General features: G+C 41.2%; 3 protein-coding genes across 3 annotated transcripts; all 3 read right to left on the bottom strand.

Annotated features, from left to right (window-relative positions):
* Nucleotides 1-9835: 9835 nt before the first annotated feature.
* LOC129716258 (collagenase 3-like) lies at nucleotides 9836-16875 on the bottom strand. The gene is made up of 8 exons (XM_055666131.1): nucleotides 16731-16875; nucleotides 14245-14393; nucleotides 13399-13524; nucleotides 12778-12939; nucleotides 11969-12083; nucleotides 10774-10907; nucleotides 10360-10519; nucleotides 9836-10158 (listed from the first exon to the last, which is right to left on the bottom strand). Exons 1-8 carry the CDS (start codon nucleotides 16820-16822, stop codon nucleotides 10011-10013), a joined length of 1086 nt encoding a protein of 361 aa, XP_055522106.1. The 5' UTR covers nucleotides 16823-16875; the 3' UTR covers nucleotides 9836-10010.
* Nucleotides 16876-42369: 25494 nt separating this feature from the next.
* On the bottom strand, nucleotides 42370-45649 carry LOC129716257 (matrix metalloproteinase-18-like). Its single transcript, XM_055666130.1, has 3 exons — nucleotides 45506-45649; nucleotides 45191-45294; nucleotides 42370-44275 (listed from the first exon to the last, which is right to left on the bottom strand). Exons 1-3 carry the CDS (start codon nucleotides 45628-45630, stop codon nucleotides 44175-44177), a joined length of 330 nt encoding a protein of 109 aa, XP_055522105.1. The 5' UTR covers nucleotides 45631-45649; the 3' UTR covers nucleotides 42370-44174.
* A 7085-nt stretch (nucleotides 45650-52734) lies between these two features.
* LOC129716256 (collagenase 3-like) lies at nucleotides 52735-61948 on the bottom strand. Its single transcript, XM_055666129.1, has 10 exons — nucleotides 61407-61948; nucleotides 61037-61293; nucleotides 60009-60157; nucleotides 59022-59147; nucleotides 58401-58562; nucleotides 57592-57706; nucleotides 56396-56529; nucleotides 55980-56139; nucleotides 55665-55768; nucleotides 52735-54749 (listed from the first exon to the last, which is right to left on the bottom strand). The coding sequence occupies exons 1-10, from the start codon at nucleotides 61518-61520 to the stop codon at nucleotides 54649-54651; spliced, it is 1422 nt and encodes a 473-aa protein (XP_055522104.1). The 5' UTR covers nucleotides 61521-61948; the 3' UTR covers nucleotides 52735-54648.
* Nucleotides 61949-72089: the final 10141 nt, after the last annotated feature.

Here is a 72089-nt window from a genome sequence, read left to right as displayed (position 1 = left end):
TGAGTCTATCCAAAGCTCTCTTCATCCACCACCACCCCTGGCAGTGCAATCCAGACACTTAAGACCCAACACTTGCTCCGCACAAATCTTTGTCCCTCCTACCTTAAAGTTATGATCTCTAGTTTTTGATATTTCCATCCTGGGAAAACATTCTGACTGTCTACCCTATCTATGCCTCTCCTAATTTTATATTTAATATACCTCTCAGATCTCCCCTCAACCTCCAGCGCCCCAGAAAAAAAAGAATCCAAATCTGTATAACCTCTCCCTGTAGTTAATGCCCCTAATCTAGTCACCATTCTGGTAAACTTCCTCTGTAGCCTTTCCAAAGCTTCCGTCTTGTTCCTGCTTTGGGGTGACAGAACTGCACACAATACTCCAAATGTAGCCTTACCAAAGTCCTATAAAGTTGATTCAGGATTTCCTAACTCTTGTACTGAATGCCTCAATCAATGAAGGCAAGGCTGTTCTGAATCCACATGACCAAATCGCTGTTAATCCCATGCATTTTAATCTTCTGGATCAGCCTACCATGCAACACTTTATCAAATGTCTTACCAAAATCACAAAATTGACAACATTCACAACCCCTACCCTCATTGACCACCTTTGTCACCTCCTCAAAAAACTCACACGTTAATAAAATACGACCTGTCATGACAAATCCGTGCTGACTGTTCCTAATTAACCCATTCTCCTACAAATGGGATTAAATCAAATGACAGACAGAATGTCCTATCTGCCCTGCTAACAAACAAATATCCTGTCACTAGGGCTCCCTTTGACTTTTCCTTTCCCTGCTATAAAAGAGCTAAATCTGATGACACAGATACAGTTCCTGATTCCCTTAGTCTCTCACCTTTATTTTGCCTTCTCCACTTGCTCTCCTCTTTTCCCTTCCACCACTTCTCTTTGTTTTCCCACTTTCTCATTATGAACATTTTTCATCACCAAGCAGTCTGTACTCCTACATTTACCAAACTTTCCTCCCTGAGTCTCACAGCGTACATGCCCATTGTCCTTTACCAGTATGTTCAGATTCCTCTGAATCGAAGAAACATTCTCCTACCACTTTGCCACATCTGTCCACTGAGTAGCAACACTCTTCAGTAGCTGTGAGAGTGCTATTTACACTACCAATGCCATTTTGAAACCCAGTGTGACATTGCATTTGCATGATTAAATGGTGGCATTGTGAGAACTTGCAACCATTCATGAGGCTCAAACTAACGTTCCTTTTAGAGCAATGCTTTAATTGGCTATTTTAAGATACACGACAAGACTCTACTGATGAATGAATGATGGCTGACAATATTTTCCATCAATATCCCTCGAGTTGGTCTAACTATTGTGTGTTGACATGCTTATCACTTCACTAATGTTCACCCATTCCTATTATTCAGGAGTGCTATTGAGAGAAAAATGCAGTGAATAAGAGGCGGAATTCCAAATAAGTTCAGACATCATATTTTGAAGGATGAGTTTTAGTTCCATTTAATTTATTGCCACTTGAAATGAGGTACAGTGAGAAGCTTTTGCTGCGTGTTAACCAGTTAGCCAAAAACAATGCATGATTACAATCGATCCATTTACAGTGTTTTGATACATGATAAGAGAATAATGTTTAGTGCAAGGTAAAGCCAGCAAAGTCCGATCAAGGATAGTCCGAGGGTCACCAGAGAGGTAGATAGTAGTTCAGCACTGCTCTCTTGTTGTGGTAAGATGTTTCAGTTGCCCCAAAACAGCTGGGAAAAAACTGACCCTGAATCTGGTGATATGCGTTTTCACACTTCTATACCTTTGCCTGATAGGAGAGGGGAAAAGAGGGAAAAGAGGCCAGGGTGCGACTCATTCTTGATTATGCTGCTGGCCTTGCCGAGGCAGCATGAGGTATAAATGGAGTCAATGGAAGGAAGGTTGGTTTGTGTGATGGTCTGGGCTGCGTCCACAATTCGCTGCAAGTAAGAGTTATTGGACACTTTAGTGTCTGTTTTTAATCACTATAGTCCTCATATACAAAAATCTGCTGTGATATGTGAGTACACCAGATGAGTTGTCCATTTATTAAATATGTTTGCATGGTTGTGGCATTAACAACATGCAGGTTGATTTAGTAGCATGATTATTTCTTCAAACTGTTTGTTTAGGAGCTTTCTTATGTCTGTCTGTTCTTTGGCTAGTGCGACAGTGTTACTTAGTTGATTTAAAAGCTGATGCTGAACTAATTTCTCCTGCAGTAGAGTGGCCTAGTTGGTTTTCCTCTGGAAATTGTGTATGACTAGGAGAAGGAAACGAGACAATGGACAGCAGGATGTGACTGGAAAGTTTATTCTGGTGCAGCCATACTCTAGCCAGGATGTGGGCATCATTATCTGCGCTTGTTGAGGTGATGCTGGCTCTCAATGGCTGGATCAAATGGATGCCGTGTCATGATAGTAAGCAACAGAGTAAGGGAGACACGAGGAACTGCAGATACTTGTTTACGAAAAAAGACACAAATTGCTGGAAGAGAGTTATCTGGAAATGGATCTTGACTTCAAACGTCACCTCTACCTTTGCTCCAGAGTTACTGCAGTACCTTGTGCCTATCTTGGGGGGAAGACAAAACCTGGCAAGTGTAGGTGGATACGGATTTTAGGTTTAGTTTAGTTTAGTTTAGAGGTAGAGGCATAGAAAATAGATGCAGGAGTAAGCCATTTGGCACTTCGAGCCAGCAGTGCCATTAAATATGAACATGGCTGACAATCCAAAATCAGTACCCGTTCCAGCTTGCTCCCCATATCCCTTGATTCCCTTAGCCCTAAGAGCTATATCTATCTCTCTAGAAAACATCCAGTGAATTGGCCTCCACTGCCTTCTTTGACAGAGAATTCCACAGATTCACAACTGTCTAGGTGAAAATGTTTTCCTCATCCCTTATTCTTACACTGTGATCCCTGGTTCTGGATGCCCCAAACATCGGGAACATTTTTCCTGCATCTAGCCTGTCCAATCCCTTAAGAATTTTATATGTTTCTATAAGATATCCTCTCATCCTTCTAAATTCCAGTGAATATGAGCCCAGTTGATCCATTATTTCATCGTATGCCAGTTCCACCATCCCAGAAATTAACCTGGTGAGCAAACGCTGCACTCCCTCAAAAGCAAGAAATTTCCTTCCTCAAATTAGGAGACCAAAACTGCACACAATACCCCAGTGTGGTCTCACCAGGGCCCTGTACATCTGCAGTAGGACCTCCTTGCTCCTATACTCAAATCCTCTCATTATGAAGGCCAACATGCCATTTGCTTTCTTCACTGCCTGCTCTACCTGCATGCTTACTTTCAGTGGATACCCAAATCTTGTTGCACCTCCCCTTTTCCTAAACTGACACAATTCAGATAATAATCTCCCTTCTTGTTCTTGCCTCCAAAGTGGATAACCTCACATTTATCTACATTTCACTTCTTCGTGGATTGTCACCTTGTCGTGGTGGAGAAGCCTGTGTGGACCTGAGATCCTGAGACCGATGCCATCTGGAGCTATGCTCCTGGTAGGTCAACCCATGGCAGTAAGGTCGAGGGGGAGCTCTCTGACAAAGAGCAATCCAACCAAGACCTCAACGGTGGAACAGGCAGAGAACAATGGCTGACCTTTGTGCAGCGTCACAGCGGCTGGGAAGGCGGATGAAGGCTGCAGCAGAAAAGGGTCTCCGGTTGTCTTGGATTCCATGCCACTGGATCCTGATCCTGATCTGTTAAAGACCATTGGGTGGCTGTCTGTGCACCAGTCTCCCCACGTTAAACAAAGTCACGCATAGGCGTCCTCCATATAGGGAATAGCACCCTGGAGACACCCATGGTCAGCCGTGACCGAAGGGGGTCTAAGAAGAAATCTGCATTACATTACACTGCATCAATTACACTGCATCTGCCATGCATCTGCCCACTCACCCAACCTATCCAAGTCACCCTGCAGCCTCATAGCATCCTCCTCGCAGCTCACCCTTCCACTCAGCTTTGTGTTATCCGCAAACTTGAAGATGTTAGCATGGAAACAGGCCCCTCAGCCCACCGAATCTGCAAAGACCAATGATCACACCAGTTTTATCCTACACGCTGGGGACAATTTACAGAAACCAATTAACCTACAAACTGGCACATCTTTGAAATGAGGGAGCAAACAGGTGCACCCAGAGAAATCCCACACGATCACAGGAAAAACGTACAAACTCCGAACAGACAGAGGCTTTCTGGTGCTGTATGGCAGCAACTCCAACGCTGCACCACTGTGCCGACCACAAGAGAGGTTTTATTGGGAAGATGACTGGAGTAAGTGACGAAGGCTAGAGGTGAAAAAGAGACAAAGGATATCAGGTAAGGAGAGAAGAGGAGTGAAATATAAAGCCAGAGGTGGGATATTACTGACAGGGCAAAATTGATCAAGTTAGATCCTTTCACGACAGCTTGAAAAGTCAAACCAATTATTTTGCCAGAGGTTGAATATTGTCACATTATCCTGGTGCAATGGGCCAAAAATGATCAGACATAATGATATGTTTAAGAAATTACTGCAGATGCTGGAAAAATCAAAGGTAGACAAAAATGCTGGAGAAACTCAGCTGGTGAGGCAGCGTCTCTGGAGGGAAGGAATAGGTGATGTTTCGGGTCGAGACCCTTCATCAGAGCTGGGAAGGGGAGGGGAAGGAGGGAGAAAGCAAGGACTACCTGAAATTGGAGAAGTCAATGTTCATACCGCTGGAATGTAAACCGCCCAAGCAAAATATAAGGTGCTGCTCCTCCAATTTGCAGTCGGACTCACTCTAGCCATGGAGGAGGCCCAGGACAGAAAGGTTGAATTCAGAATGGAAGGGTGAGTTGAAATGTTGGGCCACCGGGAGATCAGGTTGGTTAGTGCAAACCGAGCGGAGGTGTTGGGTGAAGCGATCACCAAGCCTACGCTTGGTCTCACCGATGTAGAGCAGCTGACACCTAGAGCAGCGGATGCAATAGATGATGTTGGAGGAGGTGCAGGTGAACCTCTGCCTCACCTGGAAAGACTGATTTGGTCCTTGGATGGTTTCGAGGGGGGAGGTAAAGCGACAAGTGTAGCATTTCCTGCGGTTGCAAGGGAAAGTACCAGGGGAGGTGGTGGTTTGGGTGGGAAGGGACGAATTAACCAGGGAGTTATGGAGGGAGCGGTCTCTGCGGGAAGCCGAAAGGGGAGGAGATGGAAAGATGTGGCCAGTGGTGGTATCCCATTGAAGGTGGCGAAAATGTCGGAGGATTATCTGTTGTATGTGATGGCTTGTAGGGTTAAAGGTGAGGACGAGTGGGACTCTGTCCTTTTTATGAGTGGGGGGGGGGATAGGGATTAGAGCGGAGCTGCGGGATATAGAGGAGACCCTGGTGAGAGCCTCATCTATAGTCGAAGAGGGAAACCTCCGTTTCCTAAAGAATGAGAACATCTCCGATGCCCTGGTTTGGGATACCTCATCTTGGGTGCAGATGCGGCGTAGACGGAGGAATTGGGAGTAGGGGATGGAGTCCTTACAGGAAGCAGGGTGGGAAGAAGTGTAGTCTAGATAGCCATGGGAGTCAGTGGGTTTGTAGTAGATGTCAGTCAGTATTCTGTTACCTGCAATGGAGATAGTGAGGTCTAGAAACAGTAGGGAGATGTCGGAAATGATCCAGGTGAATTTGAGTGCCGGATAGACGTTAGTGTTGAAATGGATGAAGTCAGTGAGTTCTGCATGGGTGCAGGAGGTGGCACCATTGCAGTCGTCAATGTAGCAGAGGTAGAGTTCGGGGATAGGGCCATGGTACTCCTCGAACAAGGATTGTTCGACGTACCCTACAAAGAGGCAGGCATAGCTTGGGCCCATGCGCCTACCCATGGTCCCCTTTGGATTTTGGAGCAAATGGGATGAGTCAAAAGAAAGACATAATAATATGTTTCTACTCAAAAGAACGCAGTGAAATATGAATGGGCAACATTTCTGGTCATTCTATGGAATGCCTTTTTTCAATTGGTTCAAAAGGATCTTCTCTGTTCCAAATTATTCTGCAATAAGTTGTTCTAATCAAGTACACTGTGGATGCAGATTCAATGACTTGCATAAATGGGAAATGCATGATTTCCCATTTATGCAAGCAGAACAGAAAGTGGAATGGGACATCTCTGTCTTTTGCTGTTTGGATGTAATGTCTCTAAATATTGTAATTAAGATTTGTAATTGCATCTGTACCTCACTGTACTTGTATTTATCCCAATAAAACTTGACCTGACTTGAGGACCCTATATACTTTGAGAAGCTTCTAAATTCCCTTTGCCCGTCATTTGCTAAAGCAGTAGTAAATAACCGCAAACCCAAGAATGTACCAATAGCTCCCCCTTGTGGTTTGAACAGAATCAACATCCGTCACACTTGCTCCCTCAATCTTTTAAATGGGAGACAGAAAACAATGAAGGTGAAACAAATGAATATACTACTTAATATCACAGGAAATGACTTACTGGGCAAAGGGTTTGTATATAATGTCTTTACCCAGAAATGTGCTGGAATGTGGTAATTGTTATCACATGGAATGATTGAGGTAAATGGCAAAAAGTTAACAATAATACAAGGCAACAGAAATATTAAGAAGTGGGAGGAAGGTATTGTAGAACATAAAGACTGGCATGGAGCTATAGAACTCTGATTCGTTTTTATGTTCTTGACTGCAAAGGACCATAAATGGATAGTACCTGACAATTGGGAACGGAGATTACAATCAGTAACCAACCCATGCTTGTTGACTGAAGTGCGAGCCACAGTTCACTTTGTAATGTCTGGTCCATTACCTGATTGCTAGACTATTCATCCCATTGTATAACAGCAGCTCTCTACCAGGTACTAGTTCCACACCCCAGCCCACAAGGGAACCTGCCTAGGAATGTGACCAACATCCCTTCCATATGTTAATCCAAACAGCATTCTTTATAGGTACCCTCACCTCAACAGAAAGAAGGTAGGCAGGCAGATAAAGGAGATTTGGTGGTTTCTAGGTCCCTGTGGAATCAAGGGACTGGAAAAAGGAATGTGAAACCAAACCAAAGATTGATCATATTATAAAGGTATATCCAAATTTATTGCATTTTGTAATACATTCAAATATATTAGAACATGGATCATCTGTTACTAAGTACATATAATATCGGTAAAGAAATAAAATTACATACATTTTGGTTTGCTTACAATACAATAGATGACAAATAATGGGGCTCAGTTTCCTTTGTTCCACCACTTTTTTTCAATATTAAATCTCAGTTTTCAATGCTAGGCTGACAAAATGAATTTAGCCTTGTTTGCCTCCATAATAATTATTATTACTGAATAAAATAACTCACAAAATATAAGCATCACAATCCTTTCAAGTATCAGAATATAAACATTAAAGTTCTAAATAAATATTTAACATGACTGTCAAGTCAAGTCACTTTTATTTCTATAGCACATTTATAAAAGAACGCTCGTTGACCAAACTGCTTTAAATTGGTGGAGGTACTAACGTTATACAACAGTGGTTCATAGATTAAGTACATACATAAATACATACATATAGCCCTCTCTCAGAGGACATCAAGAAAGGCTTGGGAGTAAAGATGAGTTTTAAGTCTCAAATTAAAAGAGTCAATGGAGGGGGGGAGGGGGGGGGGCAGTTCTGATGGGAAGAGGGATGCTGTTTCACAGTCAAGGAGCTGCAACCACTAAAGCGCGGTCGCCCCTGACCTTATGCCGAGACCGCAGGATGTTCAGTAACCAGAAGTCGGCTGATCTGTGGGACCTGGAGGTGGTGTGGTGGGTAAGCAGACTTTTGATGTAGGTGGGGGCAAGCCCATTAAGGGCTTTGTAAACATAAAGAAGGATCTTGACATTTATTTGGAACCGCACAGACAGCCAGTTGAGAGAGGCCAGAATCGGGGTGATGTGGTCCCCTTTTCTGGTGCCCGTCAGGAGTCTCGTTGTGGCGTTTTGGACCAGTGGCAGGCGGGACAGGGAAGAATGGCTGATTCCAGTGCAATGGGAGTTGCAGTAATCGAGGCAGGAGGAGATAAATGTGTGGATGATCTTTTCAAGTCACAAACACGTCACAATGAGAAAATAAAAGTACAATAAAAAATGATAACTATGTAAAGGAATAATACAGGATTATTCACAGTTTAAGAATAAGGGGTAGGCCATTTAGGACTGAGATGAGGAAAAACAATTCACCCAGAGAGTTGTGAATCTGTGGAATTTTCTGCCACAGAAGGCAGTGGAGGCCAATTTGTTGGATGTTTTCAAGAGAGAGTTAGATTTAGCTCTTAAGGCCAAGGGAATCAAGTGATATAGGGTAAAAGCTGGAATGGGGTACTGATTTTGGATGAAAAGCCATGATCATATTGAATGGCGGTGCTGGCTCGAAGGGATGAATGGCCTACTCCTGCACTTATTTTCTGTTTCTATACAAACAGTTATGATGTAAGCTAGATTTGTATTCGTTTTTCAACACAACACCAAAGTAAAACACTGATAATTTGGTATCCATGTTTTCAGATCTCCTGATGCTTCAACTTCAGGATCACTCATCGTTACACTAAACCTGGTTATCCATTTGAAACAGACGAGCTGAACTCACCAGAACTCTGTTTAACACGTTAAACTTATTATATTCACTGGAAAATGTGTTATGCTACAGTATCACATGTTCAAAAGAAAATGTGAAATAAAATTGTGTTGGGTTATTAGTAGGGGTAACGTCGTAATAATTCAGAAAATCTGCGGGTCCACTCCACCAATATCCCAAGGGTGCCAGATTATCAGTTTTTAATTTATGTTGTACAAGTAGGCTACACGGCGAGGCATTTTAAATTAAATTCTGGTTGGTTGTTTGATTTTATACTAGTGCAGACCCAATAAATCGCCTCTTGCAAAGATGCTCGAATTAGATTATTTGACACAGCTTGATAAGTCGAGGAATTTAACATCCCAATAGTGAATTGATTCTTTGTATTGCAAAGACACGTTGCTCACTTGTGTTGAAGATGAACTGGGATGATTTAGAGAAGAAGTAAATATATCCTGCAAAACATAAAAGATAACATTCAAGTGAGGTCACACAATCAGTTTCAAACAATGTTCTCCAGATATGCATTTGTATTTCTGCATTCACATTTTTAACAGATTTTAGCAAAATATATTTTGGTCCTGATGCATCTTAGAAAATCTGTGTAAGTTATGAAAGATACTAACAGAAAAGAGTAGTATGGGGTGTCTCTGTGTGATGTGCTTGGACCTTTGGTGTTGAAAGAAATATGGTTCCAAATTTGCATTATAACTTTGTTTTAGAAACAGTGCAATGCTTGAATTTGAAGATGACATCAAAGTGGGAGGGGCAATAAAATCAGCAGAGATTAATCAGAAATGGCAAGTAAATGTGGAGGGTTTCACCTGAGCCATGATGTTAAGAAACACCAAAGAAGTGACATGAATGGCTATTTGTTTAAGATGCTGGAAAAATCGAAGGTAGACAATAATGCTGGAGAAACTCAGTGTTTCATTCAATCATTTGCATCATTTTTCTCGGAAACTGTCACCTATCCATATTGTCCCAAGATGCTGCCCGACCCGCGGAGTTACTCCAGTACTTTGTGCTTTTTTTGTAAACCAGCAACTGCACTTCCTTGTATCTACCTATATGAATATATGACATGTTTGCCCATAAATAAGAATCCAATTGAATTGCACTGACCCCAATACTGCTCTGCTTAAGTCACATCACTGTATAGACCAGGGGTTAATCTGGAAGTTTAAAGATTAATTAAGTGATGTTGAAGAAGCTGAGTGCAATGTTTCTTTAACTAAAGATATTAATCTGTGAACATTTGAATTCAATGTAGATGTAGATGCCTGGTTCATCATTTCACCACTTTGACAGGTGTAGATTTTCATTGCAGAGGTGGTCAAATGCAGCCTTTGTAACTGAAATTTAAAAAAAACACCAACACTTCAAAATCTCAATGTATGAAAATAATATTTATGTCTAAATTTACCATTATGTTCAATTGCTGCATCCAGCTTGGAAGGGACTCCTGGCCAGTCATCCACCATCCGTCGGGGGTAACCTTCATCCATCCTCTGTTTCACTTCATCATAGCTAAAGGACAAAAAGATAAGTGAAGGGATGCACTATCAAACAAAACATCTAGACACTGGACTCTACATAATCTTGAAAAACAAAAATCACAGAATTGAGCTACATAACAGGTGTGTAACAATAGACAAAGACAGGTGCCAGGTAATGCTACATTCCGGCTAAAATATTTGCATTTATTTTTTTTATACAACAAACCATTACCTCCAGTATTGGCCTCTTGCAAAGAATAATGTCTTTGAAGTCTTTTCAATATGAACAGTGGCATCTATTTTCCTGATGTATTTTGGAATACCAAATTTGTAGATGGACTTTGGATATCCCGGCATGATGTTGTAGCCTTCGATGGCCCAGTATTTCATTCCTATTGGATTACAGGACACATGTTGGTATCTGCATATCAGCAAAAGTTTTCCCTTTTAAATAACTCCTCCAGAGGGCAGCTTCTCATTAGGATGGAAGACAGTCACCAGTTCCCAAGCCTCCCCTGACTGTGTGCTCTCTCGCTGATGGCTTTTTGCAAATCAGGCAATTCTGCAAAAGTACTTATGATGCCTCTGTTTATTGATAGTTCACTCCTCAACACTGTCCTCAGTAAGGAAAAGAAACAGGGCTCACCTTTAATAACAATGAGTAAACCATTTTTCTGATTTTCGTACGCAGCATGAATCCTGGCAGGAAGCTCTGGCCAAAATGATTTAATTAAAACAAGCTCACTAGTAGATTTATGTGAATATCTCCTCCAGAAAAACCTAGTAAAATAACAAAAAATGATCAGAATGTGTAAGTAGCCCAAATGAGAAATACAAGATTGGCATGTTCCTCCATATATGTTATATTTGACTGTTTATTTAACATAACATCGACAAATCATTTCAAATAATATATTATTTTAACTACTTGACATACTGATATTAAAACTGGTAAGTGATGCATTCCATAAATGAATATCATTTCTACATTACAAAATCAAATACAGTTAAAAAACAGTTCCCTGGGTGCAGAGGTCTCTGAGAAGTTGTCAGGTTATAGTAGTCAGCCTGTCATTTCCCCCTGTCCCCATTCACTGCCCCAGGATAATAAGGCTGGACCGGTTTTCATTGCTTCTTCTGTTGAGCATAAGAAGAACTGGAACAGAAGCGGCCCGTACTGTCCACCAACCTTCTTTACCCTGATTTGAATCGGCACCTACTTCCACAAAATAGTTATTGACTAGTCTACCTAGTTACCGACTCAAGATATGAGGTGGAGTAGACACCCCAATCAGCATTAATGGTACCAAAATGGAAATGGTCAACAGCTTCAAGTTCCTATGCATAAATGTCACTGACAATTTGTTCTGGATCAACCACCCACAATGAATCTACGGTCAAGAAAGCACACCAATGCTTTTATTCTCCAGATGACAAAGAAAGGTCATGAACACTTCCCGGATTCTACAGTTGCACCTTAGAAAGCATCCTGTTAGGATGCATCACAGCTAGGTTTGGCAACTGCCCTGCCCAAAACGGCAAGAAATTAAAGACAGTGGTGGATGTAGCCCAGTTCATCGCACAGATCAGTCTCCCCACTTCGACTTCACCTACATTTCACACTGTCTTGAGAAAATGTCCTTTTCACCCCATCATTCCCTTTATTCCCCTCTCCCATCAGGCAGAAGATACATAAGTCTGAAAGCATATACCACCAGATTCAGGAACAGCTTCTTCCTCATTTCCATCAGACTACTGAACAGATCTTGTATGAGGCAGGGTGCAGTCCTATATTAATGTTATTAAAAGCACTGTTCTCAGATATTTTGCAAATTTCATACCGGTCCTTAAAATATAATGTCTCTCCACGAAGACTAGCAACAGCATCAAAATACAAGTAAGGATCACAGACATCAGGCGTTTCTGCTGGTGGTGGATGCACCTCATTTGATGAACCTTGTGAAAAGTAAATAAACATATTGTAAATAATGTGGAATATGCAGGTACAGCAGGCAGTGAAGAAAGCATGGGAAACAATAGTCGACAGCTTAAGTAGTACTGAATAACATCATTAAATCAGGGAAGTATAATTGTAAAACACACTGGATTATTGCTTCCATTCTTGATTAACTGGATTAATGGGCATTTGGGCTTATACAAGTACCCATGCCATCATCTCTTGGCCATTTGAGATACTCCTCCTTTATTACAAGAGTGTGCATGATTGTGTCCTTCTACTTAATAGCACAATTAACTTTGATGTCCACAATTACAAAGACCACTCATCACCTGGTCAGTACAATAAACTGTAGATATTTCTTCCTGATCTCCGTTACGCGATCTACGTAGCTGATAAAGGTACAAACACTGAAACTCCCGAATGTTCTAATTTGCATTTAATTCAAAGGCCCAATACTTAAAGGTGAGACACAACACATTCAAACTTTAAAATGTTATTTTATGGCAATTTTTTGTATTCTGGACAAAGAACTATCAAAGCATATTCATTACACTGGCAGTGTACCAGAAGCTTTTCACTGTACCTCGTACACATGATAATAAACAAAACTAAACAGTGCTTAAACTATCTGCATCATCACTGATTACTAAGGCAGGAATAGTTCAGCATTTATTTGATACTTAAACTTACCATATAGAGCTTGGATTCCATTAACGTCATCACGCGCGAGACGGAACTCTTTCATCGATGTGTATACGTACATTGGGTACATTAATGCACCGGGATCTTGAGAGTGAGCCAGTCCCAATGCATGGCCAAATTCATGGGCAGCCACAATAAAAAGATTGTACCCTAAGGTAAAAGGATTACAAGATGGCAAATTTAAAATCCTCTCTGATGGATATTTTAAATGATTATCAATCAATGTCCAAACAATGAAGTATTAACAGCATGGAATATAGCAGTAATAAGTTTCATAGAATCTTTATTTTTTTCCTCAGACATGCTGAAAATGTGTATTAGTACATTTTATCTGTTAATGGGTTGAATTAGTATGTTCATAGTGAGGAGCTATAACAACTTACAATCTAATTATATTTCAGAGCGACGATGAATAAAATGATTCATTGTAATTAAATCTCCACCAGAAAAAAAAATAGTTTACATCAAGAATTCCAAGGAAAATATTTTTTTAAAGATTAATTTTACTAGCTAACAACTTAGCTGCACTTTTACAGAAAAAAACCTCATTGGTCAAAGCCCATTTTTACCAATGATTATTATGTTAATAATATTAGTGAATTGTTTTACCATTTGATCCCATTGTCCATTCTTCATCTTCATCAAAGTGAGTGTCCCCTCCAATACCTTCACCTGGAGGAAAAGCATGGGCCAGGTAGCCATTTGGTCCATCAAATGGATAATTGTCTCCATGTTCTGGAAATAATGCAAAAAACGCATGAAGAAACAATTTTGGAAGCTGTGAATGGCTGTATGCAAAATGTTAGAAATGATAAGTTAAAAATTTTTTTTTTAAAAACTTCTCTCATTATCTCCCCACCAATCACATAAGGATATGTTTTAAACACATTAAAATCCTCACAGCCAGCTTCCTGTTCCATAGGAAGTGAGATGTGTCTGTGTTTCCTTCCACTATCATGATTGTGAACAGTCTACAACTTGAAATATTCATTGGATCATGATACCTTTTTGAAGCATTTTAATTATTTGCTTTGCTTGTGCATATTGTATTTCCTCAAAAAAGTTCTATTAGTTTGGGCGGCACAATGGCATAGCGGCAGAGTTGCTGCCTTACAGCGTTTTAGACCCGGGATCGATCCTGCCTACGGATGCTGTCCGTACAAAGTTTGTACTTTCTCCCCTTGACCACGTGGGTTTTCTCCAGGTGCTTCTGTTTCCTCCCACACTCCAAAAATGTACAGGTGTTTGGGTTAATTTGTAAATTGGTCAAATTGTAAATTGTCCCTAGTGTGTAGGATAGTAATAGTATACAGTGATCGTTGGTCAGCAAGGGCTGAAGGCCCTGTTTCCTTGCTGTATCTCTAAAGACCAAGGTATTAAAAGTAAAGTCTAAAGGACTTTGGACATCAACATTTATACTAAAAAAGCAACAACTTAAAATAAATCTGTTCATACCTCTAGCCACAAATGTGATCATGATATCAGCTTGTCCCTCATTAATTCTGCTGAATTCCAAAGGCGTGACATCACTCCAAACCTTCAAAGCTTTCTCTATTGCCATGTGCACCTCATCATGTGAAAGATCCGGCGTATAGTTTAGAATTCTTTAATAAAGAAAGTACAAAGTAAGAATTTGTACTGAATACAATTGATCAAAGCTTACTGGAGTAGGACTTTTCTCAGCGTATAGTATGCCACCAGTTAAACCCATCCTGTTCTCTTCAACAAAGATTTATTGTGCCACAAATTGTTGGAAACTTAAGCTGGGTTTGACAAATAGAGTATCTTAAGCCATAGGGAATATAAGGATATAACATCTATATTCTTCAACAACATGATTGAAAGATTGAAAAACAAACAGAAATAAAAGAGAAGGCGCATTAAATTGAATAATTAAACAAGCTCAAACAGGGGAAAGATGTAGAATTTTAATTTTTTTTTTTTTTTGTTTTTTTTGTTTATTTTATTAGAAGTTAATACAGCACAAAACAGTACATTGGCACCTAATTTTAGGTGCCAACTATGTAATACCGTAATCCATTCTATGTACAACCTCTAGTTTTATGTGATAAGAAGGAAGTAAGCAGAACAAGAAAAAGAAAACAATAGAAAGGGGAAAAAGTGGAAAAATAGATGGTAGAGAGTAGAAAAACGTGAAGTGTGTATATAAAAAATAAAAAAGGAAGAGAGAAAGTGGAAAGTAGAAATAGAAGAGAAGGCCCCTTAAAAGAGAATTTTTCAAATCTGTATTCGGAGATGTAGCTCTATCCGCGTCATGAACTGAAATCAGCAATCCTTATGGCACCGCTGCATCACATGATTCCAAAAAGTCGATGAAAGGAGACCAACTCCTTAAGAATTGGTCATATTTATCTATTAGTCGGAGTCTCATTTCTTCAAGGCGTGCTATGTCCATCATATTCCTAATCCACATTTTAACAGTTGGTGTGGTTGTATTTTTCCAAAATTTAAGTATCAATTTCTTTCCAATTATTAACCCATAATTAAAAAAAACATTTTGATCTTTATTTAAATTGGTATCTTCTCCTATTATTCCAAATATAATCCATTCCGTTTTGGGTTCTATTCTTGACTTGAAAATCTTTGTAAATATATCAAATATATCACTCCAAAATTTATTCAACTTTGTACATCCAACAAATGAGTGTGTTATATTAGCGTTTTGAAACAAACATTTATCGCATCTGGGAGAGACGTTTGGATAAAATTTATTCAACCTCGTTTTTGAATAATATAGTCTATGTAATAATTTGAATTGAATTAAATTATGTCTTGCATTAATAGAACAGTTATGTGTATTCATCAAATACTTTTCCCATCTATCCTTCGAGATCTTTATCATTAGCTCTTGTTCCCAATCTTCCCTTAATGCTTCTGTTGAGGGTGATTCTCTATTTAATATATTATTATAAAAGTATGATATTAATTTTTGTGAATCAGCCTTAATATTCATTGCTTCTTCTAAAGGATCTAAAAATATAGTTTGAAATCTATGTGTATATTTCTTCATAAAGTCACATACCTGTATATATTTAAAATATTGATTATCCTTCAATTTAAATTTTAATTTTAATTGTTGAAATGATAACAGTTTGCCCACTTCATACATGTCCCCTACTTTCCTAATCCCCAGTCTATCCCATTGTTGATATGTGTTGTCGATGAGAGAAGGTTTGAATGCGGGGTTGTTCAATAGTGGGGTTAGTACTGATAAATTATTTAATTTCAAGGATACTTTTATTTGTTTCCAAATTCTTATTATATTGTGAATAATTGGGTTCTTCTTATATATTATACTATTCAATTTTATCGGTGAGAGCAGGATCGTTCCTATATCGTGCGGATAGCACTCCTCTTTCTCCGAATTTTAATTTTTAAATGATTGAATTACAGAGATTGAAAACGGACTTGAATTTTTTTTAAATCTCTGGATATAACATATATTGCCATGAATAAAACTACCGGAATGCCGCATGATCCTTTGTTACTCCAGCACTTTGTGTCTTTCTTCGGTTGATGCCAACATCTGCAATTCTTTTCTACACAGTTTAAAATAATCCCTTTCTAAACATATTGAATGGCATTCCATTATTAATTATTTTGCCATTTGTAGATTATCTAAACATAATTACAAGCCCAATTATCTATAATAAGCTCAATATTCAACTGGTACATTAATTCACAAGTTCTTTAAAATTACAAGCACTAAGGGTGTGATGCTGTTTCCACAATGAAAACTGTAAATCAATTTGAATCAATCAAAACATTCTGTAAATTTTCAGTTTAAGACTTCTCAGTTAATCACCTAAATTTCTAAGATGAATGGAGTACCAATACAATTGTATACTGTTATCCTACTAACAGTGTTTAGCCCAACCAAACACTGAATTGTTTTTGAGGTGTACTGTGCAGAAGATTACCTGTATGTTAACTTATTCTGTTTCCATTTCGGTTTTCTTGGGAAGTGATTATATTCAGCAACGTCAGGAACTCCACATCGAGGCTTTTCCATGACTCCCAGAGTTTCAGCATCTAGAGAGCCAGTTACCTGAGGCCAAAATATTCTTGCAGGCCAAAATATTTCCAGCCAAATAGGTTTTGATCCAACTGCCAGGGGGTAGGTTAGTCACTCCCCGACAATCTAGCATTTTCAAGTTATGTTGTTGGAATGTGGGACTCCCTGGAGCCAGGTTTTCCAGCATCTAAGAGCCAGTTACCCTGAGGCGACCTGCATTTTCCTAATCTTCTCTGATAATAAACCTGATGCTCTGTAGGTTTTGAACTTTCCCATGATTTGTGTTGAGTGATCTTCAAGCTTGTAGAATTGCTTCAGGTAAGTCTTCAAAACAAAAGTTTTAGCATTGTTAATGTTGCCTTTACCTATTAGGAAAAATAAAATTATACTAGAAAATGTATTTCACAGCATGTTGTTACTTGCATTCTGTACAGTACCTCAGCGAACTGCCGATCCTTCTCATATTTCTCAGCTTCGAAAAGTCGCGGAATAGCAGAAGTACATGTTACATGAACTAAAACAAATAAAACTGGAGACCACAAATACTTCATCTTTCTCTTCTCAACTGAAGGATATTCAGGACACTTCTGTTTCCTGGATTTTCCTTGTGGCTTTTATACTCTGGTTTGTATAATGCTCTACTAATTACAGGATGATTCAGATGTGATTAAGATCTAACCACAGCAGTGTAACGGCTGGTTAAGGTCTGCCAGGATGTCCATTTAAGGATGTGCTTCCATTTGTTAATCCAATATTTGTAAATCTTCCATGTATTTTTGAGAATAAATCAGCCCAGTGGCCTTTGAATGTTACATTTGAGTCAATCAAACATTTGTAAAATTTTGTTGTCAAAATTAACTTTCATCACAGCACCAACACAACATTTTATTTAAACTTCTCCCTACTGTAACAAATCAATTATATAGAATATAATAGTCTACCTCTGGCAGCCAAGACTCTGAACTTCAGAATTCCCTCGCTAAACCTCTGACTTTTAATTTAGTTTAGTTTAGAGATAGAGCCTGGAAACAAACCCTTCAGCCACGAAATCCATGCCAACCGTCGATCACCTGCTCATGCAAATTCCATGTTATTCCAGATTTGTATCCACTCCCAACACACAAAGAACAATTTTACAGGGGCCAATAAATCTTCATACTCACACATCACAGTCACAGGGAGGACATGCAACCTCCACACAGACACCATACAATCATGGCTGATCAATTTTTCCCTCTTAATCTCATTCTCCTGCATTCTCCCCGTACATCTGACATCCATACTAATCAAGAACCTATCAATCTCCCACAAGTGGAAACATTATCTTCACATACACTGGATCTATGTCTTTCATTATACTGTAAATTACAATGAGATACCCCTTCATCCTTCTAAACTCCAGCAAGTACTGTCGCAGTGCCATCTAACATTCATCATCTTGCAGCTCCGATTTCTGAATCCTCTCCCCATTTGGAAAACATTCTTTGCCTTCTGCCATCCAGCCAATCTTCTATATATGCTAGGATCTCCTCTCGAATACCATGGGCTCTCATCTTGTTTAACAGCCTCAAATGTGGCACCTAATCAAAAGCCTTTGAAAATTCTGTCAGCAGTCTGCCCTTTCTTCACTGTTATCATTCTCATTCCCAGGGGCAAGTCAGCACTTCATCCAGTTGTCAGAAACCAGATATCTCTTCATTGTGTTAATATACAAAATACAGCAAGAAATTAAGATCCTCATATCTCTTTCCGAATTGTTGAGGAAGGCTATGCTCATTTATCGTATGGTATAAGTGGAATATGAATTCCTGCAGTATATTCTGCTATAGGTTTTGTAATGGGGTTTGTTGTACCTGGGGATACTGTGACATTTGGTGCAGCAACAGCTTCAGGGTCCCAGGTTTGATTGTAACTCCTGTGCAATTTGTGTGGAGTTTGCATGTTCGCTCCATGATTTGTTGGGTTTCCTCTCAGAGTACCAGTTTCCTCACATCTGCCAATGACACTGAGATATCAATTGGTCATTGTAAATTACCCCTCAGCATTGGTTAATGACAAAATGAATCAAAGGATATTCAATAAAGAGAATAAGGTGCAAGGGGATAGTAAATAAAGTGAGAAAGAATGAGATTAAGGGAATTATTCTCCTGGGACCTGAAACGTACCTCATGACCTGAACGGACTTGTTTAGTGTTGCATTGACATAAAGGCGTGTCAAAGTGTATGTGCAGTTAATAATCATTGCCTTAGGGGATAAATTGAATCTATAGATACATGGTTTTGATTTCCAAAACATGCATAGGCGAGTTAAATAATAGCATGATGAAAACATAATTTCTGGTTCCTGGGTGCCTGTGTTTGCAAGTAACTGCCTATTTAACATGGCAAAGCACAATGTGCTTCAATCAGTGTCTAATTGGGAACCTATGAATTGATTCAGTATAAGGATTTAATTCGGTAAAAAAAGGAAAGCTGCCGGAGGAACAAAATGGACAGATGACATCCTGGGTCGAGACTCTTATTCTGATACAGATGAACGGTTTCAACTCAAAACACCAGCTGTCCATTTCCCTCCACGGATGCTGCCTGACCCGCTGAGTTCCTCCAGCAGCTCTCCTTTATTTGTTCCAGGTTTCAGCATCTGCAGTCTCTTCATTTCATTAACATTGTCACGCTACTTTAGGGCACATCGTAAACTCAATCTGTTGATGTAAGCAGTGATAACAATTGAAAAAAAACATTTTGCCCCACTGATAAGTTTTCTTGTTTTGCTTGCAACATACTAAACTCACTGGCTGGGAGTTTCAATGCTCACCACCCAGTGATTTCCCCCCACACATCAGCAGCTGCCTGGTACACAGCCCAAGTGTCCTTCAAAGGTTGACGTAGTTGTTTCATCGCTTCATTGTAAATGTGAGGTTTTCTAATGTGGGAAAATATGCTGATCATGGTTTAAACTTGATGGGAGTTTGGCAGAATTAGACGCAGTGAAGCCAGGAAATTGGATAGTATGTGGTTTCATTCAATTCTTCCTGGAACATGGCACGTAGGCATATTGCATGACATTTTCTTATTAGTGTGAATCATTCTGTCGCTACTTACTGTGATAAAACCAAAATTGCCATCTCAATTTTTGATCCTGACATACATTACAGATCATCACAAAATGCTGGAGTAACTCAACGGGACAGGCAGCATGGTGACGTTTCGGGCCACCCATACCTCTCCAGAGATGTTGCCTGGTCCGCTGAGTTACTCCAGCATTTTGTGTCTATCTTCAGTGTAAACCAGCACCACAGTTCCTTCCTGTACATTACAGATCAGTTCATTTGCTTACCTGACTGCATTGAAGAGGAAATATGAATTGCAGACTGGGAGAAGAGAACAAGAAGACAAGAAGATCAGTGCAAGATCGGTTCTCAGGCATACAAGTCTGTCCTATCACTCAATATGATCATGGCTGATCTATGCTGGCCTCATTTTCTCTTGTTTGCCAGTTCCCCATAATTCCTCAATTCAAATATGTATCTATCTTCATCTTAAATATAACAAAAAACAACCTGGTCTCCATCACCCTCAGGGGCAGAGAATTCAGTAGTTTCACTACCTTCTGAGAGAGGTTTCTGCACACCTTGGTTTTGAATTGCTGACTTAAATTTTGTACTGATGTTCCCTCATTCATGGCTCTCCTGCACTGAAAATATCTCAACATTTACCCTGTCCTGAAGTCCCTTTAGGATTTTATCTGTTTGATTAAGGTTGCGTCTCATTTTTCTAAACACCATGGATATTAATGCCAAATTGTCTAGCCTTTCTTGATACGATAATCCTCTCCTCAGGAATATGCATGGTCAATTTCCTTTGAACAACCTCCAATGCCACTGTATTGCTTTTTTTTTAGCTAAAGGGGACCGATACTGAGTGCAGTATTCCGGGCATGGCCTCACCAACACCCTATATAACTGTTGCAAAACATTCCCACTCTTAAACATCAACACCTTTGCCAATAAAATGGTGTTTGCCTTAAAAAGACACAAAGTGCTGCAGTAACTCAGCAAGTCAGGCAGCATCTCTGGAGAACAAGGAGAGGTGACCCTTGGGACCCTTCTTCAGACTGAGAAACTCCAGCACTTTTGGTCTTTCTTTGTAAACCAGCATTTGCAGTTCCTTCTTTCTACATACTGTTTGCCTTGTTAACTACTTGTTAGACTTGCCCATTAACGTTGTGCAATTCATGGAATCATAGATTCATGAATCAGGATCCCACTGAACTTCATTAATTTGCAGTGTTTACCCATTCACCTAATATCCTGCCTTTTGATTCCTCTTGCCACATGACCTCACATTTCTCCATATTAAACTCCATTTGCCAGGTATTCACCAAATCACTCAATGTACCTACAACTGCACAATCACAATGTTCTCATCACAACATGCTTTCCCACTTCTTTTTTGAATCATAGGCAAACCTTTAAACCTTACATTTTTCTCCCTCCTCCAGGTCATTAATATAAACAGTAAAGAATTGAGGTCCAACAACCAACCACTGGAATACTCCACCAGTTACATTCCTCCCATTATTGTTGTGGTCACTTCCTTTAAAATCCTTGAGTGTACCCCATCAGTTCTTTGGAATTTAGCCACTTTTGGTCCCACTTTTGGTCCCTCTAATACAATTTCCCTTCGATTGGGGTCCTTAAAAATTCCCCCGTTATTTGAAATTAGTTCCCCTTTGTTCATTCATCAGCCTCATTTGCTGGAGGTCCCACACCAAACAGACATTATTTTCCCTATTTACATATACATAGAAATTCTTAACAGTTATTTTGATATTAAACATATTTTCTCTACAATAATTTATCTTATGATCTTCTTAGTGTTCGCTGTTGAATTCTTAAAATTTCCCAGTCGTCTGGTCTACCACCAGTCCTTGCCACTTTATGATATATGATATGCCATTTATTGTCACTATACATGTACAATGAAATTAAAAGCAGCTCGTACTCAGTGCATACATATAATTTAGTACAAAAAACAAGAAACAGAAAACAAAAACAAAAGGGAGGGGGGGGTAGGTGCACAATTCTGCGGCGCTATATACATATCTATAAAGGCAAAATGGTGAAGGAGATGTTTAAAGATTATATTAAATATTAAAAATGTTTTTAAAAAATGTTAAAAATTACAGTTACAATACACATTACAGTTCCAAATTTCATTACGTGGATATAATAGATGGAAGTCCGTGTGTTGGGCTGTGAAGTCAGTGCATGTGTGAATTAAGAGTAGTTATAATTTTCGGAAAACAACTATTCCTGAGTCTATTTGTCCTAGATTTGATGCACCTATAGCACCTATGTGCCCTACTTTGCAATTTAACATTATCCTTGACCTCGTTTGTTAACCCCATATTGTGCCTCTTTCTTGTAGAATCTCTCTTGTAGCAAATAATAAATTAATGTGGAGTGTTATGGACCATTTATATGACTATTCGCCACCGCTCATCCACTCATCTGTCCCTTAGTGTATTTTTCCAATTCATTTTGTACAACTCCTCCTTCATACCATTACCATTGCCCTTATTTAAGTTGAAGACAGTGGTTTTGGTCCTTTGATGTTCACCCTCAGACTGCGACTAAAATTCTAATATATTGTGGTCACTCCCCTAGGGAATCTTTAACCAAAAGATGTCTTATTAATCCTTCCTCATTACTCATGACAAAATCGAAATAGCCTGTTCCCGGTAGATTCAAGACATTCTAACATCCTATTCCAAGAAGCAATCTTTGAATCAATCCACAATTAATTCTTCCACAATACTCTTGCTAGTCAAATCAAAGTTTTGTTTTGCTTAGTTTAGTTTAGCGATACAACATGGAAACAGGCCCTTCGGCTCACAGATTCCACGCCAACCATTGGTCAAGCATTTAACTAGTCGATGTTATCCAGCTTTCACATCCACCCCCTACACACTAGTGCCAAGTTAGTGGCCACAATCCCGCTTATCTTCGTGACTTAAAAGGAAACCTGAGCACCGGGAGAAAACCCACGCAGTCTCGGGGAGAATTTGCAAAGTCCACACACACAGCACCTGAGGTCAGGATCGAGCCCATGTTTTTGGCGCTGTGAGGCAACAACTCTACCAGCTGCTCCACTGTGCCATTCAAATGTGTGGATTATAATTCCACGAGACAATTACAATTACCTTCAAACATGCTTTACCCTATTGTGAGGTCACATTCTGGTGGTCTATGGACCACTCCCAATCATATCTTCTTACCCCTGCTGTTCCTGATTTCACCCCGAACTGTCATATGTTGAAAGAATGGAGCAACTGGGCTTGTATACACTGGAATGAGTGTATACAAGGATGAGTGGAGCTCTTATTCAAACATATAAGATTATTAAGGGATTGGACACGCTAGAGGCAGGAAACATTTTCCCGATGTTGGGGGAGTCCAGAACCAGGGGCCACAGGTTAAGAATAAGGGGTAGGCTGTTGAACAGAGATGAGGAAAAACCTTTTCACCCAGAGAGTTGTGAATCTGTGGAATTCTCCTCCTCAGAAGGCAGTGGAGGCCAATTCTCAGAATGCTTTCAAGAGAGAGTTAGATAGAGCTCTTAAAGATAGCAGAGTCAAGGACTTTGGGAAGAAGGCAGGAATGGGGTACTGATTGGGGATGATCACAGTGAATGGCGGTGCTGGCTCAAAGGGCCGAATGGCGTACTCCTGGACCTATTGTTTATTGATTCTATGTAACCATCCTGTCTCTATATCTTGAATGAACACTGCTCTGATATTTACCCAGATTAATAATGCAACCCTGCATTTTCTCTATGACAATTAACCTACAATCATGTCCCTGTAATAGATCATACTCATGTTGCTATCTGTGCTGACAACTCATCTATTTTAGCTCAAAAAATTGTTTCATTTTTTATAGTTTTTACCAACTCTGGATTGGCTCAGTACTTATATTTTTTATTTGTATTTTCTGCCCAGCACTTTGCCTATCCATTTCCCCCTCGCTATCCTGCGTCACCACTCTATAATTTTCTCTTGATTTATAAAAGGTTATATTCTTGGAGCCTCACCCTTTCTATTTAGTTTACAGCCCTGTCTACAGTCTATTTATGCAATTCACCAGGACACCAGTCACTGTATGTTTCAGGTGGAGCCAATCTTAATGGAATATCTCTTTCCTTCCCCAACACTGGGGCCAGAGACTCATGAATTAAATCCATTACTCCCAAACCAACCCTTGAGCAACACATTTACCTCTCTGATCCTACTTATCTTTTGCCAATTTGCACATGACTCAAGTCATAAACTAGAACTTATCGCCCCTGTGGTTCTGCTTTTTAATTTTGCCCCAAGCCCCACATAAGCCTTCAACAGAACTTCCTTCCTCATCCTGCCCATGTCGTTGGTGCCTACATGAAGTATGACCACTCAATCCCACCCTTTCCCCCCTCCATTCCCATTCCCATACTTCTCCAGCCCAGAGGGTGTTCTTGATGGTGGCAGGCAACATTGCTGCAGGACTCTAATTTTGCCTGACAGCAGTCCCTCTTCCCCTAACACTGGTATGCTTGATGACTATAATATTTATCTTTTCTTCCCCACACAGTAAAATACTACCTGTTCTATGGAACTATAGAGTGTTTGTAGATCATCTCTGCCGTGCTCACATTGCGCCCAGACAGTGAGCCAATACCCTGTGCCTGATAGACAAGGGTAGGACCTAAGGCTCCTCAGGAACTCTCCTTTGGTACCCTCTTCCTGCATTTTCTGCAATCACACCATCTTGTGATAACATCATTAGAGATACGTGGAAAATAGAACAGTACAGCACAGGAATGTGCCCTTTAGCCCACAATACCTGCGTCAAACATGATGCCAAATTAAACTGGTCTCATCTACCTGTACATGATCCATATCCCTCTATTCCCTGTACCTTCCTTGTACTTTCCAAATGCCTCTCAGATGGTCCATGAAATATAATGACCAGGTAACTATCCTCATCCCAGATGTATCACAGTTTGGAGTTCGAACTTCAGCTCATCATCCCTAAGCCAAATTCCTCGAGCACCCATACTTGGTGCAAGTATGGACATTGTTTAGCACAGTCCAACATGTTGCATCCATGACATATTGCCCACCAAGCTGGTAGCTCCAACTGATAGTGTTTCTAAGTTTAATTATTTTACATTCAATTTCAGATGAGCTCACATGTGGCAACTTTAGAAAGTGTCTTACATGTAAAGACATCAAAGAAGATTATTAGAAGGCATATAGAAACATAGAAACATAGAAAATAGATGCAGGAGGAGGCCATTCGGCCCTTTGAGCCAGCACCACCATTCATTGTGATCATAGCTGATCGTCCCCTATCAATAACCCATGCCTGCCTTCTTCCCATATCCCTTGACTCCACTAGCCCCTAGAGCTCTATCTAACTCTCTCTCTTAAATCTATCCAGTGACATTGCCTCCACTGCCCTCTGTGGCAGTGAATTCCATAAATTCACAACTCTCTGGGTGAAAAAGTTTTTTCTCACCTCAGTCTTAAATGACCTCCCCTTTATTCTAAGACTGTGACCTCTGGTTCTGGACTCGCCCAACATTGGGAAAAATTTTCCTGCATTTAGCAGGACAAAGTAAAATAGTGAAAAACCATGTTTGGACATAATTTTTATGTTAGTATGGGTTTCCTCTGGGTGCCCCAGTTTGCCTCCCACATACAAATGCGGATTTGCAGGTTCATCGTTTTTTGAGTAAATTGTAAATTGTAAATTGCTCCTAGTGTGTAGGGAGTGGATGTAAAAGTGGGATAACATAGAACTGGTGATCGTGTGAACGGGTGATCGATGGTCTTGTTTCCATGCTATATCTCTAAACACTAGAAATGTCTCTAGGAAGGGAGGAGACAGCAGCACAGTGTGTCAGCTCGCTTACTTACCTAATTGCAAGTGGATGCAAGAAATTTCAATGAGTCAGCAGGAGTAGGCATGGAAATCCCCTTTTTTTCTGCATGAAATGTTATGTGGGGATAGAATTGCAAAATAAAGAGCAACTAGCCTCCCATCCATCAACCCTATCTACACTTCACGCTGTCTAAAAAAACCGCAGCAATATCAAGGATGACACACCTTAGTCATAGAGTCATACAGTGTGGAAACAGGCCCTTCGGCCTAAATTGCCTGCATCTGTCTCTATCCCTCCAAACCTGTCCTACTCATGCATCTGTCTAATTGTTTATTAAGCATTGCAATAGTCCCTGCCACAATTACTTCCTCTGGCAGCTCGTTCCATACACCCACCACCCTTTGTGTGGAAAAAGCTACCTCTCTGATTCCTATTAAATCTTTCCCCCTTCACCTTAAACCTATGTCCTCGACTCCCCTACTCTGGGCAAGAGACTGAGTATCTACCCGATCTACCCCTCTCATGGGTTTATAAGATCACCCCTCATCCTCCTACGCACCAAGGAATAGAGTCCAAGTTGCTCAACCCCTCCCTATAGCTCACACCCTTGAATCCTGGCAGCATCCTCGTAAATCTTCTCTGTAACATTTCCAACTTGATCCTATAACATGGTGCCCAGAACTGGTTATTCTCTTTTCTCCCTTCTCCCATCAGGCAGAAGATCTAAAGCTTGAAAGAACTTGCCACCTAATTGAAGAACTGCTTCATTCCCGCTGCTGTCAAACTCTTGAACAACCCTCTCATAAAGTAAGGGATATAGTCCTAATCTCCCAATCTACCCCATTGGGGCTTTTGCAATTTTTTTAATCTGCCCTTTCACTGTAGCTGTAACTATATATTTTACACTCTGTTTCCTCTCTTTTTGCCCTACCTGTTGTACTTGTACATGTCTTGATTGTAATCATGTATAGATGATTTTCCAGGATTGCACAAAAACAATGTTTTAAACTGTATCATTGTACACATGACAATAATAAGGCTTAGGTTTAGATTTATTATCGTCACATATACCGACGTGCAGTGGAAAGCTTTGTTTTGCATGTTATCCAAATCAGATCAGATATATACATAAATACAATCAAGTCAAAATCAAGTACAACAGGTAGAGCTAAGGTGAAGGTGCAGAATATATTTCTCAGCAACGTCCAATGTCACATTGGGGTAGAGGTGAATCGGATGGTATTCCAACTTACAGAAACACCTTTCAGACGTCTGATAACCGCGGGAAAGAAAATATTCCTGCTTCTGGTGATGTGTACTTTCAAGCTTCTGTACCTTCTGCCTGAAGAGAGCAGGGAGAAGAATAGACCGTTTTAATAGGATTATGTTGGCTGCTTTTCCAAGGCAGCATGGTGTTGATGGAGTCAATGTTGGGGTCTATGGTCTGTGTGTTGCATTTGCAAATGCAACTGGGTTGCATTTACAATTCTCTGCAATTTCTTGCGATCCTGAGCAGAGCTTGTCCCGAACTAAGCTGTCATGTAATCCATTTTTGTGGTGCATCTGTAGACGTTTGTAAGAGTCATTGGAGACATGCCAACTTTCCTCCGTTTCCTCACGGAGTAGAGGCATTGATGTGCCTTCTTGGTTGTCACTTCAATGTGGTTGGTCCCGACAGATTGTTCATAATATTAATGACAAGGAACTTGAAGCTCTCAACCATTTCCATTTTGACACCATTGATGCTGATTGGGGCATGTACTCCACCAGGATTCTTGAAATCAGTAACTGGCTCCTTCATCTTGTTGCCTTAAGACTTTAGAGACACAGTGCAGAACCAGACATTTGTTCCTCGGGGTCCATGCCAACTAGCGATCATCCCCGTACACTAGCAATATCCTACACACTAGAATAACCAAAGCCAATTATCATGGAGGAGGTGTTGTCACTGATTGTGGTCTGTGGGTCAGAAAGTTGAGGATCCAATGACAGTGTGGGTGCTGTTTTGTAGGTCTGTGAGTTTGGAGATGAGTTTGAAAGGGATTATGGTGTTGAAGGTGGAGCAATAATCGACAAAGAGGAATCTAACATAGGAGTTCTTGTTATCTAAATGTTCCAGATTTGGGTTTGTGGCCAGGGAGATGGTGTCTGCTGTGGATCTGTTACAATGATAAGCAATCTGCAGTGAATCAAGACAGGCTGGGTGGCTGAAGCTAATGTGTGGCATCACAAGTCTTTCGAAGCATTCATGATGGTGGATGTCAGAGCTCTGGGGGATAGTCATTGAAGCACGATACCTTACTTTAATTTGGCATCAGGGTGATAGTAGACTTTTTGAGCCAGATGAGAAAATTACCGTGGGGTAGTAAAAAGTTAAAGGTGTCAGTGAATACCTTTGCCAGCCGATCCACCCAGGTCCTGAGGATGCGGCCACGGACTCTATCTGGGCCTGCTGCTTTCCACAAATTCTCTCTTATATCCCTGTCCCACTTAGGAAACCTGAACGAAAACCTCTGGTAAGACTCCCTACCACTACCTGCAACCTCCGGCAACCACCTTCAACTAGCATCGCAACCGGCTTCGACTTCGACTGGGCCTCCTCCATTGTCAGAGTGGACCGCTCTGGACCCCTTGATTCATCGATTACAGCTCGGCCTTTAACACAATCATCCCCTCCAAGCTGGTTACCAAACTCGCAGAACTGGGTCTCTGCGCATCCCTCTGCAATTGGATCCTCGACTTCCTCATTCACAGACCACAGTTCATATTGGTGGAAATGTGTCAGCCTCGATAACAATCAGCTATTGTTGGGAGCACCTCAAAGCTGCGTGCTCAGCCCCCTGCTGTACTCACTCTATACCCATGACTGCGTAGCCAATCACAGTACGAACTCCATCATCAAGTTCGCTGACGACACCACTGTTGTGGGACATATCACTGATGGGGATGAGTCAGAGTATAGAAGAGAGATTGAGCAACTGTCCATATGGTGCCAGCGCAATAACGTGGCCCTCAACACCAGCAAAACCAAGGAACTGATTGTGGACTTTGGAAGGAGTAGGAGGGGGACCCACAGCCCCATTTATATCAACAGGTCGATGGTTGAAAAGGTCAAGAGCTTCAAATTCCTGGGCGTGCACATCTCTGAAGATCTTTACTGGTCTGAGAACATTAATGCAATTATCAAGAAAGCTCATCATCGCCTCTACTTCCTGAGAAGATTACGGAGAGTCGGTTTGTCAAGGAAGACTCTCTCTAGCTTCTACAGGTGCACAGTAGAGAGCATGCTGACCGTTGCATCGTGGCTTGGTTCGGCAATTTGAACCCCCTGGAGAGGAAAAGACTACAAAAAGTAGTAAACACTGCCCAGTCCATCATCGACTCTGACCTTCCTTCCATCGAGGGGATTTATCGCAGTCGCTGCCTCAAAAAGGCTGGCAGTATCATCAAAGACCCACACCATCCTGGCCACACACTCAATTCCCTGCTATTGTATTGTATTGTATTGTATATCTTTATTGTCATTTCCTGAGTATTCACATACCCAGAGGAAACAAAAAAACGTTGCTCAACCAGTGTCCATTCAGTGTGCATTAAAAATAAATAGAAATAAAAAATACATGTATCATGAACAGATTTAACACTCTACTAAACATTCAACAGGCGTTCCGATCAGCAGCGGCACAACAGTGGCTCTGCTGCAGTGTGTCCAGGTTGGGGGGTTTGTGCGCGATACTTGGCAGGGGGCAAAGTCCATTTAGCAGTCTTATAGCCTGTGGGAAGAAGCTGAGGAGCATCCTGCTGGTTTTGCAGCTAATGCTCCTGTACCTCTTCCCAGATGGCAGGATGGAGAAAATGTCATTCGATGGGTGGTAGGGGTCTTTGATGATGGAGATGGCTCTGCTGATACATCTCTTCCTGTATATGTCCAGCAGGAAGGGGAGTGGAGCACCAATAATCCTGCTGGCGGTCTTCACAATCCTGTCTAGTTGGTGCCGTTCGTACGCCTTGCAGCTCCCGAACCAGGAAGTGATGCCGTAGGTCAATGTGCTTTACGTAGTCTTCGGAGAGGGTGTAGTCGCTGCTGGGCTCTCTTGACCAGTGCTGTTGTGTTGGCCGTGGACGTCAGGTCATCAGACAGATGTAGTCCTAGGAACTTCATGCTGCCGACCCTTTCCACATCAGCTCCGTCGATGTGCAGAGGTGTATGGTGTTGTTTCCCCGCCCTCCTGAAGTCAACCACCATCTCCTTAGTTTTACCCACGTTAAGAATGAGGTTGTGGGATTTGCACCAACCTGTGAGCAGCTCCACCTCCATCCTGTAAGCCGATTCATCATTGTCACTGATGAGACCCACCACTGTTGTGTCATCAGCGAACTTGTTGATGAAGTTGTTGTTGAGTCTAGCAGTACAGTCGTGTGTCAGCAGACTAAACAGCAGGGGGCTTAGGACACAGCCTTGGGTGAGCCAGTGCTCACGGCTGTGGTTTTTGATGTCCTACTGCCCACCCTGACTGTCTGCTGCCGTTGCGACAGAAAGTTCAGGACCCAGTTGCGTGTGCCAGCATCAACCCCCAATAGCTCCAACTTCTCCACCAGCTGCTGCGGAATGATTGTATTGAAAGCAGAGCTGAAGTCTATGAAGAGGATCCTGGCATAGGTATTTTTCCGATCGAGATGTGACAGTACGAGGTTCAGTGTTGTTGAGACTGCGTCCTCTGTGGATCGGTTGGCTCTGTAGGCGAACTGCAGTGGGTCTAGGTCGGCAGGTAGACTATTTTTGATGTGCTGCATAACTAGTCGCTCAAAACACTTCATTACAATGGGTGTTAGAGCCACTGGTCGAAAGTCATTATGGCAGGCTGGGTTTGGTTTCTTCGGGACAGGGACGATGGTGGCACTCTTAAGACAGTTGGGCACTACTGCCTGGCTGAGTGAGATGTTAAAAATGTCTGTGAAGACATCTTTCAGTTCCTCGGCACAGTCTCTTAAAACGCATCCAGGAATGTTGTCCGGCCCTGCAGCCTTGCGTGGATTGACGCTGGCAAAGGCCTTTTTAACTCCGGCTGCGGACAGCCTGAGCGACTGGTCACTGGGAGATGGCAATAGTGCACGTGTCTGGGTGCTGTTTTTAACCTCAAACCGTGCGTAGAACTCGTTCAGTTCATCTGGTAGGGTGGGGTCGTTTTGGCATATCCGCAGCGGGGGGGGCTTGTAGTCAGTGATGGTATGAAATCCCTGCCACAAGCGACGTGTGTCTTTGTCATTTGCGAAGTGGCTATTAAGTTTTTGTCCATACAGCCTCTTCGCTTCCCTGATCCCCCGGGATAGGCTACCTTCTGGTAGAAGGTACAGGAGCCTGAAGACTGCAACAACCAGGTTCAGGTATAGCTACTTCCCCACAGCCATCAGGCTATTAAACCTGGCTTGGACAAAACTCTGATTATTAATAAGCCATTTTCTGTTATTTGCACTTTATCAGTTTATTTATTCATGTGTGTACATATTTATATCATGGTATATGGACACACGTATCTGTTTTGTAGTAAATGCCTACTATGTTCTGTGTGCTGATGCAAAGCAAGAATGTCATTGTCCTATACAGGGGCACATGACAATAAACTCACTTGAACTTGAACTTGAACTTGAACTTGAGGCCCAGTGCAAATTGGAGGAACAGCACCTCATATTTCACTTGGAAAGCTTACACCCCAGCGGTATGGACATTGACCTTCAAATCGCCCTTGCTTTCCCTCTCTCTCCATCCCCTCCCCCTTCCAAGTTCTCTCACCAGTCTTACTGTCTCCGACTACATTCTATCTCTGTCCCGCCCACCCTCCTGACATCAGTCTGAAGAAGGGTCTCGACCCGAAACGTCACCCATTGCTTCTCCCCAGAGATGCTGCCTGTCCCGCTGAGTTACTCCAGCATTTTGTGTCTACCAGGGAACCGAGGATATAGGAAACGGTCACAGCAGGAAATCAGATCAGCCATGATCGGATTGAATGGCAGATTAGATTCCTGCATCTATCGTCTTGTATCTTGAGTTAGGGTAACACAGTGATGTCGCAGTTCATGCTGCTGCCACACAGCTCCAGGCACATGGACTGAACCCTGTCTCCAGATGCTGTCTGTGTGGAGTTTGCATGATATCTCTATGAGTGTATGGGTTTTCTTTGATATCCTCCCACATCAGATATTCTGGTAGGCAAAATGTCCATTGTGAATTAACCCTTGATGTACATTAATGGCTAAAATAGTAACGGGGAATTGATGGGCAGATGTGAGAAACAATAGGTTTCAAGGGTACAGACAAATGAGAGTGGGAATGAAACTAACGAGGTTATTTCTCTGAGGGCATGTATGGTCCTTATGGCCAAATTGGCCTCCTCCTGTTGCATCATAGTTGTGTTTTTAGTTTAGTTTAGAGATACAGCGTGGAAGCAGGCCCTTCAGCCCACAAGGTCCACGCTGACCATTGATCCCCGCAAATTAACACTGTCCGACACATACTGGGGACAAGATACTATTTTACCGAAGCCAATTAACCTACAAACCTGTACGTCTTTGGAGTGTGGGTGGAAACTGAAACACATGCAGATCACCAGGAGAACATACAAACTCCATACAAACTGCACCCATGGTCAGGATTGAACCCAGGTGTAAGGTAGCATCTCTACCGCTGCGCCACCGTGCCGCCCACTGTGGTAAGTGTAAGGATAAGGAGCACGTGAGTCCACATGCCTGGAACAAACAGAAGCCCAGCTTCCGCAACTCAATGAACGCACCTCCTCATAATCTAGGCCCCCAGTGCCAGGTACAGCATAAAAATCTGGCCCTTTGACTCACTGTGCCTATACCGACCACGGCACCTATCAATATTAATTCCATGCCTCCATTAATTGCTTATGCCTATAAGTCTGTGGTTTCCACATTGTCATCAACAGTCTGATCAGAACTAGAGAGGAAGGAAGTTATGACTGATCACCAATATTACTGATGATGCTGAATACCATAAGTGCATTATAATTCCATGTGGTTTGTGCACAGCTTGAGCTACTTGGCAAGATGCTCTGTATATGCACATATGCTAACGATTTTACTTCGGAGTCACATGAGTGACTACATGAAAGAAGCCCGCTACGATGCATGCGTGTCATATCGCATACACGCATTGAACGAGTCAGACGTGGGAGACGACGTCTCCCTAGAGGTAAGTGGAAAGAAGCAGGTAAGAGACTGCAAAATTTTTCCCACTTACCTTGCAGGTAGGAAATGCAAGAAGCTGCGGGAAAGCTGGAGGGGAGAACTGCGGAGACAGCGGGCAGCCAGCAGCCAGCAGCAGCCGACGGCACGCGAATCCTCTGGAGAGGAAACAGCTGTGCCCGACGTCGCTTCCCGCACCGGCAAGATTCACTGCTGACGGGCGGGAAGAGAAGCAACAAGTCCCGGGTTCGATACAGTCGCTAGCGGCATTGGAGCCGATTGAAGCGGCTGAAGGACAGGGACGAGCGGCCAGTACCGTGAGTACTCCGTAGCCGTCAGCCGACATCTCGGACAGCAGCCCAAGGACCTACGCTACGGGGTCCGTGGGGCTGCGGGAGGAAGGACGTTCCTCCCAAACGGCAGGCTGAGAACCAGCACAGGTAAGAACAATTTTTCCTTACCTTTGTTTCTTTACAGACGTCGCTGCCGTATTCTGAAGAGCAGCAGGCAGCCAGCTACGGACGTCAGGGCAGAGCCACAGACGTTGCTGCTGTGTTCTGAACAGCAGGCAGCCAGCTACGGACGTCAGTACAGAACTGAAGTCGCCGCCACACAGATATCGCTGCTGTTTAATGACCAGCAGCAGGCAGCAATGAATGTCGGCACCAGCATCTCCCATAAGGGAGCAAGTGCCAAACTTCACCCTAAATGGGTAGAGGTGCCCGTGAGTACCGGGACCATGAGGAGCGGCATGAGTATATCGGGAGGCCGGGAGCGACCAGTGCCTGTAGGCATGGGGACCGGCTGCGGGAAAAAACCGCGTGCGACTAGTGCCCGAGAGCACCAAGGTCGGCAGGAGCGGTCCGATATATTAAAGCACCCGCGATCGACTAGTGCCCGAGAGCATGTAAGTCGGCTGGAGCGGTTGCTGGAGTAAATTTCTCCACAGTGGCAGGCTCCGGGATTGGAGGATAGCCACAGTGGGCAAAAAATATAAGTCCCACAGCAGTTTTCCCATAAGGGCTGCATGAAATATCAGACGCCTCTGAGGAGGGTATTGAAGGTCTGACGGGGTAAAATCTCAGCAGGTGATGGAGCCACCTTTCCCCTATTGAAGGGTGGGAAAAAACAACCTGCTGAACATGATGAGCCAGTACTGCCAGCAGGAACACACTGAGAATGATCTCGAGAAGGATGGCTGTGAGTATTGAATATATGTCCACTCATCAACTTCAAGCTAATACTTTTGCTGAAGTGTTGGCAAGGCATTTATACCCCGGGAAATTGTGGTGCTCTTAATGTAGCCAGTGTTACAGGTGCACTTGCAGACATGTTGGGCAGGCCGTTAGGAGTCGGGATATTAAAATCCAAAATACTCTGAAAGGTCTCATGGCGGGCATAACAGTTTTGGGCCGCATGTTAGAAGGTGGACATAATTAGTGACCACAAGAATGCTATTGCACTATTTTTGCAATGTGCAGTTTGAACTAAATATATTAGAAAGAGGGCCATTCAGCCAGCTCTAGACCCTAAGTTCGCTATACTATGTAAGCAAGGGCTATAGACCTTATTATTTGGGGGGACACCTGTCCAAACAGGTTAAAGATTTGGATGAGGAGGCTAGACTTTGTGGCTAATTAGAGCATTCAAAGGATATCTGGGGAAGACATTAACCTTTTGGGCATCCTAAGAGCGTTTTTTGTTATAATACTACAAACAATTGGGCACAGGTACCCAGCAGCAGTGTCCTGTTTAGGGTTTGGCCCGGGACGACCACTGTGGAAGATGCAAAAGCCTCTACTTCAGCATCTACCCTAACCTAAACCTCAAGGCCTCCACAACCTCAAATGAAACCAAGAAAATAACTTGGTTACCACCGATAACCATGGAGGTAGGTGAATCTGGGGCTCCAGCATTAATAGGGAGCACGGAAGTTGGAGGGACATTGCAACTTCATTTGGAAGCATGGTGTAATATAACTATGGACAGATATATCCTTAGCAGTATTAAGGGATATCTGATAGAGTTTTCTACACAAACAAAACCCTCCAGTACAACATAAACCGGACAGATATACATGCTTACTAAAAGGGTAATGGAATAAACCAAACCTGAACAACAGGATTTTGTCTCAAACATATTTATTAGAAATAAGAAAGATGGGGGTTGCCGTATTATTATGGATTATCAACGCTTCACAATGTTGTGCAATATATTCATTTTAAAAATGGATACTTTTAGCAGTGCTAAAGAGTTAGTTTTCAGCAGGCTACTTTATGGCAAGTATTAATCTTTAAGATGCTTACTATTCAATATCCAACAGGGGAAAAATTTTAAACCAGCTTTGGGATTGCCGCAACACCAAAATCATAGAGTAATGGCATAGTTGGATGATATACTTATTGTGGTAATAACTTATGAATTGGCATGTTAGGCAGTGGTTGCCACTAAACAATTGTTTGAACAGCTGGGATTCATTGTCCATCCACTTAAGTCAAAATTGACACCATTAACACATTTAATATGTTAATTACTTTACTAAGATGAAAAGCCACAGAGTTTCAATGGGCTCAAAATTAATAGAGGCCATTTATTTTTGGCCAATGGAGCTAACAATAGAAGCTATAAAAGAATTACAATGGTGGGAACACAATGTTAGGTATTGCTCCAACCCAATAGTTATTCACAACCCGTCTGTGCTATTACAAACAGATGCCAGTGCAATTGGTTAGGGTACAACTGATACCATCTCGAGCTATGGGGGAGATGGAATATACAAGAAGCTAACCTACTTAACACTAAGGGTATAAGTACTTAGAAATGTTAAGTGCATTTCATGGGCTAAAATCTTATTGCTCAGGAATGAAACTGCAGCATGTTAGATGGTAGATAGATAATACCTCGGTGGTGGCATATATAAGTCATATGGGTGGAAATATATCAACATCTTGTGATGAATTGGCAAATTCAATTTGGCAATGGTGTGTCCAAAGGAATATTTGGTTATCGGCTACGTATCTACCAGGGATACTAATTCAGTGGCAGACACCAGGTCACGAAAATTTATTGAAAGTACTGAATGGATGTTGGATAGAACGGTATTTGCTGAAATCACAGTAAAGTATGTAAGGCCGGATATTAGATTTGCATCCAGGTTTAAATCACCAGTTACCGAGGTATGTATCATTGGTACCAGATCCTGAGGCAGAAGCTACACTGTTTCACTGCACTGGGGGGGGGGGGGGGGGGGGGGGGGGGGAGATTTCATTTATGTATTTCCTCCTTTTCTACCTTATCAATTGGGTACTAAGGGAAATTCAACAGGAATCTGGGATTTCTTAGTACCTGATTGGCTTACCCAACTATGGTTTTCCGGGGTACAGGACATGGTGCTGGAACCATGTATAACTTTAAGACATAGTCCTAAGTTACTGGTGCATCCAGTAACTCAGGATAGCTATCCATGCCATAGAAAATATTGATTTAGTAGGTTGTACACTCTAAAAGACCGCTACGGGACATGGGGCTATCAAAAAGAACTGTGGACATGATCACAGCAGCACAAAGAAGGTCTACACAAATACAGTATTTAGGTCATATTAAAAATGGACTAATTACTGCCATAATAACCTTCTGGACCACAGAAATAAGGATGTTCTGGCGGTGCTAGAGTTTTCTCACCAGCCTGCACTATGGAGGACTGAGTTACAGCACTGTGAATAGTGCCAGAAGTGCATTGTCAAGTTATTGGTGGCAAGGAACAGAAAGACAGTCTGTGGGATCACATCCTCTGGTAGTTAAAATTTTAAGAGGCAATGTTAACACCAAGCCACCAAAAATAAGATACAACTATATCTGGGATGTAAGTGTGGTCTTGACCTTGCTAAGGAATTGGTCGCCGGCTACAGCATTAAATCTGGATAAACTAACTAAGAAATGGTAATGCTGATGGCGCTAGTCACAGCGCAAAGGGTCCAGTTATTGCAAAAAGTAAGACTGGATGGCTTCACTATGGCGGCAGGAAGTTGGGGGTTTGAGATCCAGGACCGTATTATTAAACAAAATAGACCAGGATCAGCGGGGCAGGTCATAGAATTGATGGCCTACCCGGAGGACAAACGCCTCTGTATAGTGAAGCACGTTTTGTTATACAGTGAAAGGACAAAGGCTATCAGAGGCAAGGAAATGGCGTTAAATCAGCTATAAGAAACCGTACCGTAGAGTGTAAACTCAGACCATTTCGCGGTGGCTGAAATATGCGTTAAGATAGGTAGGAGTGGACACTAACATATTTAAATCTCACTTCACCAGGGCTGCAGCTACATCCGCAGCAAAACGCCTTGATGTATCCATGGACCAAATCCTCAGGATTGCAGGATGGTTGTCGGAGAAAACGTTTTCAGAAATGTTATAACAAACCAGTTAGCAGTATGGGAACGTTTTCGGGGAACATTTTAAGTTCTGTATGATAATTTATCCCTGAAGAATACAAGGGTTATGATTTGAATTAATTAGATATTATTTATCATTTCCATTAAATAATTGGCATGAATGTTTTGAATATCATTAACAATTTCTCCCAAACTACCAAGGCAGTCGTGAAGCATGGACTCGTTTCCACGGCATGAGGTCACAGAGCTTTGAAATCTTTCACGTAGTCACTCACGTGACTCCGAAGTAAAATAGTAAGATTAAACGAGAACTTACCAGTTTGAAGTTTGATCTTTATTTTATGAGGAGGAACGTTGAGGGAATACGTGCCCTCCGCTCCCACCCTCGAATGGTCATATCTTAAACTGGTATCTCTTTAATAATCTTTCTATTTTAGGTCATTATAGTGTATCTGTGACCTCACACCGCTGCTTTGAAGGATGACACGCATGCGTCGTAGCGGGCTTCTTTCACGTATTCCCTCAACGTTCCTCCTCATAAAATAAAGATCAAACTTCAAACTGGTAAGTTCTCGTTTAATCTTACTATTATATCTGCAAATTATCCATACAACATTTAAGGACTGTCTGCACTCCTTCCAAAAACTTTCACATCTTTTCCTCACCCAAATATTTGCAGGGAGCCCCATCTGTTTTGCTACTTTTTTAAGCTGCAGTTGCCTTGGCGTTGGTGCATCCAGATTCCTTTGCCTTGTGTCTCTCCACACTTGAGAGGGAGCCTAGCGCCTCTCTTTATAAACATGTCAGCAGCAGACATTTTGGTGCCGTCTATGGCAGCTGCCAGCCTATTTTCGCATTCCCTCTTTGCCATTTTATTTTGTATTTTTCTTTTATCTTTCGCTAGATTCTCATTCATGGTACCGACCCAATAACCATCACATGTACTGTAACCTTTTCCACCGACACTCTTCTTTCCATTCGGGCCACATCCAGGGAATGTGCCTTTGGTAACTCTACCATTCCAATTCTGGCATCAGATCAAACCATCTCTGATATTCTAAGCCCAGTAATTCATATTACCACTGTTGAGTTCTGTGCCTACTCACACAGTCTAACCAAACATACAATGGCTTAATGTCTTTAACCTGCATTCCAAATTTCTGGGGAAGGAATGCCCATGAATCAGTGAGATGTTGGCACTGTTCAGACCACACAATAATTTGACATGGCTGAATCCACCAAACAACAAGATGCCTGGGCCTCAAAGTGGCCCATATTTGACCCTAGAATAGGCTGGCTATTCCTGGTAAAGTCCGATTTCCAATCACACTGCAATGTATTAATTTCTACATGATTAATATCTCTTTACCTCAAAGCCATTCTTTTTTCTTATGACAAAGTCACTCAAATATGTGTTAAGCACATGTGCCATTAACTTCATTATTTGAAAGTAGTGCCAGGCAATAATTTTACATGTTTATTTGGAAAATTTCTTCCCTTAGATATTGAACAGAATTCAGGATATTATTTTTAAAAGGCAGCAACTCCTTGATTTCTTTGCATAAGCGACTTCAATCATCGTGTTTCCATTTAAATGGCAACTGCCAGTAACTGACTGCAGGACACATAGTCAGTCATTCCTGGAAATGATCAGATTCAGATTCAGATTCAGATTCAATTTTAATTGTCATTGTCAGTGTACAGTACAGAGACAACGAAATGCATTTAGCATCTCCCTTGAAGAGCGACATAGCAAACGATTTGAATAAAAAAATAAAATAAATAAATAATAATAATAAGTGTCCGGAGGGGGGGGGGGGTGATTGGCAGTCACCGAGGTACGTTGTTTAGTAGAGTGACAGCCGCCGGAAAGAAGCTGTTCCTCGACCTGCTGGTTCGGCAACGGAGAGACCTGTAGCGCCTCCCGGATGGTAGGAGGGTAAACAGTCCATGGTTGGGGTGAGAGCAGTCCTTGGCGATGCTGAGCGCCCTCCGCAGACAGCGCTTGCTTTGGACAGACTCAATGGAGGGGAGTGTGGAACCGGTGATGCGTTGGGCAATTTTCACCACCCTCTGCAATGCCTTCCGGTCGGAGACAGAGCAGTTGCCATACCATACTGTGATGCAGTTGGTAAGGATGCTCTCGATGGTGCAGCGGTAGAAGTTCACCAGGATCTGAGGAGACAGATGGACCTTCTTCAGTCTCCTCAGGAAGAAGAGACGCTGATGAGCCTTCTTGATCAGAGTAGAGGTATTGTGGGTCCAAGAGAGGTCATCGGAGATGTTGACTCCCAGGAACCTGAAGCTAGAAACACGTTCCACCTCCGTCCCGTTAATGTGGATGAGGGTGTGCGTGCCGCCTCTGGACTTCCTGAAGTCTACAATGAGCTCCTTGGTCTTCTTGGAGTTAAGGGCCAGGTTGTTGTCAGCGCACCATGCTGCTAAGTGCTGGACCTCCTCCCTGTAGGCCAGCTCATCGTTGTTGCTGATGAGGCCAATCACCGTTGTATCATCTGCATACTTGATGATGGTGTTAGTACCATGTACAGGTGTGCAGTCGTAGGTGAAGAGGGAGTAGAGGAGGGGGCTCAGCACACAGCCCTGAGGAACGCCGGTGTTCAGGGTGAGGGTTGAAGAGGTGTGCTTGTCTAACCTCACAGACTGGGGTCTGTTGGTTAGAAAGTCCAGTATCCAGTTGCAGAGGGAGGGGTCGATGCCCAGGTTACCGAGTTTGGTGATCAGTTTTGATGGAATAATGGTGTTGAATGCTGAGCTGTAATCGATGAACAGCATTCTTACATAAGTGTCTCTGTTGTCAAGGTGGGAGAGGGCGGAGTGAAGTGCCGTTGAGATGGCATCCTCCGTACTCCTGTTCTTGCGGTAGGCAAACTGATAGGCATCCAGTGTGGGGGGTAGGCAGCTTTTGAGGTGTGCCAGGACCAGCCTCTCGAAGCACTTGGTGATGATGGGGGTAAGTGCAACTGGGCGGAAGTCGTTGAGGCTTGCCGCAGTGGAGTGTTTTGGCACTGGCACGATGGAGGTGGCTTTAAGGCAAGTGGGGACAACTGCTTGGGCAAGTGACAGGTTGAAGATGTCAGTCCAGACGTCTGTCAGCTGCGCAGCTGTGATGTGATGTGAGCAATATGATGAAAAGTCTACCCTCTGGGCTGAGATGGACAGAGTAGCTTCAGGGAGGCAAACATCTCACCCAGCAGCTTGGCTCTAAACAGAGATCAGGAAGTAACTGATCTGCCCCAAACATGGACTTCCAACATGATGGTGAATGTAAGAACGAGAAACTGAAATAGGCCGAAGGTGGACAAAAATGCTGGAGAAACTCAGCGGGTGAGGCAGCATCCATGGAGAGAAGGAATAGGCAACGTTTCGGTTTGAGACCCTTCTTCAGACGGATGTGGGGGGGTGGAGGGGGGTGGGAAAAGTGGAAAAGGAAAGGAAGAGGAGGTGACAGTAGGCTTGTGGGAGAGCTGGGAAAAGGAGGGGAAGAGGGAGAAAGGAAGGACTACCTGAAATTGGAGAAGTCAATGTTCATACTGCTGGGGTGTAAAGTACCCAAGTAAAATATGAGGTGCTGCCCCTCCAATGTGCGGTGGGACTCACTCTGACAATGGCGGAGGCCCAGGAGAGAAAGGTCGGATTCGGAATGGGAGGAGGAGTTGAAGTGCTGAGCCACCGGGAGATCAGGTTGGTTATTGCGAACTGAGCGGAGGTGTTGGGTGAAGCGATCACCAAGCCTGCGCTTGGTCCCACCAATGTAGAGAAGTCTTGTTTTCTCCCTCCTTCCCCTCCCCTTCCCAGCTCTCCCACAAGCCTATTGTCTCTGCCTCGTCCTTTTTTTCTTTCTGGAAAACCATTCAGGGAAAACATATTCCCTGCATCTACCCTTCCAAGTTCTGGAAAACATTTGTCTCTCTCAAAGAGAGCACATCTCATTCTTCTAAGCACTCAAGAATATATGGCCCACTTCATTTCAACCCTCTTCAGAGGACAAATCACCTACCTCTGGAATGAATCAGGTGATCCTTGGTGGTGCTCCACCTGTTACCAAAAGATCCTTTTGCTCTTGTAATGAAATCCTCTTGCAAGAAGGGCAACACTATATTTGGCTTCCTAATTGCTTGCTGTTTTGGCATGCTAACATTCAAAACATTATATAGAAAGACACCAAGCATTTTCACCCAATACATGCTTTCCTACTTTATTGGTCATGATGGATTACTCCAAATTAGTCCACAAATCTGTCACATTATTTGTTATTCACCTAGCTGGTTTTAAACACAAGTCTTGGGAGCTTGGGAACTTCCTAAGAATTCTGTATCCTCGACTAGCAGAAACTTCTGTGGGCAACTGATAAGGATCCTTACATTGTTTAAGAAGGTACTGCAGATGATAGACCTTTGACTAACTTCCTGTTATTTGGTGTTTCGTAACTAAACTAAGATCGATATAACCATAGTATGATTATATTGTATTAGTGACAAGCATGATTTGAATGGGTAGAGCTGTGATTGATATGTTAGACATCATTGCTGCCATTCTGTATGAACCTGTGACTATGGTTCCAAAACAGTATAAAACAATGCTGTATGTCTTCATTCTTGAGAGTGATGGCCTGGGAGGAGTTAAGCATCTGCTATATGCTTGACCTTGTATCTCCTAGCACTCTCTAGCTAAATGATCATTAAAGCCTGTATTAGTTTTACCCAACTTATTGTAAGTTGGTTGTTTTAAGAAAATGAACCTTAACAAGACAAGGGTGGGACCTAAGGCTCCTCAGGAACTCTTCTTTGGTACCCTCCTCCTGCATTTTCGGCAATCACACTATCTTGTGATGACATCATTAGTGTACATAGAAAATAGAACATAGAAAAAAGAATAGAAATAGGTGGTTTCTAGGTCCCTGTGGAATCAAGGGACTGGTAAAAAGCAATGTGAAAACCAATGACAAACCAAAGATTGATCATATTATAAAGGTATATCCTAATTTATTGCATTTTGTAATACATTCAAATATATTAGAACATGGATCATATGTGACTAAGTACATATAATATCTGTAAAGAAATAAAATTACATACCATTTTCAGTTGCTTACAATACAATAGATGAAAAAATATGGGGCTCAGTTTCCTTTGTTCCACCACTTTTTTTCGATATTAAATCTCAGTTTTCAATGCTAGGCTGACAAAATGAATTTAGCCTTGTTTGCCTCCATAATACTTATTATTACCGAATAAAATAACTCACAAAATATAAGCAACACAATCCTTTCAAGTATCAGAATATAAATATTAAAGTTCTAAATAAATATTTAACATGACTGTCAAGTCAAGTCACTTTTATTTCTATAGCACATTTATAAAAGAACGCTCGTTGACCAAAGTGCTTTACTTTGGTGGAGGTACTAACGTTATACAACAGTGGTTCATAGATTAAGTACATACATAAATACATACATATAGCCCTCTCTCAGAGGACGTCAAGAAAGGCTTGAGAGTAAGGATGAGTCTTGAATTAAAAGAGTCGATGGAGAGGGCAGTTCTGATGGGAAGAGGGATGCTGTTCCACAGTCTAGGAGTTGCAACCGCAAAAGCGCGGTCGCCCCTGACCTTATGCCGAGACCGCGGGATGTTCAGTAACACGAAGTCGGCCGATCTGAGGGACCTGGAGGTGGTGTGGTGGGTAAGCAGACTTTTGATGTAGGTGGGGGCAAGCCCTTTGTAAACATAAAGAAGGATCTTGAAATTTATTTGGAACCGCACAGGGAGCCAGTGGAGAGAGGCCAGAATCGGGGTGATGTGGTCCCTTTCTCGGTTGCCCGTCAGGAGTCTCGCTGCGCCGTTTTGGCCAGTTGCAGGCGGAACAGGGAAGTTTGGCAGATTCCAGTGTAAAGGGCGTTGCAGTAATCGAGGTGGGAAGAATAAGGGGTAGGCCACTTAGGACTGAGATGAGGAAAAAAGTTTTTACCACATTAAAAAGGTATATACAAATTTATTGCATTTTATAATACATTCAAATATATTAGAACATGGATCATCTGTGACTACGTACATATAATCCGTGAATCTGTGGAATTCTCTGCCACAGAAGGCAGTGGAGACCAATTCACTGGATGTTTTCAAGAGAGAGTTAGATTTAGCTCTTAGGGCTAAGGGAATCAAGTGATATAGGGTAAAAGCTGGAATGGGGTACTGATTTTGGATGAAAAGCCATGATCATATTGAATGGCGGTGCTGGCTCGAAGGGATGAATGGCCTACTCCTGCAACTATTTTCTGTTTTTATGTTTCTATTCAAACAGTTATGATGTAAACTAGATTTGTATTCTTTTTTCAACACAACACCAAAGTAAAACACTGATAATTTGGTATCCAAGTTTTCAGATCTCCTGATGATTCAACTTCAGGATCACTCATCGTTACACTAAACCTGGTTATCCATTTGAAACAGATGAGCTGAACTCACAAGAACTCTTTTTCTCACATTAAACTTATTATATTCACTGGAAAATGTGTTATGCTACAGTATCACATGTTCAAACGAAAATGTGAAATAAAATTGTGTGGGGTTATTAGTAGGGGTAATGTCTTAATAATTCAGAAAATCTGCGGGTCCACTCCACCAATATCCCAAGGGTGCCAGATTATCAGTTTTTTATTTATGTTGTACAAATAGGCTACACGGCGAAGCATTTTTAATTATATTCTGGTTGGTTGTTCGATTTTATACTAGTGCAGACCCAATAAATCGCCTCTTGCAAAGATGCTCGAATTAGATTATTTGACACAGCTTGATAAGTCGAGGAATTTAACATCCCAATAGTGAATTGATTCTTTGTATTGCAAAGACACGTTGCTCACTTGTGTTGAAGATGAACTGAGATGATTTAAAGAAGAAGTAAATATATCCTGCAAAACATATAAAAGATAACATTCAAGTGAGGTCACACAATCAGTTTCAAACAATGTTCTCCAGATATGCATTTGTATTTCTGCATTCACATTTTTAACAAAATATATTTTGGTCCTGATGCATCTTAGAAAATCTGTATAAGTTATGAAAGATACTAACTGAAAAGAGTAGTATGGGGTGTCTCTGTGTGATGTGCTTGGACCTTTGGTGTTGAAAGAAATATGGTTTCAAATTTGCATTATAACTTTGTTTTAGAAACAGTGCAATGCTTGAATTTGAAGATGACATCAAAGTAGGAGGGGCAATAAAATCAGCAGAGATTAATCAGAAATGGCAAGTAAATGTGGAGGGTTTCACCTGAGCCATGATGTTAAGAAACACCAAAGAAGTGACATGAATGGCTATTTGTTTAAGATGCTGGAAAAATCGAAGGGAGACAATAATGCTGGAGAAACTCAGTGTTTCATTCAATCATTTGCATCATTTGCGTAGTTACTCCAGTACTTTGTGCCTTTTTTTGTAAACCAGCAACTGCACTTCCTTGTATCTACCTATATGAATATATGACATGTTTGCCCATAAATCAGAATCCAATTGAATTGCACTGACCCCAATACTGCTCTGCTTAAGTCACATCACTGTATAGACCAGGGGTTACTCTGGAAGTTTAAAGATTAATTAAGTGATGTTGAAGAAGCTGAGTGCAATGTTTCTTTAACTAAAAATATTGATCTGTGAACATTTGAATTCAATGTAGATGTAGGTGCCTGGCTCATCATTTCACCACTTTGACAGGTGTAGATTTTCATTGCAGAGGTGGTCAAATGCAGCCTTTGTAACTGAAATTTAAAAAAAAACACCAACACTTCAAAATCTCACTGTATGAAAATAATATTTATGTCTAAATTTACCATTATGTTCAATTGCTGCATCCAGCTTGGAAGGGACTCCTGGCCAGTCATCCACCATCCGTCGTGGGTAACCTTCATCCATCCTCTGTTTCACTTCATCATAGCTAAAGGACAAAAAGATAAGTGAAGGGATGCACTATCAAACAAAACATCTAGACACTGGACTCTACATAATCTTGAAAAACAAAAATCACAGAATTGAGCTACATAACAGGTGTGTAACAATAGTAACAATAGACAAAGACAGATGCCAGGTAATGCTACATTCAGGCTAAAATATTTGCATTATTTTTTTTTTATACAACAAACCATTACCTCCAGTATTGGCCTCTTGCAAAGAATAATGTCTTTGAAGTCTTTTCAATATGAACAGTGGCATCTATTTTCCTGATGTATTTTGGAATACCAAATTTGTAGATGGACTTTGGATATCCCGGCATGATGTTGTAGCCTTCGATGGCCCAGTATCCAAGAAAAATAACTTGGTTACCACCGATAACCATGGAGGTAGGTGAATCTGGGGCTCCAGCATTAATAGGGAGCACGGAAGTTGGAGGGACATTGCAACTTCATTTGGAAGCATGGTGTAATATAACTATGGACAGATATATCCTTAGCAGTATTAAGGGATATCTGATAGAGTTTTCTACACAAACAAAACCCTCCAGTACAACATAAACCGGACAGATATACATGCTTACTAAAAGGGTAATGGAATAAACCAAACCTGAACAACAGGATTTTGTCTCAAACATATTTATTAGAAATAAGAAAGATGGGGGTTGCCGTATTATTATGGATTATCAACGCTTCACAATGTTGTGCAATATATTCATTTTAAAAATGGATACTTTTAGCAGTGCTAAAGAGTTAGTTTTCAGCAGGCTACTTTATGGCAAGTATTAATCTTTAAGATGCTTACTATTCAATATCCAACAGGGGAAAAATTTTAAACCAGCTTTGGGATTGCCGCAACACCAAAATCATAGAGTAATGGCATAGTTGGATGATATACTTATTGTGGAAATAACTTATGAATTGGCATGTTAGGCAGTGGTTGCCACTAAACAATTGTTTGAACAGCTGGGATTCATTGTCCATCCACTTAAGTCAAAATTGACACCATTAACACATTTAATATGTTAATTACTTTACTAAGATGAAAAGCCACAGAGTTTCAATGGGCTCAAAATTAATAGAGGCCATTTATTTTTGGCCAATGGAGCTAACAATAGAAGCTATAAAATAATTACAATGGTGGGAACACAATGTTAGGTATTGCTCCAACCCAATAGTTATTCACAACCCGTCTGTGCTATTACAAACAGATGCCAGTGCAATTGGTTAGGGTACAACTGATACCATCTCGAGCTATGGGGCAGATGGAATATACAAGAAGCTAACCTACTTAACACTAAGGGTATAAGTACTTAGAAATGTTAAGTGCATTTCATGGGCTAAAATCTTATTGCTCAGGAATGAAACTGCAGCATGTTAGATGGTAGATAGATAATACCTCGGTGGTGGCATATATAAGTCATATGGGTGGAAATATATCAACATCTTGTGATGAATTGGCAAATTCAATTTGGCAATGGTGTGTCCAAAGGAATATTTGGTTATCGGCTACGTATCTACCAGGGATACTAATTCAGTGGCAGACACCAGGTCACGAAAATTTATTGAAAGTACTGAATGGATGTTGGATATAACGGTATTTGCTGAAATCACAGTAAAGTATGTAGGCCGGATATTAGATTTGCATCCAGGTTTAAATCACCAGTTACCGAGGTATGTATCATTGGTACCAGATCCTGAGGCAGAAGCACACTGCACTGGGGGGGGGGGGGGAAGATTTCATTTATGTATTTCCTCCTTTTCTACCTTATCAATTGGGTACTAAGGGAAATTCAACAGGAATCTGGGATTTCTTAGTACCTGATTGGCTTACCCAACTATGGTTTTCCGGGGTACAGGACATGGTGCTGGAACCATGTATAACTTTAAGACATAGTCCTAAGTTACTGGTGCATCCAGTAACTCAGGATAGCTATCCATGCCATAGAAAATATTGATTTAGTAGGTTGTACACTCTAAAAGACCGCTACGGGACATGGGGCTATCAAAAAGAACTGTGGACATGATCACAGCAGCACAAAGAAGGTCTACACAAATACAGTATTTAGGTCATATTAAAAATGGACTAATTACTGCCATAATAACCTTCTGGACCACAGAAATAAGGATGTTCTGGCGGTGCTAGAGTTTTCTCACCAGCCTGCACTATGGAGGACTGAGTTACAGCACTGTGAATAGTGCCAGAAGTGCATTGTCAAGTTATTGGTGGCAAGGAACAGAAAGACAGTCTGTGGGATCACATCCTCTGGTAGTTAAAATTTTAAGAGGCAATGTTAACACCAAGCCACCAAAAATAAGATACAACTATATCTGGGATGTAAGTGTGGTCTTGACCTTGCTAAGGAATTGGTCGCCGGCTACAGCATTAAATCTGGATAAACTAACTAAGAAATGGTAATGCTGATGGCGCTAGTCACAGCGCAAAGGGTCCAGTTATTGCAAAAAGTAAGACTGGATGGCTTCACTATGGCGGCAGGAAGTTGGGGGTTTGAGATCCAGGACCGTATTATTAAACAAAATAGACCAGGATCAGCGGGGCAGGTCATAGAATTGATGGCCTACCCGGAGGACAAACGCCTCTGTATAGGGAAGCACGTTTTGTTATACAGTGAAAGGACAAAGGCTATCAGAGGCAAGGAAATGGCGTTAAATCAGCTATAAGAAACCGTACCGTAGAGTGTAAACTCAGACCATTTCGCGGTGGCTGAAATATGCGTTAAGATAGGTGGGAGTGGACACTAACATATTTAAATCTCACTTCACCAGGGCTGCAGCTACATCCGCAGCAAAACGCCTTGATGTATCCATGGACCAAATCCTCAGGATTGCAGGATGGTTGTCGGAGAAAACGTTTTCAGAAATGTTATAACAAACCAGTTAGCAGTATGGGAACGTTTTCGGGGAACATTTTAAGTTCTGTATGATAATTTATCCCTGAAGAATACAAGGGTTATGATTTGAATTAATTAGATATTATTTATCATTTCCATTAAATAATTGGCATGAATGTTTTGAATATCATTAACAATTTCTCCCAAACTACCAAGGCAGTTGTGAAGCATGGACTCGTTTCCACGGCATGAGGTCACAGAGCTTTGAAATCTTTCACGTAGTCACTCACGTGACTCCGAAGTAAAATAGTAAGATTAAACGAGAACTTACCAGTTTGAAGTTTGATCTTTATTTTATGAGGAGGAACGTTGAGGGAATACGTGCCCTCCGCTCCCACCCTCGAATGGTCATATCTTAAACTGGTATCTCTTTAATAATCTTTCTATTTTAGGTCATTATAGTGTATCTGTGACCTCACACCGCTGCTTTGAAGGATGACACGCATGCGTCGTAGCGGGCTTCTTTCACGTATTCCCTCAACGTTCCTCCTCATAAAATAAAGATCAAACTTCAAACTGGTAAGTTCTCGTTTAATCTTACTATTATATCTGCAAATTATCCATACAACATTTAAGGACTGTCTGCACTCCTTCCAAAAACTTTCACATCTTTTCCTCACCCAAATATTTGCAGGGAGCCCCATCTGTTTTGCTACTTTTTTAAGCTGCAGTTGCCTTGGCGTTGGTGCATCCAGATTCCTTTGCCTTGTGTCTCTCCACACTTGAGAGGGAGCCTAGCGCCTCTCTTTATAAACATGTCAGCAGCAGACATTTTGGTGCCATCTATGGCAGCTGCCAGCCTATTTTCGCATTCCCTCTTTGCCATTTTATTTTGTATTTTTCTTTTATCTTTCGCTAGATTCTCATTCATGGTACCGACCCAATAACCATCACATGTACTGTAACCTTTTCCACCGACACTCTTCTTTCCATTCGGGCCACATCCAGGGAATGTGCCTTTGGTAACTCTACCATTCCAATTCTGGCATCAGATCAAACCATCTCTGATATTCTAAGCCCAGTAATTCATATTACCACTGTTGAGTTCTGTGCCTACTCACACAGTCTAACCAAACATACAATGGCTTAATGTCTTTAACCTGCATTCCAAATTTCTGGGGAAGGAATGCCCATGAATCAGTGAGATGTTGGCACTGTTCAGACCACACAATAATTTGACATGGCTGAATCCACCAAACAACAAGATGCCTGGGCCTCAAAGTGGCCCATATTTGACCCTAGAATAGGCTGGCTATTCCTGGTAAAGTCCGATTTCCAATCACACTGCAATGTATTAATTTCTACATGATTAATATCTCTTTACCTCAAAGCCATTCTTTTTTCTTATGACAAAGTCACTCAAATATGTGTTAAGCACATGTGCCATTAACTTCATTATTTGAAAGTAGTGCCAGGCAATAATTTTACATGTTTATTTGGAAAATTTCTTCCCTTAGATATTGAACAGAATTCAGGATATTATTTTTAAAAGGCAGCAACTCCTTGATTTCTTTGCATAAGCGACTTCAATCATCGTGTTTCCATTTAAATGGCAACTGCCAGTAACTGACTGCAGGACACATAGTCAGTCATTCCTGGAAATGATCAGATTCAGATTCAGATTCAGATTCAATTTTAATTGTCATTGTCAGTGTACAGTACAGAGACAACGAAATGCATTTAGCATCTCCCTTGAAGAGCGACATAGCAAACGATTTGAATAAATAAAAAAATAAATAAATAATAATAATAAGTGTCCGGGGGGGGGGGGGGGTGATTGGCAGTCACCGAGGTACGTTGTTTAGTAGAGTGACAGCCGCCGGAAAGAAGCTGTTCCTCGACCTGCTGGTTCGGCAACGGAGAGACCTGTAGCGCCTCCCGGATGGTAGGAGGGTAAACAGTCCATGGTTGGGGTGAGAGCAGTCCTTGGCGATGCTGAGCGCCCTCCGCAGACAGCGCTTGCTTTGGACAGACTCAATGGAGGGGAGCGTGGAACCGGTGATGCGTTGGGCAATTTTCACCACCCTCTGCAATGCCTTCCGGTCGGAGACAGAGCAGTTGCCATACCATACTGTGATGCAGTTGGTAAGGATGCTCTCGATGGTGCAGCGGTAGAAGTTCACCAGGATCTGAGGAGACAGATGGACCTTCTTCAGTCTCCTCAGGAAGAAGAGACGCTGATGAGCCTTCTTGATCAGAGTAGAGGTATTGTGGGTCCAAGAGAGGTCATCGGAGATGTTGACTCCCAGGAACCTGAAGCTAGAAACACGTTCCACCTCCGTCCCGTTAATGTGGATGAGGGTGTGCGTGCCGCCTCTGGACTTCCTGAAGTCTACAATGAGCTCCTTGGTCTTCTTGGAGTTAAGGGCCAGGTTGTTGTCAGCGCACCATGCTGCTAAGTGCTGGACCTCCTCCCTGTAGGCCAGCTCATCGTTGTTGCTGATGAGGCCAATCACCGTTGTATCATCTGCATACTTGATGATGGTGTTAGTACCATGTACAGGTGTGCAGTCGTAGGTGAAGAGGGAGTAGAGGAGGGGGCTCAGCACACAGCCCTGAGGAACGCCGGTGTTCAGGGTGAGGGTTGAAGAGGTGTGCTTGTCTAACCTCACAGACTGGGGTCTGTTGGTTAGAAAGTCCAGTATCCAGTTGCAGAGGGAGGGGTCGATGCCCAGGTTACCGAGTTTGGTGATCAGTTTTGATGGAATAATGGTGTTGAATGCTGAGCTGTAATCGATGAACAGCATTCTTACATAAGTGTCTCTGTTGTCAAGGTGGGAGAGGGCGGAGTGAAGTGCCGTTGAGATGGCATCCTCCGTACTCCTGTTCTTGCGGTAGGCAAACTGATAGGCATCCAGTGTGGGGGGTAGGCAGCTTTTGAGGTGTGCCAGGACCAGCCTCTCGAAGCACTTGGTGATGATGGGGGTAAGTGCAACTGGGCGGAAGTCGTTGAGGCTTGCCGCAGTGGAGTGTTTTGGCACTGGCACGATGGAGGTGGCTTTAAGGCAAGTGGGGACAACTGCTTGGGCAAGTGACAGGTTGAAGATGTCAGTCCAGACGTCTGTCAGCTGCGCAGCTGTGATGTGATGTGAGCAATATGATGAAAAGTCTACCCTCTGGGCTGAGATGGACAGAGTAGCTTCAGGGAGGCAAACATCTCACCCAGCAGCTTGGCTCTAAACAGAGATCAGGAAGTAACTGATCTGCCCCAAACATGGACTTCCAACATGATGGTGAATGTAAGAACGAGAAACTGAAATAGGCCGAAGGTGGACAAAAATGCTGGAGAAACTCAGCGGGTGAGGCAGCATCCATGGAGAGAAGGAATAGGCAACGTTTCGGTTTGAGACCCTTCTTCAGACGGATGTGGGGGGGTGGAGGGGGGTGGGAAAAGTGGAAAAGGAAAGGAAGAGGAGGTGACAGTAGGCTTGTGGGAGAGCTGGGAAAAGGAGGGGAAGAGGGAGAAAGGAAGGACTACCTGAAATTGGAGAAGTCAATGTTCATACTGCTGGGGTGTAAAGTACCCAAGTAAAATATGAGGTGCTGCCCCTCCAATGTGCGGTGGGACTCACTCTGACAATGGCGGAGGCCCAGGAGAGAAAGGTCGGATTCGGAATGGGAGGAGGAGTTGAAGTGCTGAGCCACCGGGAGATCAGGTTGGTTATTGCGAACTGAGCGGAGGTGTTGGGTGAAGCGATCACCAAGCCTGCGCTTGGTCCCACCAATGTAGAGAAGTCTTGTTTTCTCCCTCCTTCCCCTCCCCTTCCCAGCTCTCCCACAAGCCTATTGTCTCTGCCTCGTCCTTTTTTTCTTTCTGGAAAACCATTCAGGGAAAACATATTCCCTGCATCTACCCTTCCAAGTTCTGGAAAACATTTGTATCTCTCAAAGAGATCACATCTCATTCTTCTAAGCACTCAAGAATATATAACTTCCTGTAAGGATATTGTTTAAGGGTACTTTCGTAACTAAACTAAGATCGATATAACCATAGTATGATTATATTGTATTAGTGACAAGCATGATTTGAATGGGTAGAGTTGTGATTGATATGTTAGACGTCATTGCTGCCATTCTGTGTGAACATGTGACTATGGTTCCAAAACAGTATAAAACAATGCTGTATGTCTTCATTCTTGAGAGTGACGGCCTGGGAGGAGTTAAGCATCTGCTATATGCTTGACCTTGTATCTCCTAGCACTCTCTAGCTAAATGATCATTAAAGCCTGTATTGGTTTTACCCAACTTAAGAAAATGAACCTTAACAAGACAAGGGTGGGACCTAAGGCTCCTCAGGAACTCTTCTTTGGTACCCTCCTCCTGCATTTTCTGCAATCACACTATCTTGTGATGACATCATTAGTGTACGTAGAAAATAGAACATAGAAAAAAGAATAGAAATAGGTGGTTTCTAGGTCCCTGTGGAATCAAGGGACTGGTAAAAAGCAATGTGAAAACCAATGACAAACCAAAGATTGTTCATATTATAAAGGTATATTCAAATTTATTGCATTTTGTAATACATTCAAATATATTAGAACATGGATCATATGTGACTAAGTACATTAATATCTGTAAAGAAATAAAATTACATACCATTTTCGGTTGCTTACAATATAATAGATGAAAAAATATGGGGCTCAGTTTCCTTTGTTCCACCACTTTTTTTCGATATTAAATCTCAGTTTTCAATGCTAGGCTGACAAAATGAATTTAGCCTTGTTTGCCTCCATAATACTTATTATTACTGAATAAAATAACTCACAAAATATAAGCAACACAATCCTTTCAAGTATCAGAATATAAATATTAAAGTTCTAAATAAATATTTAACATGACAGTCAAGTCAAGTCACTTTTATTTCTATAGCACATTTATAAAAGAACGCTCGTTGACCAAAGTGCTTTACTTTGGTGGAGGTACTAACGTTATACAACAGTGGTTCATAGATTAAGTACATACATAAATACATACATATAGCCCTCTCTCAGAGGACATCAAGAAAGGCTTGAGAGTAAAGATGAGTCTTGAATTAAAAGAGTCAATGGAGAGGGCAGTTCTGATGGGAAGAGGGATGCTGTTCCACAGTCTAGGAGTTGCAACCGCAAAAGCGCGGTCGCCCCTGACCTTATGCCGAGACCGCGGGATGTTCAGTAACACGAAGTCGGCCGATCTGAGGGACCTGGAGGTGGTGTGGTGGGTAAGCAGACTTTTGATGTAGGTGGGGGCAAGCCCGTTAAGGGCTTTGTAAACATAAAGAAGGATCTTGAAATTTATTTGGAACCGCACAGGGAGCCAGTGGAGAGAGGCCAGAATCGGGGTGATGTGGTCCCTTTTTCGGGTGCCCGTCAGGAGTCTCGCTGCGCCGTTTTGGCCAGTTGCAGGCGGGACAGGGAAGATTGGCTGATTCCAGTGTAAAGGGAGTTGCAGTAATCGAGGCGGGAGGAGATAAATGTGTTGATGATCTTTTCAAGTCTCAATGAGAAAATAAATGTACAATAAAAAATGATAAATAGGTAAAGGAATAATACAGGATTATTCAGTTTAAGAATAAGGGGTAGGCCATTTAGGACTGAGATAAGGAAAAAAGTTTTTACCACATTATAAAGGTATATACAAATTTATTGCATTTTATAATACATTCAAATATATTAGAACATGGATCATCTGTGACTACGTACATATAATCCGTGAATCTGTGGAATTCTCTGCCACAGAAGGCAGTGGAGGCCAATTCACTGGATGTTTTCAAGAGAGAGTTAGATTTAGCTCTTAGGGCTAAGGGAATCAAGTGATATAGAGTAAAAGCTGGAATGGAGTACTGATTTTGGATGAAAAGCCATGATCATATTGAATGGCGGTGCTGGCTCGAAGGGATGAATGGCCTACTCCTGCAACTATTTTCTGTTTCTATTCAAACAGTTATGATGTAAACTAGATTTGTATTCTTTTTTCAACACAACACCAAAGTAAAACACTGATAATTTGGTATCCATGTTTTCAGATCTCCTGATGATTCAACTTCAGGATCACTCATCGTTACACTAAACCTGGTTATCCATTTGAAACAGATGAGCTGAACTCACCAGAACTCTGTTTAACACGTTAAACTTATTATATTCACTGGAAAAATGTGTTATGCTACAGTATCACATGTTCAAAAGAAAATGTGAAATAAAATTGTGTGGGGTTATTAGTAGGGGTAACGTCGTAATAATTCAGAAAATCTGCGGGTCCACTCCACCAATATCCCAAGGGTGCCAGATTATCAGTTTTTAATTTATGTTGTACAAGTAGGCTACACGGCGAGGCATTTTAAATTATATTCTGGTTGGTTGTTCGATTTTATACTAGTGCAGACCCAATAAATCGCCTCTTGCAAAGATGCTCGAATTAGATTATTTGACACAGCTTGATAAGTCGAGGAATTTAACATCCCAATAGTGAATTGATTCTTTGTATTGCAAAGACACGTTGCTCACTTGTGTTGAAGATGAACTGAGATGATTTAAAGAAGAAGTAAATATATCCTGCAAAACATATAAAAGATAACATTCAAGTGAGGTCACACAATCAGTTTCAAACAATGTTCTCCAGATATGCATTTGTATTTCTGCATTCACATTTTTAACAAAATATATTTTGGTCCTGATGCATCTTAGAAAATCTGTATAAGTTATGAAAGATACTAACTGAAAAGAGTAGTATGGGGTGTCTCTGTGTGATGTGCTTGGACCTTTGGTGTTGAAAGAAATATGGTTTCAAATTTGCATTATAACTTTGTTTTAGAAACAGTGCAATGCTTGAATTTGAAGATGACATCAAAGTAGGAGGGGCAATAAAATCAGCAGAGATTAATCAGAAATGGCAAGTAAATGTGGAGGGTTTCACCTGAGCCATGATGTTAAGAAACACCAAAGAAGTGACATGAATGGCTATTTGTTTAAGATGCTGGAAAAATCGAAGGGAGACAATAATGCTGGAGAAACTCAGTGTTTCATTCAATCATTTGCATCATTTGCGTAGTTACTCCAGTACTTTGTGCCTTTTTTTGTAAACCAGCAACTGCACTTCCTTGTATCTACCTATATGAATATATGACATGTTTGCCCATAAATCAGAATCCAATTGAATTGCACTGACCCCAATACTGCTCTGCTTAAGTCACATCACTGTATAGACCAGGGGTTACTCTGGAAGTTTAAAGATTAATTAAGTGATGTTGAAGAAGCTGAGTGCAATGTTTCTTTAACTAAAAATATTGATCTGTGAACATTTGAATTCAATGTAGATGTAGGTGCCTGGCTCATCATTTCACCACTTTGACAGGTGTAGATTTTCATTGCAGAGGTGGTCAAATGCAGCCTTTGTAACTGAAATTTAAAAAAAAACACCAACACTTCAAAATCTCAATGTATGAAAATAATATTTATGTCTAAATTTACCATTATGTTCAATTGCTGCATCCAGCTTGGAAGGGACTCCTGGCCAGTCATCCACCATCCGTCGTGGGTAACCTTCATCCATCCTCTGTTTCACTTCATCATAGCTAAAGGACAAAAAGATAAGTGAAGGGATGCACTATCAAACAAAACATCTAGACACTGGACTCTACATAATCTTGAAAAACAAAAATCACAGAATTGAGCTACATAACAGGTGTGTAACAATAGTAACAATAGACAAAGACAGGTGCCAGGTAATGCTACATTCAGGCTAAAATATTTGCATTATTTTTTTTTTATACAACAAACCATTACCTCCAGTATTGGCCTCTTGCAAAGAATAATGTCTTTGAAGTCTTTTCAATATGAACAGTGGCATCTATTTTCCTGATGTATTTTGGAATACCAAATTTGTAGATGGACTTTGGATATCCCGGCATGATGTTGTAGCCTTCGATGGCCCAGTATTTCATTCCTATTGGATTACAGGACACATGTTGGTATCTGCATATCAGCAAAAGTTTTCCCTTTTAAATAACTCCTCCAGAGGGCAGCTTCTCATTAGGATGGAAGACAGTCACCAGTTCCCAAGCCTCCCCTGACTGTGTGCTCTCTCGCTGATGGCTTTTTGCAAATCAGGCAATTCTGCAAAAGTACTTATGATGCCTCTGTTTATTGATAGTTCACTGTCCTTAACACTGTCCTCAGTAAGGAAAAGAAACAGGGCTCACCTTTAATAACAATGAGTAAACCATTTTTCTGATTTTCGTACGCAGCATGAATCCTGGCAGGAAGCTCTGGCCAAAATGATTTAATTAAAACAAGCTCACTAGTAGATTCATGTGAATATCTCCTCCAGAAAAACCTAGTAAAATAACAAAAAATGATCAGAATGTGTAAGTAGCCCAAATGAGAAATACAAGATTGGCATGTTCCTCCATATATGTTATATTTGACTGTTTATTTAACATAACATCGACAAATCATTTCAAATAATATATTATTTTAACTACTTGACATACTGATATTAAAACTGGTAAGTGATGCATTCCATAAATGAATATCATTTCTACATTACAAAATCAAATACAATTAAAAAAACAGTTCCCTGGGTGCAGAGGTCTCTGAGAAGTTGTCAGGTTATAGTAGTCAGCCTGTCATTTCCCCCTGTCCCCATTCACTGCCCCAGGATAATAAGGCTGGACCGGTTTTCATTGCTTCTTCTGTTGAGCATAAGAAGAACTGGAACAGAAGCGGCCCGTACTGTCCACCAACCTTCTTTACCCTGATTTGAATCGGCACCTACTTCCACAAAATAGTTATTGACTAGTCTACCTAGTTACCGACTCAAGATATGAGGTGGAGTAGACACCCCAATCAGCATCAATGGTACCAAAATGGAAATGGTCAACAGCTTCAAGTTCCTATGCATAAATGTCACTGACAATTTGTCCTGGATCAACCACCCACAATGAAGCTACGGTCAAGAAAGCACACCAATGCTTTTATTCTCCAGATGACAAAGAAAGGTCATGGACACTTCCCGGATTCTACAGTTGCATCTTAGAAAGCATCCTGTTAGGATGCATCACAGCTAGGTTTGGCAACTGCCCTGCCCATAACGGCAAGAAATTAAAGACAGTGGTGGATGTAGCCCAGTTCATCGCACAGATCAGTCTCCCCACTTCGACTTCACCTACATTTCACACTGCCTTGAGAAAATGTCCTTTTCACCCCATCATTCCCTTTATTCCCCTCTCCCATCAGGCAGAAGATACATAAGTCTGAAAGCATATACCACCAGATTCAGGAACAGCTTCTTCCTCATTTCCATCAGGCTACTGAACAGATCTTGTATGAGGCAGGGTGCAGTCCTATATTAATGTTATTAAAAGCACTGTTCTCAGATATTTTGCAAATTTCATACCGGTCCTTAAAATATAATGTCTCTCCACGAAGACTAGCAACAGCATCAAAATACAAGTAAGGATCACAGACATCAGGCGTTTCTGCTGGTGGTGGATGCACCTCATTTGATGAACCTTGTGAAAAGTAAATAAACATATTGTAAATAATGTGGAATATGCAGGTACAGCAGGCTGTGAAGAAAGCATGGGAAACAATAGTCAACAGCTTAAGTAGTACTGAATAACATCATTAAATCAGGGAAGTATAATTGTAAAACACACTGGTTTATTGCTTCCAATCTTGATTAACTGGATTAATGGACATTTGGGCTTATACAAGTACCCATGCCATCATCTCTTGGCCATTTGAGATACTCCTCCTTTATTACAAGAGTGTGCATGATTGTGTCCTTCTACTTAGTACCACAATTAACTTTGATGTCCACAATTACAAAGACCACTCATCACCTGGTCAGTACAATAAACTGTAGATATTTCTTCCTGACCTCCATTACGCGATCTACGTAGCTGATAAAGGTACAAACACTGAAACTCCCGAATGTTCTAATTTGCATTTAATTCAAAGGCCCAATACTTAAAGGTGAGACACAACACATTCAAACTTTAAAATGTTATTTTATGGCAATTTTTTGTATTCTGGACAAAGAACTATCAAAGCATATTCATTACACTGGCAGTGTACCAGAAGCTTTTCACTGTACCTCGTACACATGATAATAAACAAAACTAAACAGTGCTTAAACTATCTGCATCATCACTGATTACTAAGGCAGGAATAGTTCAGCATTTATTTGATACTTAAACTTACCATATAGAGCTTGGATTCCATTAACGTCATCACGCGCGAGACGGAACTCTTTCATCGATGTGTATACGTACATTGGGTACATTAATGCACCGGGATCTTGAGAGTGAGCCAGTCCCAATGCATGGCCAAATTCATGGGCAGCCACAATAAAAAGATTGTACCCTAAGGTAAAAGGATTACAAGATGGCAAATTTAAAATCCTCTCTGATGGATATTTTAAATGATTATCAATCAATGTCCAAACAATGAAGTATTAACAGCATGGAATATAGCAGTAATAAGTTTCATAGAATCTTTATTTTTTTCCTCAGACATGCTGAAAATGTGTATTAGTACATGTTATCTGTTAATGGGTTGAATTAGTTTGTTCATAGTGAGGAGCTTTAACAACTTACAATCTAATTATATTTCAGAGCGACGATGAATAAAATGATTCTTTGTAATTAAATCTCCACCAGAAAAAAAAATAGTTTACATCAAGAATTCCAAGGAAAATATTTTTTTAAAGATTAATTTTACTAGCTAACAACTTAGCTGCACTTTTACAGAAAAAAACCTTATTGGTCAAAGCCCATTTTTACCAATGATTATTATGTTAATAATATTAGTGAATTGTTTTACCATTAGATCCCATTGTCCAGTCTTCATCTTCATCAAAGTGAGTGTCCCCTCCAATACCTTCACCTGGAGGAAAAGCATGGGCCAGTATGCTATTTGGTCCATCAAATGGATAATAGTCTCCATGTTCTGGAAATAATGCAAAAAATGCATGAAGAAACAATTTTGGAAGCTGTGAATGGCTGTATGCAAAATGTTAGAAATGATGAGTTAAACAAATTTTTTTTTTAAAAAACTTCTCTCATTATCTCCCCACCAATCACATAAGGATATGTTTTAAACACATTAAAATCCTCACAGCCAGCTTCCTGTTCCATAGGAAGTGAGACCTCTTGATCATGCTGCGCATGTCCTACCGGAACTATCAGGGCATCTCACTGGAGATCTCAATCTTAAGGTCACTGCAATATTCAGTAACATAAAACTATTTGTGTGTGTGTGGAGGGTTGTGAACATAAATAATAATAATGTCTGTGTTTCCTTCCACTATCATGATTGTGAACAGTCTACAACTTGAAATATTCATCGGATCATGATACCTTTTTGAAGCATTTTAATTATTTGCTTTGCTTGTGCATATTGTATTTCCTCAAAAAAGTTCTATTAGTTTGGGCGGCACAATGGCATAGCGGCAGAGTTGCTGCCTTACAGCGCTTTAGACCCGGGATCGATCCTGCCTACGGATGCTGTCCGTACAAAGTTTGTACTTTCTCCCCTTGACCACGTGGGTTTTCTCCAGGTGCTTCTGTTTCCTCCCACACTCCAAAAATGTACAGGTGTTTGGGTTAATTTGTAAATTGGTCAAATTGTAAATTGTCCCTAGTGTGTAGGATAGTAATAGTATACAGTGATCGTTGGTCAGCAAGGGCTGAAGGCCCTGTTTCCTTGCTGTATCTCTAAAGACCAAGGTATTAAAAGTAAAGTCTAAAGGACTTTGGACATCAACATTTATACTAAAAAAGCAACAACTTAAAATAAATCTGTTCATACCTCTAGCCCCAAATGTGATCATGATATCAGCTTGTCCCTCATTAATTCTGCTGAATTCCAAAGGCGTGACATCACTCCAAACCTTCAAAGCTTTCTCTATTGCCATGTGCACCTCATCATGTGAAAGATCCGGCGTATAGTTTAGAATTCTTTAATAAAGAAAGTACAAAGTAAGAATTTGTACTGAATACAATTGATCAAAGCTTACTGGAGTAGGACTTTTCTCAGCGTATAGTATGCCACCAGATAAACTCATCCTGTTCTCTTCAACAAAGATTTCTTGTGCCACAAATTGTTGGAACCTTAGGCTGGGTTTGACAAATAGAGTATCTTAAGCCATAGGGAATATAAGGATATAACATCTATATTCTTCAACAACATGATTGAAAGATTGAAAAACAAACAGAAATAAAAGAGAAGGAGCATTAAATTGAATAATTAAACAAGCTCAAACAGGGGAAAGATGTAGAATTTTAATTTTTAAATGATTGAATTACAGAGATTGAAAACGGACTTGAATTTTTTTTAAATCTCTGGATATAACATATATTGCCATGAATAAAACTACCGGAATGCCGCATGATCCTTTGTTACTCCAGCACTTTGTGTCTTTCTTCGATTTATGCCAACATCTGCAACTCCTTTCTACACAGTTTAAAATAATCCCTTTCTAAACATATTGAATGGCATTCCATTATTAATTATTTTGCCATTTGTAGATTATCTAAACATAATTACAAGCCCAATTATCTATAATAAGCTCAATATTCAACTGGTACATTAATTCACAAGTTCTTTAAAATTACAAGCAAACTAAGGGTGTGATGCTGTTTCCACAATGAAAACTGTAAATCAATTTGAATCAATCAAAACATTCTGTAAATTTTCAGTTTAAGACTTCTCAGTTAATCACCTAAATTTCTAAGATGAATGGAGTACCAATACAATTGTATACTGTTATCCTACTAACAGTGTTTAGCCCAACCAAACACTGAATTGTTGTTGAGATGTACTGTGCAGAAGATTACCTGTATGTTAACTTATTCTGTTTCCATTTCAGTTTTCTTGGGAAGTGATTATATTCAGCAACGTCAGGAACTCCACATCGAGGCTTTTCCATGACTCCCAGAGTTTCAGCATCTAGAGAGCCAGTTACCCTGAGGCCAAAATAGTCTTGCATTTCCCTAATCTTCTCTGATAATAAACCTGATGCTCTGTAGGTTTTGAACTTTCCCATGATTTGTGTTGAGTGATCTTCAAGCTTGTAGAATTGCTTCAGGTAAGTCTTCAAAACAAAAGTTTTAGCATTGTTAATGTTGCCTTTACCTATTAGGAAAAATAAAATTATACTAGAAAATGTATTTCACAGCATATTGTTACTTGCATTCTGTACAGTACCTCAGCCAACTGCCGATCCTTCTCATATTTCTCAGCTTCGAAAAGTTGCGGAATAGCAGAAGTACATGTTACATGAACTAAAACAAATAAAACTGGAGACCAAAAATACTTCATCTTTCTCTTCTCAACTGAAGGATATTCAGGACACTTCTGTTTCCTGGATTTTCCTTGTAGCTTTTATACTCTGGTTTGTATAGTGCTCTACTAATTACAGGATGATTCAGATGTGATTAAGATCTAACCACAGCAGTGTAACGGCTGGTTAAGGTCTGCCAGGATGTCCATTTAAGGACGTGCTTCCATTTGCTCATCCAATATTTGTAAATCTTCCATGTATTTTTGAGAATAAATCAGCCCAGTGGCCTTTGAATGTTACATTTGAGTCAATCAAACATTTGTAAAATTTTGTTGTCAAAATTAACTTTCATCACAGCACCAACACAATGTAATTAATTGATAATCAAAACACATCAGGCACTGAAATTCTGAAATAAAATAGAAAGTGCAGAATTACTCAATGGAGAGAGAAATTGCTTTAATGTTTCAGGTATCTGAGCATTCAGACTTCACCTCAACACTGGTCAATTACTTCCTTTGCATGCTAATCCTTGAAAGTGCAACTTCCCTTTCATAGAAACACTTTTTAGCCATAACCTGCATTCTGAACAATCTAAAAATAGGAAAGAACAAGTTTAGGGAGCGTAATCACATGGAAAGTCCTTCGGCAACCGAGTCCCCTTTCATAGAAACACACATTAACAGCCCCTACCTGCATTAGGGACAATTTACAATAAAAATAATTAACCTAACTTAAGTTTTTTGTGGGAGTTTAGTTTACCCAGAGTAACCGCAGGTCGGAACAAACTCCGTACATTGGTCAGGATTGAATTGGGGACTCTGTCGTTGTAAGAGTAAAACTTTATTTCTGTATTCCGGTGTAAGCTAATCACTAACATTTATCTTCCCCATCCCCTCCTTCAAACCGTAATCATCAACACTCTTCTGAAACCCATGATCCCTTAGGCTTGGCTAGTTATGGCCTCATTTTCAACATACTGTCTTCTCTGAATTGATTGGGTGCCTCGTTGTCACCTTCCCCTCAGTTATCAAGAACCATTCTACATTTCCTTACATCATCTGCTTTGATCTGTCATTTTCACAACCTACCCTTCCATATCTCTAGACTCCCTCCCCCTGACTCTCAGTCTGAAGAAGGCCTCGACCCGAAACATCACCCATTTCTTCTGTCCAGAGATGCTGCCTGTCCCACTGTTACTCCAGCATTTTATGTCTATCTTCTCTGAATTGATTACCCCTTCCCAAAAATGTGTCCATTTGTTCCTAAATTGTGTATCAGGTATCAGGCATCGAATCGGCCAAAATTACTTCCAACCAAATTAAGTCTAAAACTATTGACTTTATTTCCTAATGACTGGATTCCCCTCTTTTGCTCTTAAGTTGATCCCTGGTTACACAACGTTTTATTTAAACTTCTCCCTACTGTAACAAATCAATTATATAGAATATAATAGTCTACCTCTGGCAGCCAAGACTCTGAACTTCAGAATTCCCTCGCTAAACCTCTGACTTTTAATTTAGTTTAGTTTAGAGATAGAGCCTGGAAACAAACCCTTCAGCCACGAAATCCATGCCAACCGTCGATCACCTGCTCATGCAAATTCCATGTTATTCCAGATTTGTATCCACTCCCAACACACAAAGAACAATTTTACAGGGGCCAATAAATCTTCATACTCACACATCACAGTCACGGGGAGGACATGCAACCTCCACACAGACACCATACAATCATGGCTGATCAATTTTTCCCTCTTAATCTCATTCTCCTGCATTCTCCCCGTACATCTGACATCCATACTAATCAAGAACCTATCAATCTCCCACAAGTGGAAACATTATCTTCACATACACTGGATCTAGGTCTTTCATTATTCTGTAAATTACAATGAGATGCCCCTTCATCCTTCTAAACTCCAGCAAGTACTGTCGCAGTGCCATCTAGCACTCATCATCTTGCAGCTCCGATTTCTGAATCCTCTCCCCATTTGGAAAACATTCTTTGCCTTCTGCCATCCAGCCAAGCTTCTATATATGCTAGGATCTCCTCTCGAATACCATGGGCTCTCATCTTGTTTAACAGCCTCAAATGTGGCACCTAATCAAAAGCCTTTGAAAATTCTGTCAGCAGTCTGCCCTTTCTTCACTGTTATCATTCTCATTCCCAGGGGCAAGTCAGCACTTCATCCAGTTGTCAGAAACCAGATATCTCTTCATTGTGTTAATATACAAAATACAGCAAGAAATTAAGATCCTCATATCTCTTTCCGAATTGTTGAGGAAGGCTATGCTCATTTATCGTATGGTATAAGTGGAATATGAATTCCTGCAGTATATTCTGCTATAGGTTTTGTAATGGGGTTTGTTGTACCTGGGGATACTGTGACATTTGGTGCAGCAACAGCTTCAGGGTCCCAGGTTTGATTGTAACTCCTGTGCAATTTGTGTGGAGTTTGCATGTTCGCTCCATGATTTGTTGGGTTTCCTCTCAGAGTACCAGTTTCCTCACATCTGCCAATGACACTGAGATATCAATTGGTCATTGTAAATTACCCCTCAGCATTGGTTAATGACAAAATGAATCAAAGGATATTCAATAAAGAGAATAAGGTGCAAGGGGATGGTAAATAAAGTGAGTAAGAATGAGATTAAGGGAATTATTCTCCTGGGACCTGAAACGTACCTCATGACCTGAACGGACTTGTTTAGTGTTGCATTGACATAAAGGTGTATCAAAGTGTATGTGCAGTTAATAATCATTGCCTTAGGGGATAACTTGAATCTATAGATACATGGTTTTGAGTTCCAAAACATGCATAGGCGGGTTAAATAATAGCATGATGAAAACATAATTTCTGGTTTCTGGGTGCCTGTGTTTGCAAGTAACTGCCTATTTAACATGGCAAAGCACAATGTGCTTCAATCAGTGTCTAATTGGGAACCTATGAATTGATTCAGTATAAGGATTTAATTCGGTAAAAAAAAGGAAAGCTGCCGGAGGAACAAAATGGACAGATGACATCCTGGGTCGAGACTCTTATTCTGATACAGATGAACGGTTTCAACTCAAAACACCAGCTGTCCATTTCCCTCCACGGATGCTGCCTGACCCGCTGAGTTCCTCCAGCAGCTCTCCTTTATTTGCTCCAGGTTTCAGCATCTGCAGTCTCTTCATTTCATTAACATTGTCACGCTACTTTAGGGCACATCGTAAACTCAATCTGTTGATGTAAGCAGTGATAACAATTGAAAAAAAACATTTTGCCCTACTGATAAGTTTTCTTGTTTTGCTTGCAACATACTAAACTCATTGGCTGGGAGTTTCAATGCTCACCACCCAGTGATTTCCCCCCACACATCAGCAGCTGCCTGGTACACAGCCCAAGTGTCCTTCAAAGGTTGACGTAGTTGTTTCATCGGTTCATTGTAAATGTGAGGTTTTCTAAAGTGGGAAAATATGCTGAACATGGTTTTAACTTGATGGGAGTTTGGAAGAATTAGACGCAGTGAAGCCAGGAAATTGGATAGTATGTGGTTTCATTCAATTCTTCCTGGAACATGACACGTAGGCATATTGCATGACATTTTCTTATTAGTGTGAATCATTCTGTCGCTACTTACTGTGATAAAACCAAAATTGCCATCTCAATTTTTGATCCTGACATACATTACAGATCGTCACAAAATGCTGGAGTAACTCAACGGGACAGGCAGCATGGTGACGTTTCGGGCCACCCATACCTTCTCTCCAGAGATGTTGCCTGGTCCGCTGAGTTACTCCAGCATTTTGTGTCTATCTTCAGTGTAAATCAGCACCACAGTTCCTTTCTGTACATTACAGATCAGTTCATTTGCTTACCTGACTGCATTGAATTGAGGAAATATGAATTGCAGACTGGGAGAAGAGCACAAGAAGACAAGAAGATCAGTGCAAGATCGGTTCTCAGGCATACAAGTCTGTCCTATCACTCAATATGATCATGGCTGATCTACGCTGGCCTCATTTTCTCTTGTTTGCCAGTTCCCCATAATTCCTCAATTCAAATATGTATCTATCTTCATCTTAAATATAACAAAAAACAACCTGGTCTCCATCACCCTCAGGGGCAGAGAATTCAGTAGTTTCACTACCTTCTGAGAGAGGTTTCTGCACACCTTGGTTTTGAATTGCTGACTTAAATTTTGTACTGATGTTCCCTCATTCATGGCTCTCCTGCACTGAAAATATCTCAACATCTACCCTGTCCTGAAGTCCCTTTAGGATTTTATCTGTTTGATTAAGGTCGCGTCTCATTTTTCTAAACACCATGGATATTAATGCCAAATTGTCTAGCCTTTCTTGATACGACAATCCTCTCCTCAGGAATATGCATGGTCAATTTCCTTTGAACAACCTCCAATGCCACTGTATTGCTTTTTTTTTAGCTAAAGGGGACCGATACTGAGTGCAGTATTCCGGGCATGGCCTCACCAACACCTTATATAACTGTTGCAAAACATTCCCACTCTTAAACATCAACACCTTTGCCAATAAAATGGTGTTTGCCTTAAAAAGACACAAAGTGCTGGAGTAACTCAGCAAGTCAGGCAGCATCTCTGGAGAACAAGGAGAGGTGACCCTTGGGACCCTTCTTCAGACTGAGAAACTCCAGCACTTTTGGTCTTTCTTTGTAAACCAGCATTTGCAGTTCCTTCTTTCTACATACTGTTTGCCTTGTTAACTACTTGTTAGACTTTCCCATTAACGTTGTGCAATTCATGGAATCATAGATTCATGAATCAGGATCCCACTGAACTTCATTAATTTGCAGTGTTTACCCATTCACCTAATATCCTGCCTTTTGATTCCTCTTGCCACATGACCTCACATTTCTCCATATTAAACTCCATTTGCCAGGTATTCACCAAATCACTCAATGTACCTACAACTGCACAATCACAATGTTCTCATCACAACATGCTTTCCCACTTCTTTTTTGAATCATAGGCAAACCTTTAAACCTTACATTTTTCTCCCTCCTCCAGGTCATTAATATAAACAGTAAAGAATTGAGGTCCAACAACCAACCCCTGGAATACTCCACCAGTTACATTCCTCCCATTATTGTTGTGGTCACTTCCTTTAAAATCCTTGAGTGTACCCCATCAGTTCTTTGGAATTTAGCCACTTTTGGTCCCACTTTTGGTCCCTCTAATACAATTTCCCTTCGATTGGGGTCCTTAAAAATTCCCCCGTTATTTGAAATTAGTTCCCCTTTGTTCATTCACCAGCCTCATTCTCTGGAGGTCCCACACCAAACAGACATTATTTTCCCTATTTACATATACATAGAAATTCTTAACAGTTATTTTGATATTAAACATATTTTCTCTACAGTAATTTCTCTTATGATCTTCTTAGTGTTCGCTGTTGAATTCTTAAAATTTCCCAGTCGTCTGGTCTACCACCAGTCCTTGCCACTTTATGTGCCCTATTTTACAATTTAACATTATCCTTGACCTCGTTTGTTAACCCCATATTGTGCCTCTTTCTTGTAGAATCTCTCTTGCAGCAAATAATAAATTAATGTGGAGTGTTATGGACCATTTATATGACTATATGCCACCGCTCATCCACTCATCTGTCCCTTAGTGTATTTTTCCAATTCATTTTGTACAACTCCTCCTTCATACCATTACCATTGCCCTTATTTAAGTTGAAGACAGTGGTTTTGGTCCTGTGATGTTCACCCTCAGACTGCGACTAAAATTCTAATATATTGTGGTCACTCCCCTAGGGAATCTTTAACCAAAAGATGTCTTATTAATCCTTCCTCATTACTCATGACAAATTCGAAATAGCCTGTTCCCGGTAGATTCAAGACATTCTAACATCCTATTCCAAGAAGCAATCTTAGAATCAATCCACAATTAATTCTTCCACAATACTCTTGCTAGTCAAATCAAAGTTTTGTTTTGCTTAGTTTAGTTTAGCGATACAACATGGAAACAGGCCCTTCGGCTCACCGATTCCACGCCAACCATACACACTAGTGCCAAGTTAGTGGCCACAATCCTGCTTATCTTCGTGACTTAAAAGGAAACCTGAGCACCGGGAGAAAACCCACGCAGTCTCGGGGAGAATTTGCAAAGTCCACACACACAGCACCTGAGGTCAGGATCGAGCCCATGTTTTTGGCGCTGTGAGGCAGCAACTCTACCAGCTGCTCCACTGTGCCATTCAAATGTGTGGATTATAATTCCACGAGACAATTACAATTACCTTCAAACATGTTTTACCCTATTGTGAGGTCACATTATGGTGGTCTATGGACCACTCCCAATCATATCTTCTTACCCCTGCTGTTCCTGATTTCACCCCGAACTGTCATATGTTGAAAGGATGGAGCAACTGGGCTTGTATACACTGGAATGAGTGTATACAAGGATGAGTGGAGATCTTATTCAAACATATAAGATTATTAAGGGATTGGACATGCTAGAGGCAGGAAACATTTTCCCGATGTTGGGGGAGTCCAGAACCAGGGGCCACAGGTTAAGAATAAGGGGTAGGCTGGTGAACAGAGATGAGGAAAAACCTTTTCACCCAGAGAGTTGTGAATCTGTGGAATTCTCTTCCTCAGAAGGCAGTGGAGGCCAATTCTCAGAATGCTTTCAAGAGAGAGTTAGATAGAGCTCTTAAAGATAGCAGAGTCAAGGACTTTGGGAAGAAGGCAGGAATGGGGTACTGATTGGGGATGATCACAGTGAATGGCGGTGCTGGCTCAAAGGGCCGAATGGCGTACTCCTGGACCTATTGTTTATTGATTCTATGTAACCATCCTGTCTCTATATCTTGAATGAACACTGCTCTGATACTTACCCAGATTAATAATGCAACCCTGCATTTTCTCTTTGACAGTTAACCTACAATCATGTCCCTGTAATAGCTCATACTCATGTTGCTAATTGTGCTGACAACTCATCTATTTTAGCTCAAAAAATTGTTTCATTTTTTATAGTTTTTACCAACTCTGGATTGGCTCAGTACTTATATTTTTTATTTGTATTTTCTGCCCAGCACTTTGCCTATCAATTTCCCCCTCGCTATCCTGCGTCACCACTCTATAATTTTCTCTTGATTTATAAAAGGTTATATTCTTGGAGCCTCACCCTTTCTATTTAGTTTACAGCCCCGTCTACAGTCTATTTATGCAATTGACCAGGACACCAGTCCCTGTATGTTTCAGGTGGAGCCAATCTTAATGGAATATCTCTTTCCTTCCCCAACACTGGGGCCAGAGACCCATGAATTAAATCCATTACTCCCAAACCAACCCTTGAGCAACACATTTACCTCTCTGATCCTACCTATCTTTTGCCAATTTGCACATGACTCAAGTCATAAACTAGAACTTATCGCCCCTGTGGTTCTGCTTTTTAATTTTGCCCCAAGCCCCACATAAGCCTTCAACAGAACTTCCTTCCTCAATCTGCCCATGTCGTTGGTGCCTACATGAAGTATGACCACTCAATCCCACCCTTTCCCCCCTCCATTCCCATTCCCATACTTCTCCAGCCCAGAGGGTGTTCTTGATGGTGGCAGGCAACATTGCTGCATGACTCTAATTTTGCCTGACAGCAGTCCCTCTTCCCCTAACACTGGTATGCTTGATGACTATAATATTTATCTTTTCTTCCCCACACAGTAAAATACTACCTGTTCTATGGAACTATAGAGTGTTTGTAGATCATCTCTGCCGTGCTCACATTGCGCCCAGACAGTGAGCCAATACCCTGTGCCTGATAGACAAGGGTAGGACCTAAGGCTCCTCAGGAACTCTCCTTTGGTACCCTCTTCCTGCATTTTCTGCAATCACACCATCTTGTGACAACATCATTAGAGATACGTGGAAAATAGAACAGTACAGCACAGGAATGTGCCCTTTGGCCCACAATACCTGCGTCAAACATGATGCCAAATTAAACTGGTCTCATCTGCCTGTACATGATCCATATCCCTCTATTCCCTGTACCTTCCTTGTACTTTCCAAATGCCTCAGATGGTCCATGAAATATAATGACCAGGTAACTATCCTCATCCCAGATGTATCACAGTTTGGAATTCGAACTTCAGCTCATCATCCCTAAGCCAAATTCCTCGAGCACCCATACTTGGTGCAAGTATGGACATTGTTTAGCACAGTCCAACATGTTGCATCCATGATATATTGCCCACCAAGCTGGTAGCTCCAACTGATAGTGTTTCTAAGTTTAATTATTTTACATTCAATTTCAGATGAGCTCACATGTGACAACTTTAGAAAGTGTCTTACATGTAAAGACATCAAAGAAGATTATTAGAAGGCATATAGAAACATAGAAACATAGAAAATAGATGCAGGAGGAGGCCATTCGGCCCTTTGAGCCAGCACCGCCATTCATTGTGATCATAGCTGATCGTCCCCTATCAATAACCCATGCCTGCCTTCTCCCCATATCCCTTGACTCCACTAGCCCCTAGAGCTCTATCTAACTCTCTCTCTTAAATCTATCCAGTGACATTGCCTCCACTGCCCTCTGTGGCAGTGAATTCCATAAATTCACAACTCTCTGGGTGAAAAAGTTTTTTCCTCACCTCAGTCTTAAATGACCTCCCCTTTATTTAAGACTGTGACCTCTGGTTCTGGACTCGCCCAACATTGGGAAAAATGTTCCTGCATTTAGCAGGACAAAGTAAAATAGTGAAAAACCATGTTTGGACATAATTTTTATGTTAGTATGGGTTTCCTCTGGGTGCCCCAGTTTGCCTCCCACATACAAATGCGGATTTGCAGGTTCATCGTTTTTTGAGTAAATTGTAAATTGTAAATTGCTCCTAGTGTGTAGGGAGTGGATGTAAAAGTGGGATAACATAGAACTGGTGATCGTGTGAACGGGTGATCGATGGTCTTGTTTCCATGCTATATCTCTAAACACTAGAAATGTCTCTAGGAAGGGAGGAGACAGCAGCACAGTGTGTCAGCTCGCTTACTTACCTAATTGCAAGTGGATGCAAGAAATTTCAATGAGTCAGCAGGAGTAGGCATGGAAATCCCCTTTTTTTCTGCATGAAATGTTATGTGGGGATAGAATTGCAAAATAAAGAGCAACTAGCCTCCCATCCATCAACCCTATCTACACTTCACGCTGTCTAAAAAAACCGCAGCAATATCAAGGATGACACACCTTAGTCATAGAGTGATACAGTGTGGAAACAGGCCCTTCGGCCTAAATTGCCTGCATTTGTCTCTATCCCTCCAAACCAGTCCTACTCATGCACCTGTCTAATTGTTTATTAAACATTGCAATAGTCCCTGCCACAATTACTTCCTCTGGCAGCTCGTTCCATACACCCACCACCCTTTGTGTGGAAAAAGCTACCTCTCTGATTCCTATTAAATCTTTCCCCCTTCACCTTAAACCTATGTCCTCAACTCCCCTACTCTGGGCAAGAGACTGAGTATCTACCCGATCTACCCCTCTCATGGGTTTATAAGATCACCCCTCATCCTCCTACGCACCAAGGAATAGAGTCCAAGTTGCTCAACCCCTCCCTATAGCTCACACCCTTGAATCCTGGCAGCATCCTCGTAAATCTTCTCTGTAACATTTCCAACTTGATCCTATAACATGGTGCCCAGAACTGGTTATTCTCTTTTCTCCCTTCTTCCATCGGGCAGAAGATCTAAAGCTTGAAAGAACTTGCCACCTAATTGAAGAACTGCTTCTTTCCCGCTGCTGTCAAACTCTTGAACAACCCTCTCATAAAGTAAGGGATATAGTCCTAATCTCCCAATCTACCTCATTGGGGCTTTTGCAATTTTTTTAATCTGCCCTTTCACTGTAGCTGTAACTATATATTTTACACTCTGTTTCCTCTCTTTTTGCCCTACCTGTTGTACTTGTACATGTCTTGATTGTAATCATGTATAGATGATTTTCCAGGATTGCACACAAAACAATGTTTTAAACTGTATCATTGTACACATGACAATAATAAGGCTTAGGTTTATTTTATAATCATCACATATACCGAAGTGCAGTGGAAAGCTTTGTTTTGCATGTTATCCAAATCAGATCAGATATATACATAAATACAATCAAGTCAAAATCAAGTACAACAGGTAGAGCTAAGGTGTAGGTGCAGAATATATTTCTCAGCAACGTCCAATGTCACATTGGGGTAGAGGTGAATCGGATGGTATTCCAGCTTACAGAAACACCTTTCAGACGTCTGATAACCGCGGGAAAGAAGATATTCCTGCTTCTGGTGATGTGTACTTTCAAGCTTCTGTACCTTCTGCCTGAAGAGAGCAGGGAGAAGAATAGACCGTTTTAATAGGATTATGTTGGCTGCTTTTCCAAGGCAGCATGGTGTTGATGGAGTCAATGTTGGGGTCTATGGTCTGTGTGTTGCATTTGCAAATGCAACTGGGTTGCATTTACAATTCTCTGCAATATCTTGTGATCCTGAGCAGAGCTTGTCCCGAACTAAGCTGTGATGTAATCCATTTTTGACGTGCATCTGTAGACGTTTGTAAGAGTCATTGGAGACATGCCAACTTTCCTCCGTTTCCTCACGGA

Source organism: Leucoraja erinacea, unplaced genomic scaffold (assembly GCF_028641065.1).
Source record: "Leucoraja erinacea ecotype New England unplaced genomic scaffold, Leri_hhj_1 Leri_196S, whole genome shotgun sequence".
NCBI lineage: Eukaryota > Metazoa > Chordata > Chondrichthyes > Rajiformes > Rajidae > Leucoraja > Leucoraja erinaceus.
Note: the sequence above shows the minus strand (reverse complement) of the source record. Positions and strands in the feature narration are given on the sequence as shown.

Excerpts from the sequence above, each read along its gene's own strand:
- LOC129716258 (XM_055666131.1), bottom strand. The coding sequence starts at position 16,822 with ATGGAAAAGCCTCGATGTGGAGTTCCTGACGTTGCTGAATATAATCAC. Across the intron at positions 13,525-14,244 it reads GATCACATTTGTGGCTAGAG|AACATGGAGACAATTATCCA; the intron begins GTATGAACAGAT and ends CATTATTTCCAG. Across the intron at positions 10,908-11,968 it reads ACATTATATTTTAAGGACCG|GTTTTTCTGGAGGAGATATT; the intron begins GTATGAAATTTG and ends TTATTTTACTAG.
- LOC129716257 (XM_055666130.1), bottom strand. The coding sequence starts at position 45,630 with ATGCCGGGATATCCAAAGTCCATCTACAAATTTGGTATTCCAAAATAC. Across the intron at positions 45,295-45,505 it reads GCAAGAGGCCAATACTGGAG|CTATGATGAAGTGAAACAGA; the intron begins GTAATGGTTTGT and ends TTTGTCCTTTAG. Across the intron at positions 44,276-45,190 it reads TGCAGCAATTGAACATAATG|GATATATTTACTTCTTCTTT; the intron begins GTAAATTTAGAC and ends TATGTTTTGCAG.
- LOC129716256 (XM_055666129.1), bottom strand. The coding sequence starts at position 61,520 with ATGAAGTATTTTTGGTCTCCAGTTTTATTTGTTTTAGTTCATGTAACA. Across the intron at positions 59,148-60,008 it reads GATCACATTTGGGGCTAGAG|AACATGGAGACTATTATCCA; the intron begins GTATGAACAGAT and ends CATTATTTCCAG. Across the intron at positions 58,563-59,021 it reads CTGGACAATGGGATCTAATG|GGTACAATCTTTTTATTGTG; the intron begins GTAAAACAATTC and ends CTTTTACCTTAG.